The sequence below is a fragment of the Numida meleagris genome, chromosome 3 (genome assembly GCF_002078875.1).
Source record: "Numida meleagris isolate 19003 breed g44 Domestic line chromosome 3, NumMel1.0, whole genome shotgun sequence".
Taxonomy (NCBI): Eukaryota; Metazoa; Chordata; class Aves; order Galliformes; family Numididae; genus Numida; species Numida meleagris.
Window position 1 is genome coordinate 98,182,627 of NC_034411.1, and position 72,089 is coordinate 98,254,715.

The following is a 72,089-nucleotide window of genomic DNA, read 5'->3' on the forward strand; positions in this document are numbered from 1 at the left end:
GAAATTAGTGAACTACTAAAAATTAGAATATAGAAAGGATATTGCAGACAAAAGACATGCCTGCACTAAACTGTACTTAAGTCTGTGAGCAATTATGCAGACCTTTCTGAAACAGAAAGTGAAAAACTATATCAAACAGAATCTGCCAAAGGAAACAGAATTACACAGGCTAAATTACATCTGGTCAGGACAAGGTAGATGATCAACAAATATTTTCCCATCTGCATGCAAGCAACATGCAAAACATACACCATGACTGAGCTGGGCTGTCACCGAGGGCTTCAGGGGAGGGGCATCTGATAGCAGCAGGATGACTACACAGGCAGGCCTTTTTGTTTGTGCCTAAATTGCAGGGTGTGGGTGGTCATGGGGAAAAACAGGGTGTCTGAGGAGGTCAGATCAGAAGCAGACATGTACCTTGATGTGACTCTGAGCTACCTGTGGGTATGACTTTTTTTTTTTTTATTCTATTAAATAGAATTATTTTCTGTATTTTCTGACCAGGCTTGTGTCTGCTTCTTGTACTGCTGCAGAGCTTCATGCAAAACACCATCTGCTTGCCTAGATTTGCTTCTAAAAAAAATAATTCACCTGTTTCAAACAATGAGCGAGACCCTTCGCTTGTTTAAATCTACAGGGGTCACTGGCTTGAACAGGATTATATTGCTTTGTGTGAACTGAGCACTGGGCCTGAGTTCTCTTTGTGCATGATCTGCTGAGCACAATGCTGCTAACCTGCAAATAATAGTAAAATGAGCTTATGTTGCTTTTTTAGGCAGAAGCTGCTAGGTTTGAGACCGTTCATGGTCTGTAGATTTGTCTGCGGGCAATTAACTGTAGGGTAAGCTGTAACAAGGGTAGCGGGACTGGGGCAAAGTCTCTTGACAAATTCTCAGGTTTGCATAACAGTATATGTAAAGCATACAGGCTGCCAGGACAAAGGCTTTCTATTCCAGGATGGGCTAGACCCAGTGAAATGGATTCACTAATTTCACTGAAGTAAATGATTTCCATGGACTTATGCAAAATGCTTGTACATAGGAAACACTGATGACAAATTTATGGAGCAGGGATAAATAATTTTCACAGTGTGCTAATTCCTGAATACAGGAATTCCTGAATACAGCTATTTTATCAAAAAAACCTGAAATATAATTTTTTAAAAAAAGTTCGTGTTTGTAAGTGCCAGTCCTTGTAAGCTTTTATCATATTGTGAACAGAAATCTATGGACACAGAGATGACCTTCACTGTGTTTTATATAAAGGTAGAGTCTAGACAGTAGTAGTGGAGCAGAGAGAGTTGATTAGGGTTTCTTTTGTAATATTTTAATACTGGACCCACCAAAATTGTTTCAGGTTTCTGAGTTCAACACTGAATTAGATTTCCTTACAAGTGATCTTTGCCTCCTGAGAGCCATTCACATACATCACACTTTTTGGCCAGATTACATATCCATAATAACCTCAGGTGTTTCACTTGCAAAAAGCTTGTGTGTTTTATACTTAGATTCATTTATGTTTTAAAGTCTTTGTTCAAATGTCTATATTTAGATGCTGAAGCTTCCCATTAGGGTAAAATTACAGTTTTTGCTTAGCTTTCCACAAAACAGGAAAAATCAGAAAAAGGACACATCCCAAGTATGCAGGTTGCAGTTCCTATATTCAGTACTTCCCTTTCAAAATTCACATTGGCTGATGTATTCTTTGTCACACCAAACCTAAGTTTAGTTTTCCAAATAATTACTTTTAGATTGATAGAAATGAAGTTCTGCTTAATTGCAGTTCTAATATAACATTCATTAGCATGTTCAGGGATCGCTTTGCCATGACACCTTTGGAGAGATGACACTTGTTTTGACATCAAGAATATTTGACGGGAAGCATTTACTACTGAGTTATCATGACACTTATCCCATTCATAGAAATTTGAACATGAAACTGAAATAAAATATTGTCATGATTTTGCAAAGGTAATCATATGTACTGTTTAAGTACTCCAGATGCAGAAATCATAAGTGAATCCTATTCCTTACACAACAACCCATAAATATATGCATGCTCTCACATACGTGAAGAAAGATAGCAGGTACCAATCTGAAATAAATGACAATATTCCTGCTCTAAATGCTTGACTCAGAGGCACCAGTGAGAGTTTTACACATGCCCTGAGCCTAAACCAGGAGAGTGAACATGTTTAAATAGGAGAAAGATTGCAGTAAACAATTTTATATACTGATTAACTACTTGGACTCGATGCAAGTAATTAAAGAGCATTTATTGTCCTATGACTGCATCTAACTTTGTCTCAACTTGTTTCTAGGATTTCAGTGCAATCTTTATTATTATCTTTATCGGTAACAATATAATTTTGAGAATAAACCATCCCGGAAGCAGTACAATTAAGTTAGTTCTGACAGCACAACTGAAAAATTGTTTAAATCAAATATAATCTTTAAGCATTGTGATGTTACAGGCATTCAAAGGATGACTATACTTCAGATCCAGAACAAACATGCCCTTGTCATAAGCTGTAATCATTAAAATCCCAAGAGGAGAGATGCAAAGAAAATGCCACTAAGATGGGTTATCCCTGGAACAGTATCACCTCTCCTCCAAACCACATGATGCTTATTCAGAAGCTAAAGATCAGAGAGATTGAAAACCTGTGCTGCCAGGTGCTGCTGCCAAGCTAAGGTCTCACAGCACATGGGAACGAATGAAAAGACAGTGTGGAAAGACCTGAGGGCCACAGCTGTTGATCAGGCTTGCACTCTCCTTCCTGCCTTGCTGTTACAGAAACTCCAGCAGAGGGAAAGCTGACACACTTCAGCTGGAGGTGCAGGATCCAAACCTGTTGCACGGGCTGAACTGGGAAAAGTGGAAAAGTGCCTTATTAAGAAATACACAGATTTTAAAAATGCTGAAACCTGGATACAATCTACCATTTCAAATATTAAAGAATCACAGAATCACAAAATTTTAGGGGTTGGAAGAGAACTCTGGAGATCAAGCCCCTGCTAAAACAGTTCCCTACAGTAGGTTACACAGGAAAGCATCTGGGAGGGTGTTGAATATCTCCAGAGAAGGAGACTCCATAACCTCTCTGGGCAGCCTGTTCCAGTGCTCCATCAACCCCACAGTGAAGAAGTTCTTTCTCACATTCAGATAGATTTTCCTTTATTGTAGTTGAGTCTTGCCAAAAGAAAAAAAAAATGGCAAGTGGCAAGTAACACCAGATAGTGTTACTTGTATTATAAAACTTATTTATTTGCTTTACTCTCTCAATGGAATTACAAGATGAACTTCAGTCTGATCTCTACTAGTACTTGATGCATGTCCTACCATTAAAAAAAAACATTATACAAAATATCTCCGTATTTTTGTTTTCTCTGAAGCTGTGACATCTCTGCTAGTTACCAGGAAGAGGACTGGTATACACAGTAATGAGTTAACAATACAGTGAACCAGTCATGATGTGATACTTTACAGACTCCAAGCAGTAACTTTCCCAACCTTTTTGCTAAGATAATTCATATTCCTAGGCAATCTGATGTAGACATAAGTATGAAGAAAGCAAAAATCTTCCCAACAGAAGGAATTGGTTTCTGAATATCTTTTTAGGAATGAGACCGCTATTTTAAGATAACTGTTTTAGTTTGCAAAAGATACAGAAACAGCAAAGAAAATACTATACTCTGAGAAGTACAGCAGCTTTGTTTGGAGTTCTTAAAGCATATTTTGTAATATTTTGTTCCAAACAAACGATACTGAGCATCTTGCTTATTGCTGTGCTTTAAGAACAGTACTCTGGGCAAAAGCTCTTAACCATGCACAGAACTAACCATGCACTAGATTGAAGAAAAGGTAGCTTTTGGGCTGGAAGGCATTTCAGTCCAAAACAGGGTGGAGGGGTTTCCTGTGAAGGTGTATATAATTCTTCCTTTCTTGTATGTGTGTACATTTAAACAAAAATATGTATTTTGTCTGAGCAGAACACAAGCCTTTGTTTGAACATGTCTGCTTGGAACTCTGGGCTTTGGCTAAAGAAAAAGCATGTTGATGACCTCACTGTTATCTCTGTAATCTCATACATTCTGACTGCTTTAATTTACCAGCACTCATAATTTTCTAAGTTTTCTAACATTCCTTCTATGATGGAGTGATGGCATTGGTGGACAGGGGAAGGGCAACGGATGTCATCTCCCTGGATTTCTGCAAAGGCTTTGACATGGTCCCTCACCACATCCTTCTCTCTAAATCGGAGAGGCATGAATTTGAAAGATGGACTGTTCAATGGACTAAGAACTGGTTGGCTGGTTGCAGCCAAAGGCTTGTGATTAATGGTTCTACATCAGGGTGGAGGCCGGTCATGAGTGGTGTCCCCTAAGGCTCAGTCTTGGGACTGGTGCTCTTCAACATCTTCATCAATGACATAGATGATCGAATCGAGTGCACCCTCAGCAAGTTTGCAGACAACACCAAGCTGAGCGGTGCAGTTGATATATTGGAAGGAAGGGAAGCCATCCAGAGGGACCTGGACAGGCTGGACAAGTGGGCCCATGTGAACCTAATGAGGTTCAACAAGGCCAAATGCAAGGTGCTGCACTTGGGCCGGGGGCAATCCCAGGTATTTATACAGACTGGGGGAAGAACCTGAGAGCAGCCCTGTGGAGAAGGACTTGGGGGTCCTGGTGGACGAGAAGCTGGACATGAGCCAGCAGTGTGCGCTGGCAGCCCGGAAGGCCAACCCTGTTCTGGGCTGCATTGAAAAGAGGAGTGGCCAGCAGGGAGAGGGAGGTGATTGTCCTCCTCTACTCAGCTCTTGTGAGGCCCCATCTGGAGTACTGTGTACAGGCCTGGGGCCCCCAGCACAAGAAAGACGTGGAGCTCTTGGAAGGGGTCCAGAGAAAGGCCACTAAGATGATCAGAGGGCTAGAGCACCTCTCCTTTGAAGAAAGGTTGAGGGAACTGGGCTTGTTTAGTTTGGAGAAGAGAAGGCTCCGGGGAGACCTTATTGTGGCCTTCCAATACTTGAAGGGAGCATATAAACAGGACGGGGAATGACTGTTTACATGGGTGGATAGTGATAGGACAAGGGGAATGGTTTTAAACTAAGACAGGAGATTTGGGTTAGATATAAGGAGGAATTTTTTCACTCAGAGGGTGGTGATGCTCTGGAACAGGTTGTCCAGCGAGCTTGTAGGTGCCCCATCCCTGGAGGCATTCAAGGCCAGGCTGGATGTGGCTCTGGGCAGCCTGGTCTAGTGGTTGGCGACCCTGCACACAGCAGGGGGGTTGAAACTCGATGATCTTTGAGGTGCTTTTCAACTCTGGCCATTCTATGATTCTATGATTACAGATTTGGAGATAAATCACTTTGTAATGAGACTGGACTTGTAGAAGTAGACTTCCATCAGTGTTCATAGATATATTTAGCCTCCTTTGTTTGTCATTTGAATATTCCTCCCCTCTTTTGTTTTGGCCATGTTTGGATCATAGGAGTCAATGCATGCCACTGTTACTCAGTACCCTAGTATTTTGATTCCTGGGATATAAAGGAAGCACTGAGGTTTTCATGATTTGCAAGGCTTGATGTGGATCTAACGAGAAAAGAAAGGCTCATTTAAAAACTTTCATTATCAAGACATGTTATATTCTGAGAAGGAAAAAAAACCTCACTTCTTCAGTAGTTCATTGGCTACAGATGCTACAGATGTTCCTTTGGGGAGTATTTTTCAGTGAAGGGTAGGTAGAAAACTGTGTGTCACAAAACCAAGTCCAAAAGTAGTTGGTACAAAATCAAATTTGGTTATGCAATACAAGCCCTGATGGCATGACAGCTGATAAGTGTATTAGCATTAGAGATGAACATTTTGGTAAATGATCAGTACCTCCTGCCCTGCCTCTGATTTCATTTGTAGCCATTCCTGGAAAACAGCAATCCTACGTTTGACAAAATAATCCCCACAGTTTCCCTTTTCACCTGTCACTCCACCTTCTCACTGACTTAGACTTTATAGTCCTTTATAGTGCTTTTGAAGAGCTTGTAATCCTCCTGAGGATGATGTCATCATTCACCTCTTAACAGTGAGGACAAAGAAGGAAGATAAAAAATGATGTCAGAACAGTGTTGTGTAACATCTGTGTGACTGATGGAGTCAGCAGACAATTACAGTCCTGGGAATTGTGACCACATGGAAAGCAGAATCCAAAATCTGAAGTTGGCAAAGTGCAAGGAGCTCCGGTGGGGCAGATTTTGCAGCTGATGCAGGCCAGAAGCATCAGCCTAAATGTGACACACTGAACATACTGACAAAAGCAAGATGGTTTCGTATAGAATAAATAATAAATTTGTCCTATATGGATTTATGTTGGATAAGGATGGCATTTTTACTCTTTTTGAGGTTGTTTTCTACTCAGATCTTCAAGAATCTCACACTGATACAATGGGAACAGTCCACCCCAGAAACAGACAAAGCAAAACCAGCAGGACAGACAAATGTTTTATAAATCTCTGTAACTTCTGCTTACATCTATATGCTACAATAACCGCCACTACTGTGCCTTCAAATGACAGCAAAAATGAAATGCCAGGTAACTGAAGGAAAATAAAAGGGAAAAAATACAACCGAGATGGAAGATTCAGTAGATCATCAAAGGTACTGTAGGTACTGTATAAAAATACCTACTTACTTAAATTAGGAGAGTTTCTATTTTATTAAGATGATGGGACATTTAATTAGATAATTAGAGAGCCAGAGTTTTTAATGCTTACCCTGGAATAAAACTAGATCAACTCTTATAGTGCTTATACAGCTTATACAGCTTGAGCTACTGAGTTTATTACCAAGACAATCAGCACCAGATTCCAGAGCCATATTTGCTTATGAATACATTATAAATTAGCTAAAAGCTCAAGTTCTCTATTTATTGAATCATTTTGACTTGGACATTGTGTATGCATTAACAATTGCAGTCATTCATAACCCAGGCACTATATGCCTGAAGATGAATTCCAGTTTAATAGGGGAAATGCCAGGCATTACAGATAATGCATTAAATAACTTTCTGGTCTGAGTCATTTTGCTGAATGGCCAACACACTGGCCAGGAAAATCTAATGCCCCAAGAACTGAAGGCTTTTTTTTTCTTTCCTTCTGCATAAACGTATGCACTGCATTCTAGTAATCTGTACTTGAGCTTTATTAAACCTTTCTATGCTTTTTGACTTTTCAAAACTCAGTTTTATTGATTAATTATCAGAAGACTACACAGGTCAAATTTCTTGCAACTTATCTTTTCATAGTAACTATGATCCTAGATCCTAGGCTAGAAGCATTGTGCCAAAACCTTATGCACACAAACTAAACTGATAAACTGTAAGTTCTTTGGGACAGGAATCAAGAGTTAAATGAGTCATAATGGCTGGATACAGATCAGTGAAGGAATGGAAAGAAAAAACTTCTATGAGCAGGTCCTTTGAAAGTTTGCAGGCAATTGTAGAGTCAAAACATAGAAAACAAACTCATGTTGCCCAAACACGCCTCCAGAAACCTGAAAAAGGAGAAAATCACCTGAAATTCAAAACTTCTTCATTCTAGGGACTATTCTCTTGCAAGGGCATAGTACGCTTCCTGAACATACAGTGCAACACCCTCAGCCACGTAGTTCTGTGCATAACTTCAGTCTGCCTCTTAGGGATGGTCTGTGGCCATGTTATCCTCCAAACTATGCTCAGACATGGGACTGAGCCAAACCCACATCCATGACCATGCTAAAGCTTGTATAGCGTGGAAGATTATGTACTAGTGGTTGGTTCTCTAAATGGATGTAACTGATGAGAACAGTTGAGCTGAAGTGAGTTGAGCACAAGAAGAGTGAAGATTTCAGAATCAGTTGGCAGAAGTTGTTCTAGAGAAGTAATCTGAGGAACACTCTCCTCAACAATAACAATCACATCATCAGTAAGAACAGCAGGACTAAACTGAAGGACTAAGGCGGTGTCATGCTGCTAGCAGAATCTTATAGTTGCTGAACAAGAATTTGGCACTCTCTGCAGCATCTTACTTGTATCATGGCTATATTTGCACTGCAACATAGAAAATGTAACCTAGCACATCAAACCCTTAAAAATGTAGAACATTATTTGTGGGCTATTACATCAAGCAGCAGATGGCTCGACATGGTAAATAAGTGAACACAACCTTCCAACAATGAGGCTCTCATTTCTGGATTTCTGAGAGCAGCAGAGAAGAGTGGGTGGTGTTGAGGCTGTGGAAAGATAGTGACTTTGATTCAGAGTGTTACAATTATGTTTTTATATAAATACAGTAGTGAAAGTCTGTAGTGGAACAGTACATTAAAGCAGTCCTACACTGTGAGGGCTGGAGGATACCACTCACTCAGAGGGGACATAATACAGATCTGCATTCCACCATGAATGCAGCTGAGTGCTGGTCAGGATCCACTGCTGGCACAGGCACAGCTTCTTGTATTCACATCAGGGATGGGAATTTTCACCAGCACATCTCAGTGCCTGTAGGACAAGGAATTATGTGGGAAATGAAAGTGCAGGTATTCCTGGGCCCAGTCGCATATTGTTTTCTTTTTGGGAATAAGCAAACACCCATTTCGCTGTGCGCTGGCAGAAACTGCCTTCACTGAATTTTTATTCTAAAGCAGAGATGAAATTGTTAATGTAGTTCCGTAACTGGAAACAGAGAACAGCAAACAGGAGTTTGAGCTTCTGAAAGTGCATCAAGCCCATCATCCAGCAGCTCTTGTGCGCTGCACAAGGATTAGCCAGCAGAGTTAGAATTGCAGAAAGAACTGCTGAGAAAAACTGTTCAAAGGATTACAAGTCAGTGAGGGATGAAGGGAGACTGCAAGGAGATTGTTTTACAGTATGACTGGCAAGTTAACAGAACGCGGAAGATTTAATTGCTGATTGCTCAACAAGGCACTCTCCCCAGGCTCCTGCTGTGCTACAAGGTGGGGACCAAAACATGTAGGCACATGAAAAACACCTCGGAAAAAGTCATTTTCAAGCCTAAAGCCAGCAGGTCTTCTCCAACTCATGTATGAACTTTGATCCTTCTTTGTGCATGTTCCCCCCCTCTTTTTCCTATGTCTTACTGTTTCCCGATCATTTGTTTGGCACCTCGCACCATCCCCTTCTGCTTGCTGTGAGAGATACCGCTATCCGGTAATTTTTGCAATGCACATCTACTTCCCTATTTAGCTGCACCCCAAGCTATCTCCGTTCTCGTCACTGCAAGCTTGAAACAATGACTTTAAGTGAACCAACGAAAAGCCACCCCCACGTAAAGGGCTAACAGCACACGCCGTGGCAGCTGTGTAACCGACCTGCCCTCATCTTCTGGTTCGGCCTTTAGTACAGAGCGTTCTAGGCCTGAGGGCACGGCTGGAGCTGAGAGAGAACACAGCCGCAAGTGACGATGGAAAGGAGTCTCCCCGCCCGCCCACTGCGCAGCCCTCGGGGGCCCAACGTGCACCGCCACCCTCGGGCTGTTTGCCGCCGGCTTCCACGCCTCCTCCTCCGCTTCGATCGGCGGAACAACGCCGGCCCGCCCCCGCGTCACACCACCACCAGCAGGCCGGGAGGCGGGTCCGCCCCACAGCCCGACCGGGGCAGGGCCGTCCCGGGGAGCCCTTCACGCCGCCCCGCAGCGGTCCCTCCTCCGGGGCGGCACCGCGAGGCTGTGTCGCCGTGGCGGCGGCGGCGGGCGGCGCGCACAAAGGCGGCGGCGGGGAACGGAGCGTAGCAGCCCGAGGCAGCCCGGGTTTGGCGGTGGCTGCAGGGAGGTGCGAGCTGGGGATCGGGGCTGTGCGGGTGGGAAGGGTGGGCGCGGACCCGCCGGTGGGTCCGGCCTGGGTGGGTTGCCCGGGACATCACCCGGTCCCGGCGGGGCAGCTGTTTCGCTTGCTGAGCTCTCTGATTCGCCGCCGTTTGGCAGGCGCAGCTCTGGAGGTGGCATGATGAGCGCGTCACCGGCAGGGCCTGGCCGGCAGGGTGCCGACTCTGTGCATAAAGCTGAATTTGGGTGTTAGGAGTCTTTTCTGTCATTAGTCTCTGGTTTGCTTCACGATCTAGAGTGCTTTTTTTTGGAGTGCTTTGTTTATTTTGTTTTTTCGGTGGTTTTATCTGTGGCTGTGCTGTCTCAAACAGCAACTACTGGCAAATGCTTAGTGTCTGTGGATAAGGTTTTGCTATCATTTTGTCAGTTAGAAGCCAGATGCTCCTGTTACAGAGCCTATTGCCATGAAAGGAACTGGAAGAGAAGTGAGGAGACAAGACAAGGAGAAAGGTTCAATAATGTGATGGTTTTAGGCATAAAGACATGAAAATAGCTACTGATGCCTTTAGATACATTCTGGTAGCTCATATCGCCTGTCAGCATCTGCTTACCTGGCTCAGTGTGGTCTGGTTGTGGGGGAGCCAGGCAAGTTTCAGACGTTGGCCCTTTTCTGTACCTATAGATGTGCAGATGTATGTGTTGGTTTATCTGTTGTGCACACATATGCTCAGCAATCATTAAAAACAATTGAAATACAGTAGGCACTTACTTTAAGCTCTGAAAATACAGCAATGCAGTTAAAAAGAAAATTTATTTTCCACTCCCACCAGAAGAGAGGACCCCAGTCACATGAGGAATCAGCACAGAATAGAGCTGCAGCTGTGCCTCTTCTCTCATTTGTGTTCCTGCTCTGACATTGGAACAGTAGCCCAGGGCAGCACGGGACATGATCTACAATATATTCACCAGTTGATTCAAAAGCTCTTGGTTTCAAGCATTGGTTTGTAGTTTCAATTTGTTGTGAAGTTTGATCGTATTTGTGCAGTATCAGTTCAAGTGGGTGTCAGACCAGTTTGTATGGCTTTACTGGTCCCCACCAGGGGAGAATTGGGCGAGTTGGGAATGTGCATTTGGAAGGTTGGTGTGGAACCACAGTTGTGGACTTAAGCTGATCATGAATTAGTTCTGTTGGGCTCAGGCATGCTGTGGGACAAGAGGCCAGTCTTGTCCTCCTTCTGTTTGAATGCCAGGATTCAGTACAGGCATGTTTGTAGTCTTCAGTTTGACTCTGTGATTTCAGCCACTTTCAATGAAATATGCTACTATTTATGGGGACTTTCTCAAGTATTGGACTAAATAGTATTTCAAGTAGGAGAGATTGTGGTAGAATCTCAGCAATAACAAGTGGGTAGTCATTGGATAATCAAAGCCTGTATCTGTGAGTAAGCAGGTTCTGGGAATGACTTGCAGCTTGGTAAATAACTTTGACACTTGATCTGTTTGACTCTGTGGACATTATAAGAAGTCACAGTCCTCGACTAACTCCAGAGAGGAGTCAAATAGTTCCTAATAGAATTAAGCCCAGAGTAATACCAACCCTGAAGTATTTCTGCTGGCAGGAAGCAGAATGCTCTTACTCTGGTGTTGGGCCAGCCACATACAGCATGTTCCTTTCTAGTTTGGAATGAGCAAGTGACTTGCACCTGTTCCCAGATGACCAGAAGCATTGTCAAATCACCTGTAGGAATGTGATCTGTCTCATGCTGCTGTGACTACGGTGAGATCTGGAAAAACTGTGCATAATCAGGTTTGGTCTAGAGTCTGCCATCCTATTAGTGAAACAACCAGAGTTGCACTGCTCAGAAGACTGTTCTGGAGTTATCCCCCCCAGAACTTGTTCATATCGGAAATGTGGCTGCTTATGGCTTCCTTCCAGCTTGTGTGTCCAGGTTCCCTTTCCTAGAGGGGATGGGAACTATGTTTTACTTAGCAGGTTTTGTCTGTATCTTGCTGCCATATGATATAGCCACACAGACAGATCCCACTTGAAACCAGTGGGAGTTAAACACACTCTATATCTCAACCTTAGTACTTGGACAAGATGACATGTGGATCTTGTTGCGAAGTAGGGACCTAAACTGAGGTTTGCTGCAATCCTACACAGTGCCATCTCTGCTTCTCTAGGGAATGTAAGTCATAGGATCATGTCATAGAATGTCGTGGGTTGCAAAGGACCTTAAGGATCATCTTGTTCTAGTACCCTGCTGTGGGCTTGGGTGCGACTTTTGGGTTCTAGCAGGGAGCTTATTAAAAAAAAGTAGTGTTGGGGTTCGTGGCCACAAGACTGAGTTGGATTGGTGTAGGAACCTGCAAGTAGTAAAGAAAAAGGTTTTTGAAAGACATTAGTGATTTTCAGAGTCTAACCAGAAATGTGTTTAAAAACTTAGGAGGTTTGGATGGGATGGTGACTCAGCATTAATGACTTTGATGATTTAATGACTTTTAAATGTTGACCATTTAGTAATAAATAGAAATACCTCTTTTAAAACAGTAGAGTATTAGTTTTTACAAACTTCTGTAGTTAAGAAGTCATTGTTAGTGCAGTTGCTCTATAGATATGAAGAGTTTATCCTTCCAGAGAATCTTATGGCAGTACTTTGTTATCAGTGTTTTAGAATGTAAGCTCTGATACAATAGAAGAATTCTATTAATTGCTGAAGAGGGAGTTGGTGTTCAATACTACAAACAAAACTGAGTTGTTCCAGAGTCAAGAAAATTAATGTTTGCCGCATAATAAAATGATAGCAGCAAGCACTTACCTAGGAGTCTCTTAAATGTTGCTGATTACTCTGCTGTGAGTGAGGAACAATTCCCTTGGAGGAGCCAAAGTTTGATCCCCAGATGTGGTCCAGTCTCTGTCAAGCTTCACATCTCCTTAACAGAAGCCAAAGGCAGAGCAGGGAACGATGTAGACCAGGCTTGAGAAGTTGTCATAGCATGGGCATGAGCTGCAGAGCTGCAGTGGTTTGTCTTAACTGAATGCTGTCTTGTTGGTTTCTGGCTCCCTTTCACCACTTCAAAGCTGAAAGGAAAATTTCTTAGGAAAGCTAGGGTCTCATAATGACATAAGCTATTAAATCCATATTCAAAAAGTTTGTCTGTAATGTGGTGTTTTCCTTTGCACTGCATGTTTGGTTTGTGTTACATTTACTGTTGCTGCATATCTTCTCATGGTTTGTGGAACTGCAGAACTCTGGAAAAAGTTGAAAAGGGACCTAAATGTTGCATTCGTGCTAATGCACAAAAGGATGCCAAAGGTCATTTGTGGCAGACAGACCAGCTGGCTCAGTCTGCTCTCATCTGTGCATTAAAGCTCTCTTAACCTTTACGGGAGGTAACTACGTTTAAACTGCTCTTTGGGAGTCATCCCTTGTCTGTCTGAAGTGGGGCTGCTACTGATGGGCCAAATACCAAAGAATTGCTTGGGAGGGCGCTTGTGTGGCAAAAATGTACCAGAAGTGGATTTTGTAGTTTGAATAGATTCAGTGTAGGTGATCAACTTATAATGATGGGATCTGTGATGTGGTTTTGCTTACTAATTAGGACATGAGCACAGTGACAGTGTCTTTAATTGCAATAACTTTCAGTGTCTTATTGTACAACATACAGCAAAGAAAGGTGGAATGGTATGGGGAAGAGCTGGGCTGCAAAGAAGGGACGTGAGAGGGTGCAATTACCAGCTTTTCCAGTGTACCTGTACAGTTTGGTGTACCTGTACAAAGGAAGCAGATGATTCAGGTGATGGTGCATTTGAAGTAGATGGGGCATCCAGTAGAGTTGGGACTTCAGGAAGGACTGAAGATGTTGTTAAGGCTACTCTTTGCTAAGTTAATTAGTTGAGTAATAAGGTAGCACCCAGCACTTTATTTTTCATGTATTTTCCACAAAATGATAAATCCTGAAAAATGATGACTGTCTTAATAAAAAAAAGTTGGAATTTTTCCCTGGCAGGAGATGCTAGTTAATTTGACATTAAAAATGCTGCTAGAAAATACTTCTAATTTCATAATGGATGCATCAGTTGGGGCTGTGCTGTGTTTCAGACCATTTGAGAATAATGGCAGAAGTATTATGGGCTGCTCTCACTTGTTGAAAGCTTGGATCAAAAGGATTCTGACTTTCCTAGCAGCAAAAAATACTTTATGCTCTGTCCACTAGCTTGCTTCCGTGGTATGAGAAACAGGTTCTGCTAAATCCAATGTAATTAACAATCAGGCTGTGGGTCTAACTCATGACGTAAACCCTGTGCTTACTGCTGAAGTCACTGCTGCCTGGTTAGTGTGTGAAAGATGTCTTGGAGCTGCCAGAGTGAAACATTGCCGCAAAACCACACGCAGCCTCTCTGGGGTTTGAGGAATGCTGGTTTCCTGGAGTGCTGACACAGTATTGCCTGAATGTAAAGTGGCAAAATAAACTTAGAAACTTTGGTCTCCAAACAGTCTCGGCTTTGGCGGGTATGTGCAAAAGTTAGGACAAAAGGCTCACGTCTCTCAGAGTCCCATTTCTGAACTGCCTCTCTGTTATAACTCCCTTTTTCTCCCTATGTTTGAAATATAAAACCATTTTTGTGTGATTCCCATGGGGTTAATCTGACATTCTCTTTTAATTCTGCAGTGATTTTATAGCATGGGCCAGGTTCAGCCCAGCATGGACTGAGCGTCTGCCACTAGCTGACAGTTTGAATGTGGCTTTTTTTTTTTTTTTTTTATAAGGATAAGAGGCTTGCAGTGTGTGGAAGCAAGCTGTGCTGTTCCACTTGGCCACAGAGCTTGAGGGTAGTGTCTCACTTTGAATTTACCAGCATAAAAACAATCTGTGTCCTAAAACAGGGCAGGCAGCGTGGCTGCCTTCGTCATGTACAAGAGCAGTTCTATAATTCTTTGAGGCGATGAGGAGACCTGCTGGTGTAACTTAAGACAATGCGTGAGTTCTTACATTTGAATTGTTTGCCCATAACCCTCCCAAAACATGAGTGTATGCTGTGTCCCAGCAAGTACTCCTCCACCAAGGAAAAGGAAGTTAGGGCTGTGTTGCACCTAGAAATTTTGTTGTTTATTCAGGCCAGGCTTTAACTGGTGTCAAATACACCATGTAATTTGGAGTCTAAATGTAGCCAGCTTTAAGTTTAATGCTAGCACAACAAGAAGTGTGTTTCTTATTGTGCTTTAGGTTAGAAAAATCCCCTATAGAAATTGGAAGTATTTTTCGAAAGCAAAGAGTTGATTAAAAAAAATCTACTTACAGTAACTGTGTGTGTGTGGTGCTGGCTTCTTAAAGAGCTCAAATAAGGGCTACCAAGATAATTAGGGGGCTAGATCTTATGACTTACAAGGAGAGGCTGGGAAAGCTGGTTCTGCTCAATCTTTAGGGCAGTCAGCAACCTATTGGGAGTACAGAGGAAATGTCCAGGATTTGTTCAGAGCTACTGAGTGATAAAACAGGAGACAATGTGGGTGCAAGTTGTGGGAAATTCTCGTTAGATACTTGGTAGAAAATCCTCAATACGAGGATGTGGCAAAAAAGTGCCTGGTTGAGGCTGTGAGATCTCCATCCTTGAAGGCAGTGAGAGCTCAATTGGCATTCTGGGTCAAGCTGACCCTCCTTTGAGCAGGTTTGTAGTACAGGGGGGCTGCAGAAGTCTCTTCCAAGCTGTTGTTCCAAGAATTATGACGCAGCACAGGGTGTATCATGAGTTTAAAGTTCTCAGTGAAACAGCTCTCTGTTGGATGTACGCTGAGGAAAGTATGTTACTAATGTACTTATTGTAGGAGCCCAGGATGCTGCTGCCAGTTGAATACTGGAGGATTGAATATAATGATTCTTTGCTACCTAGTTTTCATATATTGTCTTGTCAGTGTCACTTCCTAGATGCCTGAGTGTGGATTTATGGATTTCATCAGTTAACATTTTGTGTAGCGCCAAATACTTTGAAAAAGGTCAGTTTTCATTGCATTCTTTTAATAATTTTCTTTTGTTTTTGAGTATAAATCATTGTTAAAAATCAGTGCTATTTTTGAATCATTTCACACTTGCATCGTTCTGTTGTTACCAAGAGAACACAGCTGAAAGAAGCCTGTGTTGGAGCTGCTGCTTAATGCGTGCTGTGCAGCTCAGTGTGGTGTCTGTCTCAGACAGAGCTCAATTCTGCTCTCATCAGCAGTGTGAGTTTTACCATTGCCTGCCCTCTCTCTTGATGTCCAGGTGATGTGCAGCCCTGTAGAGGACTTGTATGGCAGGCATTCTAAGCATGTGTACTGAGCCCACAGAGATATTCTTGAAATCACTATCTCAGAATCTGCAAGAGTTATTGGAAAAATAAGGAAAATGATTAAGTCCTTAAAGTTTCTAGTGTTCTGGAGTGTATCTGCTTAAACTCATTCATGTTTCGTGAGCCCTCAAAAGACTTTCTGTGTTTATGAGCATCTAAGTATGCGTGCTGCCTTGTGTAGGGACTGTGTATAATGAGGATATGCATTAAGAAGGGAGAAAGTATGCTAATTGGGAGAGGAGGGGAAATAAAGCCAACCAACCAATCACTTTAACCATCAACATGTTCCTAATTTTTAATAAATCTGCTAGTACTAAAAAGATATTTTAAAAGATTGGTAGAGTTGCATTTAGAAAGCACTCCAAATTTCAGAAGCTCTGGAGTGCCAAACCATAATGCATGCCTTTTGCGCATGTGCCTTACAAATAGGCCTTTAACAGCAGAAATCTCAGCTAAGTGGGAGAATAGTCTTTGTCTTTAACACAGTGAAAAATGAGATCTGCTTAGAAGCATCCTATCCCCTGCCCTTGAAAGCCTGTAGAAATACACGAGAAAAGTACATTCTGTATTGAGAGCACAATAAATGATAGGAGATGTTTTGTTTTGCAGCAATGCTTTTCTCTTCAGAGATAAGTAGAAACTCTTACGAGCTGCGGTCTAAAAGTCTGAAAGCTGTTTTGAATGCAGCTAATGTTATGAACTTCTGAAAGTTGTTATAATTCTCTGAGTTAAAAGTTCTCTTTTGCTTTTGCCTTTTAATAGCTCTCTACACATATGTCGGCTAAGACATCCTGATTTAATATGACATTATTAATTTGTGAAACAAGAGAAGAACCCATTGCTGGAATCTAAAATGTTTTGATCTCGAACGTCTTTAAAATATGAAGCAGGGCTCCAAACCTCATCTGTTTTATCTGTTGCCTTTCAGGTCCAAACCATGAACTACGTTGGACAGTTAGCGGGGCAAGTGTTTGTAACTGTGAAGGAGCTCTATAAGGGGCTAAACCCAGCCACGCTGTCAGGATGTATAGATATAATTGTTGTACGTCAGCCAGATGGAAATCTTCAGTGTTCCCCTTTCCATGTACGCTTTGGGAAAATGGGAGTTCTGCGTTCAAGGGAGAAAGTGGTAAGAAAATTGACACTTTGGATATACTCTGTCTGTGGTTTGACTCCAGTAGTATGAAATTTACTGTATGCTAGACAAGGGTTTTTTCAGACGTTCTTTGTAAAGTGCTCAAATTGTGGCAAGGTTCACATAAAACAGTTATTACAGATTACTGCACATCTGAGCATAATTTATAAGACATTGACTGTAATAATAAAAAGGAACCATGGAATGTGTAACATGTATTTTTCAATAGAGCAAAATTTTGCATGTGCTAATTTGGATATATTCTCAATTTCATTAATGACTATGTAGTAAGGCCCCTTTGTTTAATATGTGCATTGGTGTTTATAAAAAAGGGATTTATAATGAAGTAATGTTTTCAGGTAAAGAATATTAAGATCATTTGAAGCTAGAAAAAGCAGCGAGGACTTTAGATAAATGTAATCACGCTGAATGACCTGGCTATACGGTATCAGATGAGAAGTTGCCAGTGACTAATGCATGACAGATTATTTTAGGAAATAATTCATAACCACATACAGTCTGAGCTGAGACTATATCTGTAATTATTCTGCAGAAAAATTCCAATGTCATCATTCTTTTATTCTTACTTGAATCAAAAAGAAATGCAAACATTTAGGATGGATAACAGTTGAAATTGTTACTATGCCAAAAACCTACAATTTCATGAAATATAACTTAAATGTAGGGTTGTCCAAGTATCCCTCTGTAAATACAATGAAAATGAAGTTAGTGGCAAAAATGGTTACAAGCAAAGAGAGAAATCTTCCTGAGAAGAAATGGAAATGGTTGGTGCTGTGCAGCACTCGGATAAATGTGTGGAAAAAAAATCAATATGTGGATTGTGTAGAGAATAAAAATCAATTTTTGTTTTTGCTTCTCATAGTACCCATTTAATTAATTTGAAAGGCAGGGTATTAGAAATTTACATGTGGAAGCACTTCTTGCACACTGCAAAATTAGGCTGTGAATGAAAAGGGTGAAAAGATTTATGTGGCAAACGAAGCATCTAGAATTTCATTTAAAAAGATCCAAGGCTTTATATAATGGCTATAAACCTTCCTGAGGAGCAAGACAACAGTGAGCTGAACAAGTTAGGGCAGCATCCCTGAAAACTGATGGCCTTGTGAAGGGTGAGAAAATCCCCCGCCCCTTCACAAGTGCACTGGAGTATTTGTTGTTTCCTACGAGGCTTCTGACGCTTCACATTTTTAAGAATGTTATTGCCTTTCAGGTTGACATAGAAATTAATGGAGAGGCTGTAGATTTGCACATGAAACTAGGAGACAATGGAGAGGCTTTTTTTGTCCAGGAAATGGATAATGACCAGGTAAGAGTCAGAATTCCAGTTTGTTAAAACACAGCGCTCGCTCTTCAAAGTCAGTTCCGAGTTTAGAGATTTTGTTGAAAAAGATATTCATTCTATAATTTTGAAAGTTTCTGGACATTTTTCTGCTACTGGAACTCAATACTAAACCTTTTTTCTTTTTTTGAATTGCTGAGGTTGGAAAAAATCTAAAGAAAATCATCACATAAGTAAAAATTATGAGCTTATACGTGTGTCAGTGTGTGAACAGAAATAGCACATATGCAGTTCATGTGATCCAAGGGTGTGTACAACAGAGGATGATATTATCACAAATTCTTTTTTCTCAGAAATCTTGACTTTGAACACATACACTCAGTAGACTGCCAGTATAAAGTGCACATGCCCTGTAGATGTTTGTGCACACAATAATTCTGGTACGCACTGAAGACATGATCTTGCAGCTACAATTCATGAGTAAATGTATTCAAATGAGAATTTCTGCTGTTGAGCTGTGTAACTAAGTACTAGTCTATGTAAGTTACAGTCACATTTGCTTTGAGTAGCCCATGTGTGAAGTAATTTAACAGAAAAGCCCTTAATTTTTGTTACTGTCCAAAGTGGAATGAATTCTCAAATTCTTCTGCAAAGTGTAATGATACTAGTTTCAGGTGATATTTGTGTCCTTGCACAATTTGTATCTCTGGGTCTTTATATTTGTCTTCTATTTGTTAATAGTTGTTGAAAATGCCTAGAAATACTTCCATTAGTCTTTAGAAGTAAGTATATATGTTATTGCATAAGAGGATGCTTGTGTGGCCTAGAAATAAACTGCTCACCTATCTGACTAGGATCTTCATCTGATTTTGGAAGAAGAGTTGGATTTTACAAAATGTTGAGATAAAAAAGTAGAATTTCATTTCTACTCTGCATCTTGCATTGAGTGAATAGATATACGTGCTGTAAACTGGTTAATTGTAGATGCTGAGAGGATCTGTTTCGTTGAGAGTATTGTTCTTGGTTTGTCTAAGGAGAGGCAGCTATAATTTCTGTTGTGTTATAACAGCTAATTTCTGTTGTGCTATAGGATCTTGCTGAGCTTCCAGGTATCAAATCATGGTTACTTTTCTGAGGGATAAATGACTTAGATGTTGATGATTGTGTATGGATTCTAGAACTATATTTATGACTGACAGAAGAGCTAAATTTTTTCATGGTTTGGACTTCTTCTTTCTCAGGAGGTAATTCCTTATCATCTCTCTACATCCCCCATTCTGTCTGAGGGAACTGCTTTGATGGAAGCTCAGCTGAAGAGGAACTCAATTGACAGGATAAGAAACCTGGACAACAGTGTATCCTCACAAGTACCACCCCAAGCTCATGGATCCCAGCCTGGTGGTGAAACATCTCCAGTCTGTAGCTCTGTGAAAAAGAGGAGGAAAAAGAGGAGGAAGTCTACCCACAAAATAGACAGCTTAAAAAGAGAAGACAATGGAGACACATCTGAAGATGAAGACATGTTTCCTATAGAGATTAGCTCAGAGGAAGAAAAGGAACCACTGGACAACTCAAGGTATCACAGTGGAACAGAGATTTATGATGGAAACCTAATGCTGGGTTAATGTTCCGTTCTATACCTTCTGACAGTAATTTCTAGGTTGGTACATGTGGCTGATGAATGTGTTTCTCTAAGAAACAGCTTTTGGCTAGAAAGCTATCAGGAATACTACTAACAAAATAATGAAAATGACACTGAAAATAAGAACAGTCTTCAATCATGGTGTGGACTAGGAAGGTGTAAGTCAGATAACATGTCTCTGTCTTTTTAGTTCACGTTACACTAATTTTTTGCAGCAGGTGTTTTCCCCTCCTTGCTCCTTTGATTAGCTATAGTATATAACAGTTTAGTAATCATATATGGTTTTTTTAATGTCACATCTTTCCTTGTACCTTAGGATTCTTGTTCCAGATGTGTTTGTTGATGAAGTATCTGATATAAAGGCTCCTGCTGTTTCCACTTATTCTCAGTCTTCATCTTACCCTCGTTCAGATGGAGAATGGTCACCTCTTCAAAGGTAATTTCTGTGGTACTACAGTTCTAGATAGTCTTCCTTTTTTCATTAATTTCTTATATACTAGTGCTACATGAAGTCTTATGAAAATTTTGCTATTGAACATGGTCACTGTCAACTGCTAGATGAAGTCAGATGGTGTACAACAACTTCAGGTCAGTTCTGCCCTAGATTCAACAAACACATGCGTACAAATTCAGGCTCACAAATTCTGAAGAATATGTATGTGCAAACAATGGTATAAACAGATGCATTTACTTAGAGAGGATGCATGTGTTGTGAAAGCTGAATCTTTGCCTAATGCACACACTTTCTAAGGTCTTCAGTGAATGCAGACATGTAAAATCTTAAGCATTTTGAGTGTACTCCTTTTAAGAACTTGTAAAATTGGAGTTGATATACAAAAATAACTTTTTTTTTAAGTGAATGTTTGTCTGTTCCTCGTGTTTGGGAAATACCATCAAAAATTGATGACTTTTCACTTGTTGTCAGTTCCTTTCATTAAAATACGAATGAGGAGTGTGTGTGTATGTGTGTCTGTGTCTGTACACACATGCCCTGCATCTCCATGAAGACTCTTGAAGTGGGGCAATATCAGTAAGACTTCATGGTACGTCTTATCTTAATGAAATGCCTCTGTGGCTGAGGAATGAAAGAAAGAAAAGCAAGGAAATTATTTAAGAGGCTTAATTTAGATGTTTTATATTACATTCTATAATAAACTTTCTCCACTGACTGTAGAGCTTACTGAGATTAGCTGGTCATAGTATGTGTCAATACCCTGCCTCCTCAGTGGCCTCTTTGTACTGTATGTTCTGTTTGTTTCTGGATTGCAATATCCTGGATTTTGAAAACTCTAGATGTAAATTGAGTATTCATGTAGCTAATACACAAAGAGCTTATGTTAATCAGCACTAGTTGTGAATAATGACACTTTTGTTTTTTTTTCTTACCAACATGCTGTGTTGTCCAGTAAGCCTATAGATTGCGCAGGGCAATCCTCTCTTCTCACTGTTCCAGCAGATGGAGGCCTATCTAACTCTTGTCCTCATCAGTCTTCTCACTTTTCTCCTCCAGACAGGTAGAACAGTTGTTCTCCCGCTTTTCTATGCTACTCTTTAATCCTTTCAACACATTAATATGCTGTTGGCACATTAATTGTACATGAACTTCACTGTATTTATAACTGCACTCATTGCTAACCCAGACACTTAAGGAGACTTTGAAAACCACTTCCTCTCTTCTTTGTGAGCATTGACTGGAGGTAGCTTGCCTTGAATCACACATTGAATGAGGATAGCTAATGTATTCATAAAATCAGGACCCTGAAGAACTAGTTTAAAACTAAGCTGATTACTATGATACCAAAAAAAAAAAGGTGGAAGAACTTAGTGAATGAAATCTTGCAGTCCTCTGAAAACTGGCATTTCCATGTGTCTTACTACAGTCAATGTATATTTAAATGACATTTTTATCCAATGTTTTTTCCTGAGAAGTTTACTTTTGCTGGAGATGAAAAAGTGAAAGCAAAACACAGCCCTCAAAATTGAGAAATAAAGAAAGCAAAATTTGTAATGGGAGGAGCCAAGTGTCAAAACAGAACCTCTGTTCTCTTGTTGCCTAGTTTGGAGAGGGGAAGACTCTGCATGGTGGATTGGAATGGGGTATGTCTTAGGAGGGAAGATGGTACAATGGGTAGAGCATCTTGCCTAAAGCTTGGGAGACCACAGTTAAGCCTTTGCTGTCGTGTGGGCCTCCTCTGACCTTGGACTCTCTTACAAATCTGAAAATGGGTACAGATGCTTGTTGATGGCCCCGTATTCAAGGTGTCTCAAGGTTCTGCAGCCAGGCCCTTTGTTTCCAGTCAGTGGAGAGATGTTACAGCAACTAACCATCTAAAGTATGTGTCTGAATATTATCTCTACAGTTCTCCTTTAATGCTTTGAGTAATGAATCAGGCTAAATTGCTCACTGCTTATCTCAATTTAGATACCATACTAGGTACCTAAGGCTATGTAAAAACTGATAATCTTGAGGGTTTCCCAGCTTGGAGATCTGCTCTTTTTAGCCTAATTATGTTGCAACAGCTAGACTATGTGAAATCCTGAGGTTGTCAGGGATGTTCTCCTCAGTATTTGTCATGAGAAGATAGGGCACGTGCACAAGTGGTCCTCAAACAAATAAAGTGCCCTGTATGGCTCCATCAAATTTGATCTGGAGTTCAGCTGTCCTGCAGTCTAGACATACAACTAAAGTGCCGTAGTAACTGGTCTGAATAAGGCCCTCTCTGTGTCTGCAATTCCTTTCCTCTGTGTGAAATCAGAAATGCTACTGTGACCACTCAAAAGGAAGTTCAGAGGCTCTCAACTGTTGTTCTGGAATGTAAATGAGGTACATCCCTTTTCTTCTGCCTATCTTTTCCCAGTTTATTTGGGTTTATTTTCCCAGCACTTTTTTGCAGATCACACTGCTGCTTTATTGGGCTTTCCTTGCTTTCAGTCGGAAACACTGCTTATTATAAGTGTGGTTTGCTACTATAGAGCTGCTAGCCACAGCCCAAGTTCCTAATTCTTTGTCATCAGACTACATTCAGTGCATGCGCAGCTTGTATGAAGAAATCCATAGGTCTGGGACACCAGTATTCAGTGTTTATGAAATGTGTATTAAATATGCTGACGTAACTGATTGAGCTGAATTTGCCTTTCTTTGAACTGCAGTATCTTTAGCAATCTGTACAAGGTGGGAGAAATTCAGCTGAGCTAGGTTAGTGCCTGACTTGAGGACAGAAGAACTGTATGAAAGTCGAGGTGTAGTTCAGCCTGAGTGACAAATGTCTCGGGTGTAAGAAATAAAAATCCTTTGGAGTCCTTTATTTAGGGATGTTCTTCTAGATTACTGTCACTGAACTACAAATCCTGCATGATCTTACGATTCAGCTTTATTGACCTCCCTAGTGCAAGTGTAACATTAATCCAAGGTTTGATTAGATATAGTATTTTTGGCCTCTTCTTCCATGTAACTAGCAATAGGACTAGAGGGAATGGCCTTAAGTTGCGCCTGAGGAGATTCAGGTTGGACACTAGGAAATACTTCTCTGAGAGAGTGGTCAGGAGCTGGAATGGGCTGCCCAGGGATATGGTTGAGTCACCAACTCTGGTGTTCAAGAAATGTCTAGATGTTGTACTGAGGGACATGGTTTAGTGGGAAATATTGGTGATAGGTGGACAGTTGGACTGGGTGATCTTGGAGGTCTTTTCCAACCTTGGTGATTCTACGATTCTGTGATAGCAGAGCAAAAAAAGAAGTGATTGGGAGCTTTATTAGTCTCTAGTCTGATGTTACTTTGGTAGCAATATTTGGAAGGAAATAGCAGCTAAAATAGTCCTTGCACAGATAAAGGAAACAAATCTGGCATCACATACGTGGAGGCAGAACTATGCAAACAGGCAGTAAACAAGCAAGACTGTAGTTTGCATAGTTGCCATCTGTACACATAAGCTGCAGAGATTACTATTGTTGTTCCAGAAGGGTATTATGTGGGAAGAGAGAGTAGCTGCTGAGTGTTAAACAAGACAGCATATGAAGAAAAAAAAAGCGTATTTCTCTCTAATGGAACAATAGCTCTCACTGGGAGGCCACTAACTCCATGCTAATGTTTCTGGGTGGCATGGAAAATCCCAGCTTATGTTCTAGATGATCTAAAAGATAAGAATGTTTTAATATTCTTTTTTATAAACATGTATGCATAAGGCAAAGAAGGTAATTTATGGTCATGTTTACAGTCTGATTTGATATCAAACCTTTTACATTAAGATGCCATTGCAATGATAATTATGGTCTGCTCTGAGATTGTATTCGTATTTGTACAGTATAAAATGGGAATCATGCTTGTGTTGAAAATTCAGGAGATGGTGTGCGCTCTGTTTTAGGAGAGTGGGTAGCCTTTTGCATCAGGAGCCTTCTCAGAGTAGAACTCTGTGTTAATGTACACTGTTTATAGCACTTATATGTGTATGTCTGGCAATAAATGTCATGGTTCTTCTTCACTTAATTATGTGTGCAAGGAAACTTTTCAGAAAACATTCTGGAAAATGCAAGGTCTCCCTGCTCCACTCCTTGGTCTGTGTTCTCACTGCAAAATGCAGTTACCAGCTCAAACTGAATTAATGACTGTGTTCTCTTATGCTGGCTGGATGAGTAAGAAGGGGACTTGAACTCAATACACCCCAAAGCCTAGATAGAGGATTTTTTTGAAGTAAACTGTAGGTATTTTGAAGGTTAAAATGTGTGTAGTGCACAGATTAACAAAGTGTTACCACCACACTAACCAAAGTTAGATTTTTGGGGCTTAAAGTTGCAGTAGAAGCATTATTGCTAGCTACGACTTCCTGAAGTTTCCAGGCTCCTAACATCTAAGCTTTCAGTGAGCCCTAGATGCGTATTGCCAGTCCTGCAAATTTGCTAGTGGGATAGGTAAAAGATGTTGAAAATGTCACCGGACACTTCTTGAATCCTAGGAGCTTGAAAATGACTTTTGCAACATATTGCATTGACCCCTTCATCTGTCAAATCTATGGACTAAGAAATATTTGAGATTCTTGGACAGCACTGTGGGAGAACTTCTTTGGTCCTTTTATAAACTTAATGGTTAAATCATTTGTAGCTAAAGAGTGTTCATGTTTCCGTATTCACGGTATGTGTTAGTGCAGCAGAGCTAAAAATGAGCAATAATGCAGATAATTAAGTTGATAATATTCAGATCTGAAATTCACAGGTCTTTCAAAGCTATTTTGTGTATGTGTAAAGTAGTTATCTACCTGTGAACAGTGAGTTCCCTAACATGCTCTATGAAACTGCGTTGCCCTATATTGAAAGAGCAAAGCTATTTTGGTTATTCAGTTGGATTCAGTTTATTTAGAAGAAGGTGAAAGATAAACACGAAGAACTTAGATTAGATGTAGAAAGCTTTGTAACAGTGAAGGTGACTCAGCTTTGAACCTTTGATCTACGAATGTTGTGGGTTATTTTTTTTTCCTTGTAGTTTTTGAATAAAGATTGCATGAATATACCAATGACTGCTCAAACAGCCATAAACGCTGTGGCTCTAACAAAAATAATGGGCTTTCTTCAGGGAATTCTGGGTGAAATTCTAGGAGTTGCATTATGCAGAAAGGCAGAGTAGATAATTACCATTTTTCCTTTTACCCTTGAAATCAGTGAATAATTATTTATTAAAGACTAACTTGACTTCATATTATTGACTACACATTAAAAATGTGCTACAAACTGATAATTTCATGATTAAATAAATGATCAAATATTTTATATTCCAATAGCAGCAAAACAAACAGTTAAATATTTTTCTACTGGGAATGCTCAAATTCCTTGTGCACTGCTCCTCCTATAAACGTGTATATGGGGATAGAAATGAACAAGTCAGTAAAAGGAAGTAATAAACTGAATACCTTTAGATTAATTTATTATTTAGTCACGGTAAGGTGTCTTCTTGATCTGAGTGAATCACTTCTATACTTCATGTCCATTATAACAATACTAACATCTCTTCATCTACTGCTTCTGGTGCCATCCCCATTCCAAATTCTTTTCCACACATTAAAAACTCTTCCTGAAATGTTCAGGTCTGGTGCTTGTCTCATCTTTTTCATCTTCTCAAAGCCTACTTCTGTGATGGCAGCCACTAAAAAATGGCAGATGATGAGACTGCTGAGCGCTAGTCTTAAGATCCCGAACTGTTTGAAATGTTTTTGCATGCTTTCATACTCTCTCATTTGGCTGATAATAATGATAAAACTTTCAATACTTTGGTCTGGTGCATGTCAGTTTGTAAAGTGCTTACTGTGTCATGGTTATTTTTGGTTTTGTAGTAGTTCTGTAATAAGTACTACTTCTTTTTGTTTGTTTTAATTCAGCCCATCAGGTTCACGTCCTCCTACTCCTCAAAGTGATTCAGAATTAGTCAGTAAGCCTACAGACAGGAGTGGACTAAAGAATCCTCACATGCACTGGGCCTGGGGAGAGCTACCACAAGCTACAAAGGTATGTGGTGCGATCGGTTTAATTCCTTGCTGGCATCTATTGTGCTTTGATTGGGCAAATGTGCTTATTTTATGGCAGGCTCCTGAATGGGGAAAGGATCCCATTTTCTCTTGAAATTGTAAAATTTTATGTAGGAAAATTGCATTTTGCTCCTAAAGGGCTTTAGATGGAAATTAGGTGCTTGGTGTTAGCAATTTGATTCATGAAAATTAAAAGTAGCTGTTTGAGTGCATAAGTATCCAGGAACACCTGCAGTTGTCCGCTAGTCTTCCCATGCCCAGATGTGCTGCTTTCTTGGATGACCTGACCTGCTTGGTGCCTGTGTCCAGCCTGAGGCCATTTGGCTTTTCAGAGGGCCCTGCTAGATGGCAGGATCTGTGATGTGCCAGCAGCATTGTCTGCCAAGCTGCACAGAAGCCATGTGCAGCTGAGTATGCTGCAGGTCAGGTGTGGCTGGATCCTTATGGGAGCTCTTGAGTCAGAGCATTCATTCAGGACAAGAGATTGAGGGCTTGCACTTGCCTGGGGGTGAGAGAAACAAAGATGATAGAATCATTAAGATGGGAAAAGATCTGTAAGATCATCTAGTCCTACTGTCCACCAAATCATGTCCCTAAGCTCTACATCTACACTTTCCTTAAACACTTCCAGGGACAGTGACTCCACCACCTTCCTGGGCAGCCTGTTCCAATACCTCACCACTCCTCCTGAGAAGAAATTATTCCTAATATAAATCTGCAACTTGAGGCCATTCCCTCTTGTCCTACTGCTGGTTACAAGGACATATTGCAGCTGTGGGGGCAGTTTGGTCCCAAAAATGGGGATTGTTTTGGTCCCTTCTCCTGAAGGCTGGCTTCTCTGCAGAAAGGACTGTGGGAGCAATGGGGACAAGAACAGAATAAAGGGACAGAACCCAGGCTATGCAGGCTAGTGAAATAGGCTTTGCAGATCTTATTCCTGGAGGCTCTTCCCTTTCCAGTCCTTGTCTGTGTCCCTAACCAACCTATTCTGAATTTATCTGGCCATGTCTGAACCAGGAGTTGCACTTTGGAGACTGTTCATCACCTAGTAAACATTTGCTTGCTCTGACATGAAGGTTATAGCAGCCATACAGCTGCTGCTGTAGGGGTATAGCTCTCTTCTGTAAGAATACCTCGTATTCTGTGTGCTGGGGAGATCTAGAATTGTGCCTGCAGTGTTGAAAAATCTTAACTTGGGGTATTGATGAATGACAGCAAGCCACATCCTGTTCCCTGGGAGCATCCTGATTGTGTAAGGGCTCTAGTCAACAGTGATTGTCAGGGTTACTCTCTAAGGCAAAGCTGGGGTTTGTGCTGAAAGAGTGAAGGGCAGGTGGGAGCTGTGATGTGTTCTCACACAGGTGTGTGGGAAATGAGGACTGCAGAACATGTTGCAGAACAAAATCTTCCTGGACCCAAGGTACAGGTGCATTATACTGTATATATACTTGCAAGCAAGTAGCGCAGTGGAAGGCTTTTGTACGTTGTAGCTTTAAACTCAGTTATTTGTGGCTTGTTCACCTTGAGAATCTGATCTTGGATTGAACAGAGCAGGTAAAACTCTAGCTGTTGCATTTTTTTTTTAAGAACTTTTCTGTATAGCAGTCTGTTCTTTTTTTTTTTTTTTTTTGTCACAGGCCAGTTCCTTGATCAAAGCTAAGGAGCCCAGCATGGTAGATGTAAATCCTTCTGAAAGCACTCACTTTCGAGTCATCCAGAGTGCTCCTGTAGAGGAGTTTAATGGCGCGTCTCCTCTACCTGCCCTTGGACAGGCAGATGCAGCAACTGCTGATGAAACTGAGCCCTTGCCAGCTGAGACAAATAAGCCAGAGACAGAATCTGCAGTAGCAGCTGTACCATCATTGCCTGCCAATGAGGAAATAAAACAAGCTGCAGCTTGTTCAGCCCAAGCAGTTGGCAAGACAGATTCCCCATCTAGAAAGAAAGGTAAAGCTGCTGATCCTTCATATTTACGTGTATGATTTTGTTGTTAGAGTTCATGGTGATAAGGCATCCCATTGTCATATAAATTAATCTGTGCCCTTAGGGCACTTTCAGATCTGGAAAGGAATAAATTTTGCAAAGAATCCTCAAATCCTGAGTTGGTCATGGTGTAGTGGGACAGAAGTTCTCTTTCATTGGGTATTTTTGGCAAGGCTGCAAAATTCGCTCTGAATTCATCATACATAGATGAATTCAGAGATTTCATTTTTGGCACAAACCCACTCTGGAACTGCTGATTCACTTGAACTGGCCATTTTCAGAGTTACTCTGCATGGCTGATACTTGTTGAGTCTCTCTGTTCTTGTACAAAAAATGTAGCGTGTATTTTACACAAAAAATAGATTTGCTCTAAATTAAGGTACTTTGGTTTCACGTAAGCAATTTTAGTTATTTTTCCTTGGTGTACATCTTGTCTTGAATTTGTGAGATGTAGCTCTGTCTGCATTTCTGCTTCCTAATTTTTGGGATCTATACCTATGGTATTTTATTAGGAGTGTTAGTTTTCACAAAATTTACTTGCTTACAAAATGTTACATTTGTTACATTAGAATGTTACAAATGTTACAAGCTCTGATTATTGTATAAATGTGAAAACTACCAAAGCTTGATTTGTGCTGGTGTTTTTTATTAGTAAACATACAAGTTTTTTAGCAATTTTCCCATGCTTTTCAGTGTCTTTGAAGTCAAAGAAGCCCAAGTTAGTGACCAATGATTTGTAATTCCCAGTGGTTTTGTCTGAAAGAGGAAAGCTGCAGCCTATCTCAGAATCATCCTCTGCTTTTCCATTTGTGTATTTCCAAGTGTGAACAATGTATACAAGCAGCTTGTTTTGAAACTTTAGGCAGTACCATTTTATGCAACTGTAGTTCACATACTGTTATGACTTGTCAACTTTCTCAATCCTAAAGCGAATGGCTGAATAGCAATAATAATTCAGGCTCGTTACTCAGAAAAGACTTGCTAATAGGCTTATTTCTGCCATCCCTTACAGACAAACGAAGCCGGCATCTTGGTGCTGACGGTGTCTATTTGGATGACCTCACTGACATGGATCCAGAAGTTGCTGCGCTTTATTTCCCCAAGAAGTATAAGTCGTTTGCTTATATTTCTGCTTTTTGTGTGGCATTCTTCCTTTTGCATTGAGATGAAATTATTCATGCCAACCAGATGAGGCCTCTTTATCAAAACTAAGTTTTATTTTCCTTCTGTCTTTACCTCAGTTGGTAGAAATGCTGGGGCTTTGTAGGTGTCTTGGTATTTTGGCCTAAGAACTGTGCTCAAAATTGGTGTTCCATTTCGGTCAACCAAGCATCGTATATTAATTGCAGATTGTTATGTAATGTACATTAATGTTTGTGAGTGTTACTCACGTGCCCTGGGAGAACAGTTGGCTGTGGGATATATATGTCCCCATGTCCTTGCTTGTTATTGAGAAGGATGTTGCTTACTGTTAACAGCATAAAGCTCTTATAGGTGACCACTTAGAGTAGAACAAATAAATAATATGTTAGAAAATCATTTTTGAATGATGCATGGTAGACTTACTTATGAAAATACTTCATCCCAAACAAACAAATTGGAACTTTTTTCAGTCTTAACAATTCTTGCCTTCTTTCTCCATCACATTCTACTCATTTGACTAAAGTAGTTGAGCAACAATTAAAGTGGCTTCCATTTTTCATTTTTTCTTGCTTGCTTAAACTCAGCTGTTGTAATAATAGTGTTTCAATAGAACACAGAGAGATTAGTAATATGGAGGAAAAGGTTGGATTGCAAATTCCATTCTCAAATGCATTCATTCAAAGCTGGAGTGGAAAAGCAACTTGATGAGCCTGCATTTCTTAGTAATGATCTCAACTATATACATTTGATTTTAAGAGATCATACATAATTATATCCTCTTAAAATTTTCAAATCCTAATTGTTTATATATGCATATTCTATATGAAAAAAATTGTATACATATCTGACAAATGTACAGACTTTTTTGTTTGTTTTAGGCTTAGTAATTTATACAATTAATACAAATTCAAGAATAAACAGTTATGTTTATTCTTGTTCCTGGGGGCTGGAAACATTTCTCCTAGTGTAAACTTTGATTATAGTGGTCTTAGTTTGTCTACTAAGCTTTTACCGTATATTGTTTTCCCTTTCTCTTGTAAATAAACTGTAATTTAGGAAATTAAGTAGAAGCAACCTAATTCTTTGTCAAGTGAGGTCTATGCTACTTTGTTTAAATTTTATGGCAAAAGCTAACAAATTTCTTTCTCTTTATTCTTAAGCATGCATCTGATCTAAACAGTATATGTTGAAGGGAGAGGATTTGGGAATGGATATGTGAAGAATGAATGTCTGAACTTTCTTTTCCAGTGGGGATAATGTACAAAACAGAAACACAAATGACACAGGGCCACGGTCTGCCAGTCATTCTCCGCAGTCTTTTGGGAGCTCAGGTGCTGACAGTGGTGTTGAAAGCACCTCAGATGGAACCAGAGATTTGCCTTCCATTGCCATTTCTCTCTGTGGAGGCCTCACGGACAACAAAGAGATAACCAAAGGTATAGAACGACCTGAGTTACAGGCATGTGCTCTCAACCGTTTGAACGTCCTTGATCGAGGGAGCAGTGCCCTCCTGTGGCTGTACCTAGGAATGTGTTGAGAAAGCTCTGAAATGACAGATTTTCTAGAATTTTTCATAATTAGAAGGCCTTTATCACTTATTATTTTAACACATTTTAAGAAACTTCTGCATGCTATATTTTTTTGAAAAGTGTGTGTGTATATATATTTCCTGGTAATACTGATTTTATATCATCGCAGTGTAAATGGTACTTTTGTCACCCGGTGTAACGTATAGCCAGGAAGTACTCTGCTGTCCTTGCCAGCAATTAGAAAGATGGTCTGGTCTGTAAATGGAGACAGCTGCTGTACTGTCAGTTTCTTGTGTGACTCTTGAGATAAATCATTTAAGAGTGTTCTGTGCTTTAAACTTTCAGCTGCACAAACATGCAAATTCTGCAGTAACATGGAGTCATAAGCCCATGATCCTGATGTTACGCTGATTGCTGTTCAGAAGCTAGTTATTATGCATTTTAATTATATTGTAATTTGAGTTATGCTTGTTATTTAGATCACCTGTGAACTGTGGGGATTTTGTTGAAGGAGCTGCAGGTAGTGGAAAAGGTGTTTGTTCGTAGATGTTTTTATTTTGCTGTAAGCTGTACAAGTGGCCATTAAGTTTTTGCTTATGGGTTTATGCATATGTAAGCCAACCAGGTCCTATTCCTAATTTGAATGAAGGATCAGTAAGAGGCGTGAGGAAATACTTCCCTGCTTTTCTTAGAAGCCTAATTTCCTCCTCACAGTTCTATCCTTAAGCTTTCACTTACCTTGTATTTTGAAGGAGAAAATACCCAGCAGTATACAAAGAAACCGTCAGCATCTTCTGAGATGAGAATTTCGGAACGTCGTGCTTGTGTATTTCTACTGATCTCAGTACCCTGAGTACTACTCAATTAAGGGCAAACTTTGAGTGTGAAAGCAATGTGTTTTTTTTTTGTTTGTTTGTTTTAGACTTGCCCATCCTAGGGATCTATAAATGCATGACTTGCATTTGCTTTTTTTTTTCCCCCCCCCCCCAACAGAAGAATTCTTAGAACATGCAGTAACATATCAGCAGTTTGTGGATAATCCTGCTATCATTGATGACCCTAACCTTGTGGTTAAGATTGGAAATAAGTAAGTATATTTCCATGGAGTAAGTAAGGAGAAATGGTTCTTACTGTTGCAACAAAAACGCTGTTGTGGTACTTCATTGTGTTACATCAATGTCACTGTAGCTGAAAAATAGGTTTTGAAATTTTGTGGCATAGATTCATTTAGAAAGAGTCAGCCTCCTAGTGAATTTAAGCTTATTCTTCCAGTTATCTCTTCTCCTTCAGAGTAAAGAGCAGCTTCCGATCATCTGTCACAGCTAACTGACACAGTCTGAATTTCAAGAAGCTAGTATTAAAAACTAATAGTGTTTGTTCTCAATTGGTAGAATAAAAATGAAGTAGGATGTGGACTTGCTAAGGCTTGCCTTGAACCAGTTTGAATAATTAATCTTTACAGGGTTGTGACAGTCTGGTTGTAAACCCTCCATATGCAGTATATTGTGTTTATAAAACTGAATATTTTTGCTAATATGCCCCTATAGAAGTATCATCCTTTCCAGATTTGTCAGAATTCACCCACTGAGTATGAGACTTCTGTTTCTGGAAGGCTAAAGATGTTATTTCATACATTTGCATTGCTGAGTAGTGCAGCACTATGGTCTATGCCAGATGCAGCTGTTTGGAGGGTATTTTAACTTTACAACCCTTGCAGCTAACATTTTGTGTTTAAAGTAGAAGAGAGATCATAGCATTATGCTGCAGTTAGAACTTAAGCTACCCTTAGTTATGGAGATTGCTCATATAAATCTGATGTGCTTAGTGCATCTTTATGCAATAGTTTTTAATCGCGTGTGTAATTGAGTATGTGATGACCTTTTCTCCTTCAGTAGAGAAGGACAACTTGAGAAGTGTAGAGTTACCCCTCTCTTACGATCTGAGGAGAGTCATTTACTGCTCCCTTGCCATATATCTCTGATTTTAGTGGGTAACATTTACCTGCCTACTGGTGAGTTGGGAAGAGAGGATGATATTGCTCTGTTCATATTCCTGTCTATAACAGAAATTGAGCTGTGTTCAGCACACCATAGTAAAAACATCTTACAGACTCAAAATCCTAGTATTTGTCTAGCGACTTGATGCAAACCCCGTGAAAACTGCCTGTAAAAAAACAAAACAAAAAAAACCTCATTGGATAATGAGATATTTTAAGGACCTGTGCTAAAGAAGTTTCACAGATTGAACCTACTATATCATAAATACTTGATTGTGTATTGTAACCTTGGGATTACAAGATGCAGTAACTGTCTTTCTTAAATGCCTAGGTACTACAACTGGACAACAGCTGGTCCCCTTCTTCTGGCAATGCAGGCATTCCAGAAACCTTTGCCAAAGGTGAGATTGAATATGAAGATTGGTCAGAGTGGAAGCTATGATATTTTGCTGTTTATTAAGGCATATCATTAACTAAGGCAGAGAAAAGGGGTTGTCTTACAAAGGGATCTGTATATCTATTCACACTAAACCATTCCCTTAGTCTTACTTATTTAGCTCTTAGTATAAGCTAGATTTGGTCTGTGAGTGGTATTTACTTTCTAAGCTAAGATCATTACAAGTATTTTGAACTTGACTTGATCCTTTTATCTTCTTCTGTTTTCCTTCATTAATATGGATTGTAAACATAAATTAGATTGACCCACCTTAGTGTTTACTGTATCTGTACACTGATGACTCACTTTGTTTCATCTGTGAACAGCATATATTAGCAAATAAAAATTGAAGTCGAGAATTTTAATATGAATATGACTTGAATATGACTTAAGTACTGGACAGGGAAGGCCTATAGTTTGTTAGTTTTCCATTGCTCAGTTGGTCATAACCAGTCCAGGTAGGCAGTGACAGATAGCTATGGCTATGTGACAGCTGTATGGTTGTTTATATTAAACACACTGATGAACTTAGTCCAATTACATGTGACCTAGTGCCACAGAGATGATCAGAACAGAAATACATGTCACTGTGACTATTTATAAAGGAGTAAGTATCAGCATTGGCACTCATTTGTACCCTAGTTAGCCGTGGATTTAATACCCTTTGTAAACTAAACTTTCCTTCTGCTCCTTGCAGTCCTGCATGAGTTTTTGCATTTAATCGATGTGAATCCTGTTGCTAAAACTTGAAGTAATACTCTACTACTATGTTCTTTCTGTTTTAGTGCCACATTACCTATATATGCAATATAGAATAGTAGAAACAGGCAATATAGAATAATAGAATATCTCTAGGTGGAAGGGGCGCATAAGGATCATGGAGTCCAACTCCTGTCTCAATACATGAAACTGATCCTTGAAGTCCTAAACATCTGGTAAATTGGGCTTGCATTTCAGGGTATCACAGAGCTAGATATTTTTGTGTTTTACTGCAAATATTCTAGTCATCATCAAAGCTGAGATTCATCCGATTGGCACATACTGGTCTCCAGTGTCAATGCAAAGAATGAAGGATAACTACCTTTGTAATTCAACATATAGATGCCTGATCCAAATGTTTTGTCTTTTGCCCAGGGAGAATAAGTGGGAGCAGTAAGAATAATAAGTATGAAATACTTTTCCCGTTAAGGGAAATAGCATTTCCTTCAACAATGTCATGATTACACCACTATTTATATAGGTTATCAATTAAGAAAAGTCTTTCATGAGCCTGAAATTCACTGTCTTTTTTTTTTTAATTCACTTGCATTCTGTATACTGATCTTTCTAGACAGAACAATTTTCTTCAGGTGGGGAAACTAGTACGTATAGTTGGCACAGTCTGTGTGACTGGAAAGGCTTACTAGTCTAAACTGTACCACTGAAATAGCAATTATTTGTTTATGCTACCAGTAATTCTGCTGGTTTTCTCAATCACATATTAATAAGCATTTTGATTTGCTGTAATAATGCAAATAAGGTGTTGGAATATTAAGATACTTTTTCAAAACAAGCTTTATGAAGTGATTTAAAGCTGGAGCTATTGCAGAAAAATCACTGATGTTCTGCAAAATCATGCTTAACTGTAAGCATGTGCATTATCTAATTAAAAATCAATAGTACATCTGCTTGAAGTTGTCCATATGTTTGATAACCTCTTTAAACTGTAGCCATTGTTCCCAGCATGTTACTTTCTCAGTAGCTCCATCTGCACTTTGCTTTATTTTTGTGTCTAAAAAAACTTCAGCTTATTTGCTCAACTTCATTCCTCTGTCACTTTTCTCTTTTATACTTTAAAATAGTATAGTGAAGGAAAACCTGTGGAAAAACTGAGAAAAGGGATGAATTGTTGTATTGTTGCACAAGCTGTACTCAACCCTCTTTCTTAACTGCTAGTTTCTCTTGGAATCAGTTGTGGGTTTTTTCTTTTTTTTTTTTTTTTTTTCCTTCTCACTAATCAACATTGCAGTTTTATTTTGATGACTTCATTTACAGTAGAGGCCATCATCTCATCATGGAACTTGTGGCTAAGCAGTTCTAGGACATACTGAGCACTATTGCCACCTTTACTGTTATATTTCCCCTTCTGTATTTTGCTCACTCTTGTTGTTGGATGAATTCTAGTCTTGTTATGGTTCATAAATCTCTCTAGTCATAGTGATTGGAAGAAACTTTTCTCTACTAGGATCGAGTATATACAGTGGTTTGAAATTAGCAAAGGTTTAAAAAAAAAAGCACAAAAAAACTGATAACACTGTCAGTCAAGTTCATAGCATCATGCTAACCTCATAAAAACTAGTAACTTCTTTTATTTTTTCCTAGCTGATGATGAATTATGCACTTCATAGTTATTCATAAATGAAAATGACCATCTTGCTTGCTGGTTTTTTTTTTTTTTTTTACTGTTTTCCATGGTAACTTTTTCAGGGAGTGATCTTTTTCACTCGTTTGTTTGTTGTGCTTTTTTTTTAAAAATATAATTTGCACTAAGTAACTTAAAAAAACAGTAGCTTCTCCATTCTAGGCATTATACTAATACCTATTTATGCTTTTTTTTCCTTCCTTGATTTTTGTCTCTTTTTCATATTTCTTTTGAAAATTCCATAAGTATTCATGCTTAAGTTACTTCAAAGCAGTGCTGGATACCATTAGATTTTGCTTTAGTAGAATTTATGGTCCGCAGACAGTATGTTTACTTTTATTCTGTTATCAGTTAAAATTGTGCATTTGGCACTCTTTCATTTACATATATCAGGTTGTCCTTTGTTTTGGTTTCTTTTTATGTTACCATCCATTTATCACAGGCCACTGTGGAATCTATAATGAGAGACAAGATGCCCAAAAAAGGTGGAAGATGGTGGTTTTCCTGGAGAGGGAGAAACAGCACTATTAAAGAGGTAAGTTGAAGAAGAAAGCAGTTTCCCTCTGTGTGTACTGGCAAGGCTAGTGCTACCTCCGAATTCATCCCTCAGAACTTTGCTTCAGTGCTCACTTTGGCTGAGGATTTGCACGTTAAAAGACATTTAAAGAGCATTTGAAGTCTCACTTCCAAAAGCCTTCGATCAGACCCTACCTGAAATGTTAGCAGTATTTTGGTTCTGCGTTTTTTTTCATTATACAAATGGGAGACAGTGTTATCTAACAGATTAAATTTGTATTTGGGAACCCAGAATTGAAGGGCTGTGCCACGTTTTGCCTACCTTTCTACAGCTTTTTTTCCCAGTTGAAGAACAGAGATATTTATGACTAGAATGCATTGTAAAGTTCAGTGAAACCTAAGATGGAAAACTTACATTAGTTTTAAAGTCTTAAATTTCTTTTCCGAGTATTAGAAGTTTGTGGTAACAACCTTAGAGCCATGGATGAACATTAAAGCACAGTGAAAAAGGCAAAATTTTATATGAAATATTGATCTCCTGTCTAGACATATTTAATCTTTAAAGTTGGCAAATAAAAATACTTCATATTAATTTATACTATTGAAGCATTAGTACTTGAGGGGAGAAAATGACTTCTAATATATTTTTATGATTCTACCTCAGTAGATGAACTCTTTTAGCTTTGCTTGAAATAACCACTGTACTGATCTGCAGATCTGAGCTTTAGAGCTTGAAATTTTAGTTTCTACAGTTTGAAATATTTAGAATTTCTTTCTCCGTGGAAGCATTTGCCTATCTATAAAGCTGTAAATGGACAAGGGAAGTTTTATTATTCTTTGTTTCTCACAAGTCATTCACTACTCAAAAATCTTTCTTCTGGGAAGAAATTGATAGAGCTTAGCATCAACTCAGAGTAAAAATAATGTGGAATGTTTTATTGGATTAAAGATTTTAATGATTCCTTGAAACAATTCTATAATTTTTCCAGATGCTTTGGTTTTCAAGTGAAATCTAGCTATTTATGATGGATGAACTTGAAGTTCTAGGAGTGCTAGCTATGTGAATACTTCCATATCTGTGCGAAACAAAATCTTAATTCTTCTTCAGAGTTTTGTATTTGCATTGTTTAATTCTTTTGCACAGCCTTTATTCTTTAAGAAATCCATGAAATTTTACTTTATCTACAATTAGAGGAGGAGGAGGGAACACAAAGAAAAAAACCTTTCTTGATCATTGCGTGTAATTTTTTTTCTTTAACCAAATCTCCACAAATTTGTATACTTTGTATTTTTACAGGAAACAAAGGCGGAACAAGGTATGAGTGGGAGTAGACTTAAAGGAGAAGAATCTTCACAGATGAGCCTGGCAAACAGGTACCGAAGAAGTTAGCTGTACCTGAAATGAGCAGGAATTATAATTTAAAAGTGAAAGAAAGCTGCTCCTATATTTGAACCAAGAAGTAAATATTTGATGCAATGAATAATGAATTGTATGTAAGTGCAGACAGCAAGGCCATAGCCATAGCAAGGCTGCAGACCTTGTAAGTGTGCGTTGGCAATTCTAGCTTATGGTTTGGCAGGTAGTTCTGTGACACATATTTCAGTTCTTTGATAGGGAAAAAAAAAAGAGAAAACAGTGATTGGGATAGTTCTGCAAAACTATATGCATCTCTCTGCAGCTTTCAAGGCAGCATCAGAAGTTATCCCATGTGCATCCCCTCTGGTTATCCCATATCCAGAGGTTGTTTTCAGTTCCCATGTGCTAAAATTCTGATTTATTAATTTTTATGGCTTGACACTTTAATTTCTCCTTGTGTATCTTAAGAAGTTCAGGAGTCTAACGCTTCCCAGGCTTCTTTTCACATGTGATAGATAGGAAAATTGCGTGTTTTTTTATGAATTCTTTTAAGGATAGCAGAAATCTGTTCATTCTTATGCTCCAAATTAATCATACTGTATAGCCAGAATCTCTGCTTTGTGAAGATGAGTCTTTGTTTTCCCCAGAAACTTTGAGGGGATGAGTTAGTCAGAGGCAACTCTCCTATCTTGTATCTTTGCTATGCATGCAAAGACAGTAAAGACAGCTCATATATGTTGCACTTATTGCTGAAGAGGGCCATATCATACAGATAATAAATATGCTTTATACTCAGTGCATGAAACTCCAGGGTCACCTTGGTGGAGGCAAAAAAAAAAAAAAAAAAAAAGGCAGTAGCTGTAGCTCTTTCAGCAGTTTCATTCCAGAAGAATGGGCTGTAGTTCTTGACTTGCTTGCCTCTGTTCTCTGAGTTTGAGATCTACAGAAGGAATCGGAAAGAGTGAGTTCCCTTTTTTGGATGATAAGTGACATTTAGGTCTGTTGTCTTTTACATGGTTGTTGAAAGATAGGCTTTAAAGAGGGATTAGGACTTCAAGCAGACAAAATTCTGTAATTGGTGCTCTTTGTTTAAGTTTTAATTGATCTTTAAAAATCTGTCATTAAGAATTTATTGCTTGCAAACAGAGCACAAGTGGGATGTTGAATAAAGCTTTTGAGATCTGATGTTACAAAGGATAATAAGATGGATATTAAAATATTGTTAGTCATGACATGTAGTGCCTTGATAATGGGTCAAGGCTTCCAGGCATCAGAGAACATCCAGCTGTGATGGAAATATCGGCCCAGTAGCTGATTGTTTTAAAGATCATATTTGCAGGATCTGAAAGGATGTTTTACCTTCTCTAGGTGATAGTTTTGTGTACTGTAGAACAACTTTGCCTGCCTAAAGGAGCTTAATCAAGTGTATTTTAGTTTTCACTATATCCCAAATGGGGGTAATCCTGCCGATCACAGAAAAGAATAATCCAATAATCATAAATTGCTCATAGAAAAAGGGGGATTTTTTTGATGATAAAATTGTAATCACTTGGTGTCACATCCCCACCCATAAGGGAGAGGAGGAGGGGTGACTAGATTTCCAAATTCTTTTATTAACTGCTAAATTACTTTAGGGAAAACAAACAAACAAAAAAGCACAACAAAACACCAGCATAGCAAGCTTCTTTTTCTTGCGCTGAGAAATGAGGATTTTCTGTAGTTTTAGTATTTTTTATATATTAAAGAAAGAAACAAAAAAAAAAAGTATATGAAAATATTTACCACTATGAATTTTTTGAGTCAACATAACATTTATTCATATCTGTTAAATTTAAGTGATGAAAACTAGCATATAGACAAGTGAATCACAGAATCATGGGGTTGGAGGGGACCCCTACGGGATCCAAGTATTAATAATGGGGAACAAGCATGAATGAAAATTCAACACTCCATTGATATATTTAAAAGCCATGCTGTGAATGACCTCTTGTGAAACAGGATCAGAGAATCAATAACTTATTTGGTGACTCACTGTTAATGCATTTTTAATGGATACTGAGATGCATTTATGGACATGATAGCATCATTTTCTGTGTGCACTGTTCCAGAATAAAAGATGAATCTTCTTCGAGTGATGAAGACCCTAGAGCTGCCAAACAAAACCTCGGGTCATTACAAGCCAACTCGAGTCATCTCTCATTATTGTCTGGAATCAGTTACAAAAAAACACTTCGACTAACTTCTGACCAGCTTGTGAGTTGGCTTTACATTTTTGTCCTAAAATGTCATTTCTAATATGACGAGAACAATACTGTTATCCAGACTTGCAAGGTTTAATTATTTTTTTACTTCTTACATTTAATCCCATTTCTTACAATATTTTTAAAGCTATCTTCTCTTTTCTCAGTATTGCACATGAATGTTCTTTCAGCAAGTGCTGGGGTTCCGAGACTGGGAGCCCATTTAGACAAATACCAAAATTAATCTCCGAAGCTTGTGTTTTGCACCTGAGTATACTGGAACCACATCCTTTCTGCCTTATGTGTAAAGTTTGTGTGTGTCAACCTGGAGGTCTCTTTTCTGTCCCCACCCTCCCATTAATAGACAGACAGGCATTTTTACATAAATACAGTTCTTCGTTAGTAACTTCTGAAGGAGCTGCTCATGAACTCACTGTGAGGCCAGGCTATTAATTTCTTGGGAGCCAACTCTCTTCCTCTGTGACAGATGTATTCTGACTAATGGTGACAAAACCGTTACTGTTCTATGTTTTGCACATGCCAATTGGATTTTGGAAAAATGGGCTACTTTAGGAAAATACTTTTTATCATCTTACCTACAGCCAATTAATTTTCCAAAGGAAACCCATATAAGAAGTACAGCATTCTGCAGCCTATTGCTTACTGCCTAAGTGGTTTGAAAGGAATGTAGATTTTTTTTCCCAAGAGATGAATGGAATGTGGTTGTAACTTCCTATGTCAGACAGAAAACAAGGGGTACACAAATATATTACTTGCTTACAAATACATATGTCCTTTTCAGATACAGAAACCTTGCAGAAATTAGCAGAAGCCAGAACTACTCTTAAACTGGATTCTTGATGAAACAGTGGGTGGGACCCATCAGTTGTTCTGCATTCACACCTCCGTTTTGCGTATTAACTCATAGAACAATTCAATGGAATATAACTAAGAGCACTTTAAAAGCACGAAACTCCTGCAGGTTTTGTGAAAATGAGTGGCTGAGCCTATGAAAATAATCAAATTAGTAGTCTCATGCCCAATTAATTGTTAAGTGAAAGGGAAGGACAGGAAGGTGGGAAAGTTAAGGAACTTTGGAGTCAGAAGAGTAATAGGTAGGTTATTATAGATTAGAAATGTGGTAATGTGGATCTATAGAACATAAATCCCCATATAAGCACTCTGTCATTTTCACTGTTTGTGGCACTCCTTGTTACCCGTGCTTCTCTCCCTGTCTTTATCACAGTATGAAAAACCTTCGGTATTCATTACTGCACATGAACTTTTCAGGATGCTTTTTCATATCCCTTACTGTATACCAGAATTTTGTTTCGTCTCATTCTGTTTTGTAAATTGGTGCTTCATATGCGCCGTACATGACACATCTCTGCTAACATTACTTAGAAAATGGCTCTGCTGAAAATCATAAGGTTGTGTGACCAAAGCAGTGGCCATCAGTGGCTTTCTGTTCGCACAATGTCCATTTCACGTGCTCAAATTGTTGATAATTGTGCTGATAATGTCTTGCAGAAAAGCTTAAAGCTGAAGAATGGCCCCAATGATGTGACCTTTAGTGTTACGACACAATATCAAGGTACTTGCCGCTGTGAAGGCACCATTTACCTATGGAATTGGGATGATAAGGTTATTATTTCTGACATTGATGGAACAATCACACGGTGAGTTCATGAAAGGGGAAACTCTTTATTTGTCTCTGTCTGTTGGACTGAAACAAAAGCAGGGAATTTTGAGGAATCACTGTATTTTAGTATTTTGTGGAGTCTGTGTGTTTTTGTTTGTTTTAGTTGTGTTTGTTTTCAAACACTGGAAGACTCATTGGCTAGAATCATTATTGTGTAAAGAAACATGCCATAAACACTCACAATTTTTCACTTTTTGATGTTCCATGATAACATTTGCAGTAGTATTACAGGACACTCCACAAAATCATAGGCTTCTTGCTCTATCACACTTATGAGGTACAGTAGATGAGTTTAAAAAAAAAAAAAAAAAAACAAAACAAAACACAAAAGGATTTCCAAAACTAATCTGGGCTATTTGATTTGAACCAAAGCTTTTTTTTTCCCCTTACGATTAATCAGTTAAAGGGCAAACTGTTTTTTGGTTGCCAACACAAATTAGTTCCTCTGCCTTTTTTATTTTCTTAAGTTTCAGCAAACTGAATGAGACCTGCTCTTCTCTTTGCTGTTGAGCTGACTGGACAGTAATTGGATACCTTCACCTTACAATACTACTGAGAATCCTAAGCCACTGCCAAATCATGCAAGATACTTAGGGTTGGATTTCTTGCTATGTACTCTTATAATGATTAGTCTAGTGAGGTGCTCAGTTGTTTGAACTCTTAAATATTATATTGTAAATAATAATTTTCTTTTATGTAGAGTGGGAAATATGTTGAAACCAGTATAACTATGTGTACATGACCATCTGCCAGCTTGGTTATTTGAAGAAGTTAAAGATAGAATGTTATCATATGCTTGCAAGTTTACAGTCATACCTACCTTATAGTTAGATTTGGTTTACTTAGAAAATATTTAATGTAAACCTCAGAAAGTATGCTTAGTACTGACTGGTGTACTCCGTAGGTCTAATTGATGGTCTGTATGCTGTGACTTCCATCTTAACTTGCTGCTCACTAGCTTATCTGAGAAAACATGTCTTGGAGCACAAGACTGATTAAAACAGCATAGAGGTGTCAAGTCTGTCTTGAAAGAAAAGGAAATAATCTCATCCTCTTCTGATTACAATCAGTACCTTGCAGAAAACCTAATTTTCTTGTGCAGTTCGGTAATTTAATTAGGGGGACTTGTATTAGCCTAATCTGTTATTAGTTAAAAGCAATACATTTGTTTTTTTGTTTTTTCTTCATTTCAATTACTTTGTTCTTCTTTTATTCAGGTCAGATACTTTAGGTCATATCTTGCCTACTCTTGGCAAAGACTGGACTCACCAAGGGATTGCAAAGTTGTACCATAAAGTGAGCCAGTGAGTATTCAGTACATTTGTGTATATAACTGTGGCTTGTCTGTGTTTATTCATTTGCGCACAAAAGTTAAAATCTTTATAGACCATTACACTTACAGGTTAAGAGAAATCTCATCAATATCTCTTTGCTTACACAGTGTAACCATCTGCTGTATGATAGCCAGAGCAATACCTGCTTTGTGATACCAGGAGAAGAAGTCTCCCGTCAATTAATGAGAGCGATTATTCTCCTAATCATCCCAAACAGATACAGTTCAGTTTAGAAATATTGTGGCAATCTAAATGAGTTGTGTAGCTTCTGCAAGTGGAAGTTTTTGCAACCTGGGAGTTGCAACAGCATTAACTTATAAGACCTTCCCATCCCTCCTTGTTGAGGACATTGCAAAACATCGAAGGACTGTTTAGCTGAGGGTGGTCACTGTAGGTGGAGTTCTTGCCAAAGTTGACTTGCCTGGAAGTTAGGTGTCTAATCCAGGCTAATTGCGTAGTTGTTTTACTTTTGAAGTAGTGAGTAGAGAGACGTGGGTTTCTCTATCTCTTGTGCAAGCATGAAATCTAAAATACTTGGGATGAGTCAGCTTAGGGGAATTTCTACTGTTTCCAGCAAGCAGAAAGGGAGTTGAGAGAAAAAGTGTAGACTCAAGCTGTCCAAATATTAAATTTCTAGAGCACAATATCTTGTCCTGAGTAGGAGTGGACCATTTAAGGTTCTCATTGCTTTTATATACAGTGATGGTGGTCTTTGTTACTGATAGTTATAAGGTTTATTTCATTGTTTGCCTATATGCATATTTGCTGTTAATCCATTATTTAATTGCAAATTTAGAAGTGTTAAAATATTTTAAGGCGTTGAAAATTATTGAGATGCCTGTTGTAAAGGGCCTGGGGAACTAGAAAAACTTTGCATATTTCCTCTGGTGAATGTGAATAGGAGAACTGTTCTGAGAGGATAGTGAGCTTTGTCAATGGTAGTTGAGGGGGAAAAAGAGAAGCTAGGAGAAAGGTTAATTGGTATCTGAATGGGATCAGTTGAGGTGTCTGTTACATTCTGATGTTCATACATTCAGATTTTTAGCATCAACAACAAGTTTTAGTGATTGTTGTCTGTTCAAGTTGAACAGAATGGGGGGGGGGTGAAGAGTGTATGTTATTACATCACATTCAGCTGTTCTTATATATTGAGCTTACCACAACTGTTTGAAGAGTGTCTGGTACATATCACAGCTGTTCTTTTAGATAATCTAACTTGTTCTATGCTGTGGTTATGGTAAGACTTGTTTATTGCTTTTTATTTTACATAGATGATAAATTATAAACCATGGCTGGTGGAATCTAAATTATGCCAGAGACTCTGGTCCATTCTTTAATTCTGTATAGACATGCATGATAGGAGAAAAAACAGGGCAGCCTGTGAATTTGCATCCTGGAACACTATTTAGTTCCTATGTGTAACCTCTGCATTGACTTTGGAGAAAATGTTATTTTTTTTTAAATTGCAGTTGTTATTTCTATGCCTGTCAGTCTTGTCAACTGTTAGGGCTTTGCCGATCGAAAACATAAAAACAGGAAAATAGATTTGAGTCATGTTGTTTTTCAAATTACTGCGTTAATTATGTAGCAGCTAGACATTACAGATGAGCACTACAAAAATATTGAATAGTTATATTTAATGGCCGTGCATGCATTGAATACCTCTTTATTTATTTAACATTCCTTTGTAGGATTTGCAAAGGGCAATGCTATTAAGTTGAAATAATGCCTCTGGCCTCTTTTCCATCATGACAGAACCTTTAACTTCTGCTGAAACTTTTAGTTCCGTGTCAATACAAAGATTACTTCTCATACAATGTTTTGCAGTTCTGTTTTGCTCAGAGTTAAGAGGAGCATGTTGCTGCTGCACATAGACCAATTTTCCCCACCCAGAAGGCAGGACTGTGCAATTGTTAATACAGTGAAGGTTAATATGCCATTGTCTGTTTTATGCCAAGTGCTTCCTCTTAGCAGATGTTATTTTAGCTAATTCGAATGTCTGTGGTTTTAGTATACAAGGGTAAGTAGAAAATCATACGAAGCCATGTGAAGACGAGATAAATAATCCTCTTCTAGGTGTAAATCATTAACTGTAATGGAACCAGGCAGATTTTTGTTGTCCAACATTCTGACATATATTTAAAAGGAACAAAAACATTTAGCTGTTTAACCACCGTGATTGATTCATATAAAAATAAACTCAAAACATTATTTCAAAGTACCTACTTTATTTTTAACAGTATTATCTTCTTTTGTTTCTGTTTACAGAAATGGATATAAATTTTTGTATTGCTCAGCACGTGCTATCGGAATGGCAGGTATGACCAGAGGGTACTTGCACTGGGTCAATGAGCGAGGAACTGTGCTGCCACAGGGGCCAGTGTTGCTGAGTCCAAGCAGCTTATTCTCAGCTTTGCACAGGTACTCCAATATCACTTTCTTTCTACATGAAACTTGGAGGTTGGTGAAGGCTGAATTGTCAGCATTTTAATGGGATCTCTTGAAGTCATTCATAATGGTTTTACTTACGTTGTGGTGCAAAGTTTAATTGAAAAGAAATTATGTTGAAGACTGGAATCAAATAGATAAGCACGTTGCTTAGTTTCTCTCTTAAACACACCCCAACATATGTCTGTGATCATTGCTTAGGTAGAAGTATTGCCTGGTGTGTGTGTGTGTGATAATATTTATTTCTTGGTGGCTTTAGAAGAAGTTTGTGTGAAAATAAAATGAACTCTTTATAATCCTGAATGTATTGTGCTATTCTGCCTGGGCAGTGGTGTTCTTTCTAGGTGTTGATGTGTAATAAGTGAATCATAACAGCGCAGATATGAATATTGTACCTTCTTCCTAACTCAGCAAAGCATGTCAAGTGATTACTGAAAATATTTTAGGCTGTTAAACGCTGCTGTGACAAGATTTCATTAGAATCTTTAATGGAAGGTGTTCAGATGTTCTCCTGATTGAATGACATGCTACAGGCTGTCTTACTAGTCGTGTTCTAAATATAAGAGAGTGTGGAGGTACACAGTGTTCTTCTTAGACTGATTAAATAATAGTTGTGGTAAAAGGATAGCTGCTGTCATCGTATATTTCTAGATATGAAGAACATATTTGAAGTTATTCTCTTTTTGGTACCATCTTTAGACTGAAAAAATGCCCATCTATCTCTCAATTTCTGTGGTGTGTGGGCAAGAAATGACTTAATTGTTATCCATGCATTTATTCACTGTGGTTTTAAGGGCACTGACATCAGGGGACTGGGGAAAGATGGTTTTATTCCTCTTTTGCGCATGCTCAGACTTTAATTTATATGTGGAACTGCTCTTCCAAAGGGCTGTAATATTCCTATGAAGCTTCTGCGCTATTTGCATTTTCCTTGGCATATATGATGATACTAGGATGTGGGATTCTGAGCTTCTTCAGCACTTTTGTGTCATACTGGTGTCTTCCTCTACTGTGAGAACTCCAGACTTCACCACCTGTTCAGCATCCTTGCCAAGAGAAGCTGTGATGAAAGGGCTTTTACCCGGAGATGAGGCAGCTCCTCTGTTCATTAATGAATTCTGTATTCTGTAAGGAGCAACTGAAAAGAAATAGAAGATTTCTTTATTACTTAACTTCTGCTAGTTAGCTGTGATGGATGACCCTGACTGTAGAAGCATTTTAACAGACTAAGGTCCTTCTAGCACATATGTTAATTACAATCCTTTAATTAAAAAAAAAAAGTAATAAAAAGCCATACACAGTGGTGGCTAATATAATCTGTGTGAATCATACTGCAGTTCTCAGGAAGCAGTTTACTTCATTTATGTCTCATAAGTCTTTATTTAGCAACGACTCTCTGTAATCAACCATCTTTTCTCAGTAACCATCTTTATTACTTAAGCTTCAGTAGAAGTCCTCTTGTTCTGGAGGATTTATTTACTGCGGCCATTATGTAAGCTTAGGAATGCTTTTTTGTCTTCTTGGCCATTGTGACTTCCAAACAAAGATTTGTTGGAGAAAAGGCTTTGCAGGAGTTCTCAGTGAAGGGGGGGAAAGAAGACTGAATAAAGAAAGTAAACTGGTTTATGCTGTATGTCATATGTATTTGTTCAGGTGGTGCTTCCCTCACTTTTTTTTTCTTTTATATCATTTCAGGGAAGTGATAGAGAAAAAGCCAGAAAAATTCAAAGTTCAATGTTTGACAGACATAAAAAATTTGTTTTATCCCAACACAGAACCCTTTTATGCTGCTTTTGGAAACAGACCCGCTGTGAGTAATAGCTGAAATTATTTTATTGCAGAGAACAGAAATATTGCTGTTATTTCACAAATCTGTTGCATTAGAACTGAAAAGCTTTACATGGAACTATAGAATATTTTATTAGGCCTTGTTCAAAGGATAAAAAAAAAAGTTCTTCTAAGATATCACAATATAGGATGCAGAGGAGGAAGAGCAACAAACCAACTACGTTATATCTGCTTAACTTAGCATAATACTAGATACTGATTTAAACCCTAACTGTGTAATAAATAAATAAATCCTTAAGCATTTCTGAAAATACTGATACCATTTTACTGCAACTGACACAGTGCCAGTTAGTTACCCATGGACAAACACCAAATCCTTCTATATGAGCATCAGTGGGACTTTGATTTCAAACCATAACATTTAGAAGGATTTGGATGTCCCACTAAAATCAAGCATTCTACTTCGTGGAGAAACTCATGAGCTTCTTGATACAGAGAGGGGAAGTCAGGTCTTTCACCCATCTAAAGACTAAAATTGGGCTGTAGGCTTTTCTTACTCCTGTCTTGGCCTAAAGGACACTTAATGTATCCACAAAAGGCAACAGCCTTAGGGAGGATGCTGAGACTTCATATAAGCTAAGCAAGACTAGGGCAGAGGCACTGTGGCATGTGACCATCCTTTGGTTTATATTGATATTATGATCTGAAAAATGGTTTTGGCACAGGAAATAGCGATCTTTAAGTATTTACAGTGTTACTGGGCACCTAAGTTAAGCAAGTAGGACTGTTATTTGTGCCTGTGAGCCCCACAGAGCATTTGCTACTTCCTCCAGCAATCTATTGCTGAGTAGTACTTTCAGGAGAAACTGGTGTGTAGTATAGTGCAGCCTGTAACGTGGCCTTGGGAGAATGGTCCTTGACCTTTCCTGGTCCCTGGTATAACTAACCAGATGGTTCCTTCCTTCTTTAGTTGGTGGAGAGAAATGGGATGCTTCTTGAGGGTGATTCAGGTGCTCTCCACTGACTTTAGAAGTTAAACTAAGTTCTAGTTAAACTTGAGGAGCATGGAATGGATTCCAGTCTTAGCTGCTCAGCACTGCAAGACCTCAGATGCATCCACTAGCAAAAACATTGATAGCTTGGGGAAATTACCAGCATAAATATGGACAGCAGCCATTGTCAGTGTGAATGAGAACATTTAGAGACTGAGCATTTTAGATGCCTAAATGTTGGATGAAAGTGCCTGGCAAGATTTTTTGGCACTGAAACCATGCATGTTGTAGCTACATTTGAGAGAATTCAGCATGCCTTTCTGTTGGAATTCATTCCTACAGTTATCTCACATTTTTCTTAGGGTTGTTGGTATTTATGAGCAGTGACAATTTTTTTCCGCTTCATTTTTTAGCAAGTTACATAATTTAAAAGCATTGTCAGTGTGGACAGGATGAGGTCCTCACTGACTGACCAGCATTTTATCTGATTGTTATATCACAGCTCAGTTTCCACTGTCAAGGTAACTTTAGACATATGGTTTCAAAATTAATATTTAGCTACATTTGTGGTTTTTGTATTATAGATGAACCTCAGAGTAAAAACCATTATTTTCATGCATGCATCAATAAAAATTTCAAGTAAAGTAGTAAGTTAGAGTTTCTAAAGAAATTACTGGTATTTCCTTTGATTGCTGTTTCAGATGTGAAATACAGATATCCTAGTTGCTTTGAACATTAGGATCATAGCTTCCTCAATTTCCTGCACTGTTTTTTGTTTTTGTTCTTTTCCCCAAATAAACTCAGTGAAATTTCAGTACTTGCAAGCATTACAGGTGCCCATAGCATACTGTACAGTATAGGAATTAAAATCGTTTGCATATCTTCATTAAACTTCCAGTCTTTCACCACCTGAACTTTAAAACTATATCTGACGTATCTGACTATATCTGACTGACATGGAAGCCTGGCCTGATCTTTTTAATCTTATTTTTGTCAGTATTTTTTCTTCAGATCAGAACCTGTTCATGCTTGCCTAAATAATTTGAATTTCTTAGAAGGCATTTTTAATTCTTACTTCTAATTGCACTCCATAGCAAAGAATCATAGAATGGTTTGGGTTCCAATCCCTGCTAAAGGCGGGGACACCTCCCTCTAGAGCAGGTTGCTCACAGCCCCATCCAGCCTGGCCTTGAATGCTTTCCAGGGAGTGGGCATCCACAGCCTCGCTGGGCAACTTGTTCCAGTGTCTCACTACCCTCACAGTAAAGAATTTCTTCCTAATATCTAGTCTAAATCTACCCTCTTCCAGTTTGATTCCCGGAATTGTATCTGTGTTACCTCCTAGGGATCACAGCTGCAGTTACGGTGTTTATGCCTTGCTTTCCCGTTCTCCCTTTCTCTGATACGCAGTCACCGTATGGATATTGCACCAAACTTGAGAACTGGGAGATGTTTCCAGGGGTTTAAATATAAACATTTAGTTATAACTTCCTTTTGTGACCTTGTCCTTACAAACAAATCACTATTTTATGTCAGTTATGTTTTAGCATCTATACATTGTTGCAAGATACTCAGTACAACACACTTGGGGAATGAAATATTCTCTGAAAGAAAAATGAAAGTGCAAATATTTTTTACCTCCAAATAACATTAGGTTTTTATTGAATGTTATTTTTGTGTCAAGGGAATTAGCTGAGAAACAAAACAACATGATTTTGATCAATAGTTTAAATTAAAGTGCCAAACTCCATACTTAACTGCAAATTGTCTGTTTTGTGAGCCTTTTGTTACTGTTATAAGTTTGCAACCTTTTGGAGAGTTTCAGATTCACAGTAGGTAGATACGGTAACAATGCTATGCAGATATGTTCTATGTAATATATTTCAGAACAAACATTACTATACAGAGACAGAATCATAATCCTTTTTTTTTTTTTTGGCTTTCTATTTAGGATGTTTATTCATACAAACAAGTGGGTGTTTCTTTAAACAGAATATTTACAGTCAACCCCAAAGGAGAACTTATACAAGAACATGCAAAGACAAACATCTCATCGTAAGTAATCTTATCCCTAACACTTTATAGACTAAATTAATTTCCTTTTATAACCTATGACTCAAGTTGCCCAAAGATGGATTTAATTTTAGTAATGAAAAAGTCTTTAGAATGTGCCAAACTAAATATTAAGTAAAATAAAATAGACTTTCCACTCTTTTTCAGTTAAACTGATAAAGAAATTGTTTCATATTTAGTATATCATATTCCATCTACTTTAATCGTGAAAAGGAATAACAAGTGTACAATTTAATCTGCATAGAAAATACATTAACCAATTTTGTGAATCCATCTGCCTTTTTGCAACCTTGTCAAAATTTCCTTTTCCTGGAACTTCTACATAGAAGAGCCAGGAAAAAATGTGAAGGAAGGGCTGAGGGCTTCCATTAAGATGCTTAGGCATCTCAGTAAAAAGAAAAGGCCTTGTGTAAAGTTGAGACTACACTTAATGGAAGGGGAACCAAAGTGAGTATAGAAGAGTTGAATGATCAGTTGAGTAGGGAGCTGTTTGAGCCAAGCTGGACGGCAATGAAGAAACAAAATGTGGGGCTTGAATATTTTGGGAGGTGATCTGGGCTGAAAATGGCACCTATTTCTTTCTAGAGAAGTATTCATTCTAAGCAGAGATGGATTCTGTATCTGAACTGTGAATCCTGTTTGGAAGCTACACACAAAATTAAACTCAGTTTTATTCATTTAAGGAGGATAACATGCTCATATAAGTATAGCCATGTCTTGATGATGGGGGACTTAAATCAAACTAGTACGATCTGAAATGGTTTGGTATTGCATTTATTTATTTATTTGTTTTTCAGCTATGTCAGACTATGTGAAGTGGTAGACCATATTTTCCCTTTGCTGAAAAGAAGCCATTCTTCAGATTTCCCTTGTTCCGATACCTACAGTCAGTTTACCTACTGGAGAGAACCTCTGCCACCTTTTGAAACTCAGGGTGTACATCCAGACTCATCGTAGCTGCATCTCCAAACTGTCAGCCTCAGATCAAAGAAAGTGTTAGCTCACATTACAAGGATATCATTTGGCTTTTACTGTTGGCAGTTCAGCTGGAATCTGTGATGTTGTATGCATTTGCAATAAGCAAACTTAGAAACGCTTCTTCATACTTAGTCACATTTCCAGATGACAAGAGTGAGCAGTACTAGGAATGGGAGTTACACCCCTCACTCTTCACTCAGCAACTCAAATCATGCCATACAGTTTCATTACTTAAATAAAAGTGCAGTGATGATGGAGTTGCAGTTAGATCTGTCATAAGATCATTAAGTGGTTCTGTATCCTTTTTGTATCACTGAAGCTGTCCTTCATCTCATGAGACACCACTGTGAATTAGGGAGTTGAAGGTACTTGCCAGTCCTGACATCATTTTGTGATATGTGTTGCTGTCCATATGGCAAATTCCATCCTCTGAAAGAGCAAATGATGGAGCAGGGGGATTGGACCAGATGGCTTCCAGAGGAACCTGAAATAATTACTGAACTAGGTCCTCAACTGTTGTAAGCTGGTGTAGCCATCGATGCCAATAGAGCTGTGTTCATTTATCCCAGCCTATTGTTTTGACCTGATGACACTTTTCTGTGTGGAAATAAATGATGTGCAATATGAACGGGAAGTTAAATAATATGACCTGATCCTGCTAGTCTTCAAATTGAGAAGTACTGCACTTCAGGAAAAGCTATTTGGATTAAGATAAGTGTGGCGGTGTAAGATACAGGCTGCTGTGTGTAGTGCCCATCTTACTGAAGTCAGTGGTTTGACTCCAGCGATTATTATTTTTTTTCTTAGTAAGGACATCTTGATCAGCATACATGCTGAGTTTCAAGACATTGCTGAGCCAAGAGAACTGAGGGTTTTGTCAAAATGGAATAGTTTTATTTGAAACATTATTTTTGGTTAAAATGTGAACTTTGATGCTGGTGAGTGATGCTTCTCAGGTTTTTACTGTATGGATTTTTTTTTTTATCATAAATAATGGATGCTTTTAGTGCAATTTACTTTGCTCCAAGAAAATGAAATCCCTCGTCATCTTTTTATCCACTCATTTGTTCAGACCCAATCTGTATCTACTGTTTCTGCTACTTGCTCTTAACTGCCTTAAGATTTAACTGTGTGTGATGGAAGCAATACTGCAGATCAGTTGATAATGTTTTTCAAATGGTCTGCCCTTATACAATGTGGTACTTTACTTTAAAATGTACACATCAAATGACCATATGCCAAATACTTCTTAAATTGAGGTTGTAGCTAAGAAAGTGATGTTCTGTTTTTCCTCTTTTAAAATACATTTAAAAGACTAATTGTTCTCTAAAACACTAAAAAAATGACATCATGGGGTTCCGTGTACGTAGGATTTCAATAGGGCTAAAACAGTGATTCGTAAACTGTGGTCTCTGCTGGCTTGTGATCTGTGAAGCTGTGGTACATGTTTTGCAGCTGTTTTACAGTGTTTTCAATTAAGAGTTTAGGCAGAATGGTCCAGGAGAAATTTTAAGATGTGTTTGCGGTTGGTTAGCACCCAAAGGTTTGGGAACAGCTGTTCTGTATCACATTTGTTCTCTTTCAACAAATTCTGCTTTTGCATGTCAAAAGAGTGATAACAACATAGTTAGGATGGTAATTCTATAAATGGGGCTTTCTAACTTTTAGTGCTGCAGACTTTATCTGAGATGTCAGGGGGCCAATTAACGATTTTCCCGTGCCTTCAATAGTAATTACTAAGCGCAGCCCTTTGCACAGCTGCAGTGTGCACAGCTGCACTGTGTAGTAGTGAGCCTTCCGTCTTCCTTTTTACATGAACGTTGCTGGTTCGGTGCACATCCACTTTGGAGATACTGGAATTAGTAGACAAACGCAAAGAGGAAGAAATGTGTGCTCAATAACCCAGACTGATTACGCTCTCCTTGCAAATTTAATGAAAATGCAAATTGACTGTCAGAAAACTTGCATCACATTTCTCAAACCTTTAAGACAATCAGTGGGGATCTCAGGTTACCAAACTGAGATGACTACATCTCTAAATATAGCCACACTTTCTTTCAAGTATCTGTTTATACTTGTCACTGATGATTGAAATAATGGGTGAATACACTGATTCCTATTTAATTCAGTTTTGGTGAAGGTCTGTTTCAGTCTATTTATGATGCAAAATTAAACCAAACCAACCTTTCTCTCCAGTAAAAAGCTGTCATTTTTTTACCCTTTATTCACACAAAGTAGCTTACACCATAAGAAAAAGTCCCAGAGAGTTATCTGCAACTAAGGCCTGTGTGTTTCTATTTATGACTTAAACAATCTTGGATAACCTATTTTTTTTATTGCATTGGAGTGTATTTCAACCCCAGTGGTAGTGTGAACAAGTGGTCATTTTATAATTCGGTCACATTTTTAGGCATAGTGCCACACTGAAGCAGGTAGGCCCGAGATGCTGTGGAATCTCCACCTTGAGTTTTTCAGGACTTGTTTAAGAGAGCTGTGGCTGACTTGATCTCATATTGCCAAACATCTGCTGCAAGCATGAAATTGGACTAGATGACCTCCAGGGGTCCCTTCTGACCAACCTTTCTGTGATTCTGTGAAGTTAACGCCTTACGTATCACATACGGTATCCCCTTTTGGAACTGAAAGTTTAAATGTAGCTGGAGAGCAAAACAAATGTGTGTTTATACAACTTGTGTTTATCAAAATTGCTGACACAAAAGATAGTTAAGAAAATCCAAGCTTGGGCCTGTTAGAAACGTTGCCAAACGTTTGAAGAGAGAATAAGATATTTTGGTTTGGTAGCCGAGCAATTTTATGCATAATATTTAAACTGCTTTGTTAATTCATATAGAAGAAAAAAGAATGGTTTAACAAATTCCTACTCTTTCTGTGAAAGAAGAAAAATCAACTTTCAGTGTAATGCTGGTTTCTGTTACAGAAAGAATATCTGGCGAACGTAAATATGCAGACACATGAAATCACTGTATGTTCTATTTATACAATACACATAAACTAGAACATGCAGCAGTGAGGAGTGACTAATGTTTATTTTTCATGGAGCTGATGACCATACCGCTCCAGCTGTGTCATTTGAGGGACAGAATACCATGCTTGGTGCATTAGTTGTGTTAAAGATAAAATGTTACTGCTGTAATATAGGGAGAGAGGAAGAGGGTACTGGGTATTTTTATTTGTAGATATGGGTTATTATTTCACAGCCTATTTATATACAGTATTTACTCTGTATATGTATGTGCTACTGCAATGATGAAAATCGTTTTAACACCTCATTTTGATCTGCTGAATGCAACAATGATAGAACGATATATTGTAATAAAGGCAAATATAAAAATTCTGACTTATCTGTTTTTTTTTCTGTATGCTTTGATGTTTTCAGAGTGCTTTTGCAGAACTGCTGAAACTCTGTGAAGCATGGGGTTTGTGTATCTGCTCTTAGCTGCCTGTCTCGTGCTGGGGCTGCCCAGTGAAACTTCCAGCACTTATGATATTATTGCTGCTACAGAGTTTGATCCAGAGCATTTTTCAAGTGGAAAGAGTCTGAGAGAGACAAGGCCAAGTTCTGGGCTCTCACTGTTCTGGGGTCTGAGAGCAGCACCTGGGAGCCAAGAGGAAACCAGGCAGGAACTGGAGCGGACTGGACCAGTCAGGAGTCTTACCCCACCTCAGATCTTACTTCATCTTTCTTTTTGTCTAATTCCTAGCAAGATCTGGAAGACAGCAATCTGAATGTGACCATTGTCATTCACAGTACTGAACTGAGACCTGGTGGCCTCCCGCCTTCCCTCCCTCTCTTTTTTTTCTTTGAAGTTGACCATTCTGCTGGGGAGGAACCATTTCCTCATGTCTGTGGGAATACAAGCCTGCTTTTTGCTCCCTCTGCTGGGTTTGCTGAGCAAGCTAACTACAGCCTTATTGTCAGGCTGGTGTTGATATGAAAACAAAGATGTTTGGGGTTGATAAGGCTCTGCAGCAGCTAAAGTTCCATGTTAAAAATAGAAGAGCAGCCGTATTTGGGCAGCCTGCACTCACTGCTTCTTAAGCCTTCTCTATTTTCTGTATGTCTCCAGCTTGAATAAACATTTACACTAGGGCTCTGGAGACAGGCTTTGCAATGAAGGTACTTTTTTAATTAAAAGTCAGAGAAATGATGCTTTTGTCTCAGCAAACCAAACTTTATAAGGACATATTCATTGCTCCTGCAATGTCTAATTAACACTAGCGGTAGAAAAGTCGGGGGAGCAAATCTCCTGAGGAGCAAAGACCGCTATTTTCTGATGCCATGGAAGGTAGGGAATATTCCAAGAATGCTATGTTAATTGGTTTCTTTTTAAATAAGTGTCTTAATTTGTGTTGCAGATACTACCAAGTACGTCAGAATAGATTATGGCAAGACATGGAAGACTGTTGGTGCCAGGAGCCTAAAAATGCCACTTTCAACTAATTTCTAAATATACAAAGAAGTGAAACCTGATTGTATTTATTCCTGTTTTTAAAATTTTTTAATATATAAATGCTACTGAAGGGAGTATACTCACAGTGTTATAACCTAAGGTAGTCCTAATTCTTGTGCTTGATGTGAAATCCAACCCTTCCTTTCTTCCTCTAGCATGATTGAGTAATGCAAGGAGAGGGTTAATCACAAATGAGAGACAAGAAGTTGTCTCTAAAGAAAACCCAGTGATGATACGGAGAGATGCTTTTGGGAAGAGATCCTCATCAAGACCTTCCCAGCCATTGGGATGTGAGGGAGAAAAATAAAGGCAAAATGAGAAATAAGTTTTCTTCCAGGGGGAGTTACTGAATGGGAACAAAAGCTGAGTAAGTGGCCAAAAAGCAGCTTGTTTCCATGCCAGTGTTGAACCTCGGTCATACTGAGTCAGGTGTTGAGATGCATCCTAAGCAGTTTTGACCCAAACCCCATGTCTCTGCATTGAGCAGAGGATGTGAGCAGGCCATTTTGTCTTCATTGGCCCTGCAGGACAGAATTGGATTCACCAAAAAATCCCCACTGAAGAGTTCGAGGGCTACTGCTAGCAGTGAAATGAAGTTGTAACTACAGCTGTATTTTAAATTTAGATAGGTCTAGAGCTTCTTTATGTATTTTTTTTTCCTTCGTAAAATTGGGAAACAAAGCTTTCACCTGCAGCATCTATAGCTTTGCAGTACCGTACGTGCACCCTTTTAGTAGGATTTGCTTTGGAAAATAACCACAGTCTTTTTAAGCATATGCTCAATCCCTGCACTAAAATTTATGCATCTTCTTAAGCGCTTTGCTGGATTGAGTCAACTAATGCCAAGAAATCCAACTGGTACTGGGGAGATACAGTTTTCAAGCAAAAGGATTGATCTGTATTCTAATGGCTACTCTTGGTCTGGTTTTTACCCTCTAGCTCTGTCAGGTGTTCTGCCGACTGCCAGCAATCTATTTATTGATACAGGAAATCCATTTTGCCTTGCCTTGCTTTTAATGAGTTTTGCAAGCAAGTGGCCCCTTCCTGTGACTCACTCTGTGTTTTCTGAGCGGGAGATTGTGGTTTTAAGTTTCACATTGGAGAGTAACTGCTGTGTCTGCTTTCCTTGTCTGCTGGAATCTCAACAAGAGGAATACATTCTGGAACAAAGAAATGTAAATGTAGCAGAAGAGTTCATGTTTCTTTGTGAAATTGTATAAACATTCTTCTTTTCAGAACAGTTAAAAAGACTAGTGCAAAATGAAAATAGGTCATGTTTTCAAATAACAGCTTTATCTCAGAACATTGCTGCTAACATAGACCAAAAAGATGCTTTCACAGATTTCTCAATAGGTGTTGGTTCTTTGATTTATAACCAATAAATATCCAAAAACTAAACGGTGGAAGCCGTTCTCTGATCTTGCTGACATAGGACAAGCTCCATGAGCCTCTGAATGAGTGTTCAGACACGCACAGCTATGGCTGCAATCTGGTGTGAACAGTGAGTGCTACAGACTTGCACCCACAGATTCCTTTTGGATACTGGAAGCCAAGAAAAGGTAGAAGTGGATCTATTTGCTTCTGACTTTTGTAGAGAATATGGTGGAGGAAGGAGAGAATTATCTGCAAGCTTGGGCCGTTAGCTCTGAAAATGTAGATTTACGTTAAAAGCAGCCATAAATACATCAAAACCAATGACCAGGACAGTTTCCATTCCCCATTACTAGATATAACTATTTATATTTCATGCTTAGTGAGTATGTCTGTACAAGTAAACAGCTGCCCAACAAGGGCAGGGCCTGTTCCTTGCCACCCCAGCCAACTGGCACACTTTGGCAAGTGTCCAAATAACTGCCTGCCGATTCGAGGCAACCACTCCCCTTTGCTGACCCTCAGCCTGTGTCTAGGCATTGCTTGAAAATGTTGTGCCTGTGATGGAGCCATGGCACAAATTGTCCAGAAGCTGTGGGGTCTTCTCTTTGGGAACCTCCCACATCCACCTGGGCGCAGTGCTGGGCATTCTGCTCTGGGTGTCGCTGCTGGAAAGAAACACCAAAGCTGTTCCTTTCCCCACATGAATCCCATCTGGATGGATGGTAGCAATGAGATACTGGGGCCTCCTCTTCCAGAGGGTTTTGGCTGGACCTGAGCAATTTGTGTGAGCTTGGGAAGGAGCTTCAGTTGTTCTGTAGCCTAGTTTGATCTCAAGAAGAGGCACTATCTGGCCCTGAACTGCTTCTGGAAGCTGAGGCCATTTCTGGAGTTCTCCAAAATGCCTGTAAAGTCTAAAAGCTCTGCTAATGCAGACTTCTTAGAGACACAGTGTGTAGAGGGAGGTACAGAAAATCATACTTGAGAGCAAATAAACACATTGGGAAGGCAGGAATTCAACAGGTCACATTAAAAATGTGATCGTTCAGTTACCCAACTCAGCCGTCAAGTTCAAGGTGACAAAGACTGAACAAAAAATTGCAGTTCTCAGAAACTGAAAAAAAGATTTATTGGGAAAGAAACAGGGGGACATAAAAGTTATCATAGTTACTTTCATTTAAGAATCCAGCAATCAAATAAAAATGAAATTCTCTGTATTGTGGACTTCATTTCTGATCCATTTGCGGTGTGAAGGGAAATAACATGAGAAATTTCCTGATTTATCAAAGTGATGTGGGATGGGATTTTTGTTGGCTTCGTGTCAGTACCAGGTTGCACTGGGATGGAATGACTTAGAGAGCAGTTCAGCTGTGCATGCCCACATTTTCTTCAACACTCGTTTCTTCTCTTGCTCTGGGCTGCTCCTCTGCACGTGCTATTGGTATGGAATCACTTCAGTTTTCTTTTGGCCTAGTAAATTCTTGTAAACCAAGGCTGTGGTTTAGTGAGCTAATGATCTAATCTACTGGTTTGTCACTGCCTAAAGGAAAAAGTCCCTTTCCATGTCTCCTCCATTGTTCCTCCTGATTCTCCACTCCACTGCCACACTGCGTTTCTGGGACATACTTATTCTCCACTAGTAGAGTTAAGTAGCCTCAGAGAGGGATCCAGTGTATGCCAGAGTCAGAAATCATTCACAGGGGAGTGCATGGATAGAAGGAAGAGGGGAGCTGGACTTTACATATTTGTCTAAACATGTCCAATGAAACTGCAACGTAATTTTCCCGTGCCTATCTCCGTACTATACCTTACTTCATTACTGTTTATGTGAATCCTCTTATAATTGAGGGCAGACCTTATGAAGTGACTTGTCTGTTGTCTATCAGTGAACTTGAGAACATGGGCGTATCCACATCCAGATGAGATCATGAATGCTGACATACCACCAGTAAAGATGTTCCAGGATCAAAATCACCTGTCCTAGACAGAAGAGCTGATGGGGAAGCAAAAAGTTGGTTCCAAGTCAGGATCCAGCCCATGCCCTGACCCATGACCTGCATTGGTTGGGATGAATCGTTCAGTGTACTTTGTGCCCTGGCTTTCTGTGTTCAAGATGGGGTTGGTGGCAGTTGGCTCTGTACCAGGCATGCTCTGAGGACAAGGCCTTAATGCCAATGAGATGCTGAGATATGAAAGTGAGGGGTGGGAGGTATACAAGGAAGGTCTTTGAGCCACCATCAGTGGCTCAGTTTCTGAACATCCAACAGTCACATGAAGTATTGTCCTCACTGTTCTGTGAGAGGGGAAAGAAATACTGTCTCCACCCAATAACAGGAAACAAAAGGTCTTGGAAGCCTCAGCAACTTTAGCCACAGTCTATGAGTACGATGCCAGGGTTCCAGGCACCATGTCAGCCTTTGGTGTGCCTGGCACAAGGACTGAGAGGAAACAGATAACTCAGGGCAGACCCTGATTTGTCAAGTAAAAAGCTTCTGACCTTCAAACAGATTAAGTGGCATCATTTTGCTAATTGTCTCTGGTACTGTGGTAGCCTCTAGGATGTATCAACCTGATCTCTGGACCCAGCCAGAAGAACCCACAGCACTGAAACTGCAAATATAATAAGGCTATTTGGATGCACTAGAAAAGGGTAGAGAGTCTGAGTGATGCATAGAAATATCAGATCAGCATTCATCATTGTAACAAAACATGAAAGGACAAGGGGGAAGGGCTTTAAACTAAATAAGGGGAAATTTATGTTAGATGTTAGGAATAAATTCTGTGCTTTGAGAGCGGTGAGGCCCTGGCACAGCTGCCCAGAGAGCTGTGGGTGCCCCATCCCTGGAGGTGCTCAAGGCTGGGTTGGGTGGGCCCCGGGCAGCCTAAGCTGGTGGGGGTGCAACCAGAATATGGTAGGGGGTTGGAGCTCAATGATCTTTAAGATTCCTTCCAACCTTAGCCATTCTGTGATTCTGTGGTTCTATGGTATGCATCAGAGCAGCCTGGCTTCTGTGGGCTAAGTCCAACTGATTTGCTCTGGGGTTACCGCATGTTTGTTTGCTTGCTGGTTATGTCCCAGCTAATTTTGCAATGTGAGTCTAAATCCTTCAACCACACATCCAATTTGTAATTTAAGCCTGCATAATTTTATCTCTGCTTGCTTACACCCACTGTCTCCTGGTTTACACAGGCCATTGCTGGTTTCTGTAAGAGCTGCTGCATTGATTGATATGTGAAACAGGAAGGTAGGATGTTTTAATGTGGAATGGTATTTAGAGATGCAGCATCTGTGTCTAAAGTGAGGGATAGTTACAGGGTTAGACAAGTAGGCCATCAATTACAGGAGACTGAGGTTAAGACCATCTGTCTGTTTGAAACAACACCAGGTGTTTGCAGAAGCAAGTTTCCTGTGTTGCAACATAAGAGGAGAGTGGTAGGCAAGAAACAGCCCTTCAGAGCGAATCTCGGCCATGAAGGAAGCTGCTTCTCGTTTCCTTTTTTAGTACTGTCTTGTGGGAAAAAATCTACTGAAGAGCCTGACACACCTGTGTCATCTGCTTGGTGCCACTGAGGGGAGAGCTCTCAGAGTAGCACTGAGGACCCTCTCTTGCTGATGGACTGAGCAGGACTCATGTGCCATACTGATAGGCCCTGTCCTGGTGGACCCTGTACCTGGTGGAGCATGCCCTAGTGAGCTCCAACCTAGTGAGCTCTGTCCTGGTGGACCATTTTGGAAGCTCTGTTAGGAGGTGATAACCAAGATCTTCCAGGTGAGCCCCAGCTCAGCAATGTCCTTTCCCAACAAGCAGACAAGTGGTTAAAAATGAGGCAAATGCAATGTCAGTAACTGGTAGCAGGACCATAGATCAGTTTTTCCTAGCTTCCATTTCTATCAGTGAGAAATAGCCCTCATGGGCTTATTTTAAAGTTTAATTATTATACTTTAATTATCTGGTGGCACAGGGAAAAGCCTTTGGTTTGGTTATAAATTCCCAACTTAGATGAATTCCTCTATAAAACACTTCATTTAAGAAATACAGCAAAGGTTGATAAGTTACGACAATACACTTATGCGTCAGAGCCATTCCAAACCCTGAGCGCCAAGGAGAAAATGAATAGCTAGGGACAGTGATGTGTGAGCAGGGTCGGGAGGCCCCAGGGCCACAGCTAGTGTGCAAGCCTGTACCAATGTATTTCCAGCCACATATTCGATGCAAGCTAATTTTCAGAAGTTCTGAGCACCTGTGGCACACACTGAATGATGGAAACCTGTGGGGTGCTCAGAGCTTTAGGTAGTTTTGTGCAAGGGGATAACGGGGTGTTAGCATCAACTAGTTTTGAAATCATTGACCAATATACAAATTGGAAGAGGGGCTCATACTGTTTATTTAAAATGCAGTGATGTGAGGGATAACATGCTAAAGATCAGAGAATCATAGAACCACCAAGGTTGGAAAAGACCTCCAAGATCATGCAGTCCAACCATCCACCTACCACCAATATTTCCCACTAAACCATGTCTCTCAGTACAACATCTGAACGGTTCTTGGACATGACGAACATGGAGAAAGAGTTCTGGCTAATCTGAATTTCCGTCTATTCCCTATGAAGACAAAAATGTTTGGTGGGTGTTTCTGCAGATAATACCAATAAGCATGAAAAATTATTTTCATTCCTGAAAATAATGCTGTGATTGCAATTCTTAATAAAAATAAAAAGGAAAAATCTAGATGTCTGGTCAAATTAGCTGCCTACCGATTTACCTGTGAAACTGATTGATAGTAATAACCAAATGCATGGCCTTCCACAGTGGTAAACAAATTACATTCAGGAAGTGTCAGCACATCAGCTAAACAAAACTACTACCTATTTTAAGGAGTAGGCTAATCATTTTTATGTTCCTTTTAAGTGAAATGTTTTGCTACATGAAAATTTCATATTTTCTGGTTAGGGATGAAAAACTAATATTTATTATAATGATGGGCTATATAAATATATTGTATTCCTTAACACTTTTAAATTATTTTTAAAGGTTTTATGTGACAATTTGTCAGGTGCAGGCTTGGATTTTTTTTAGTCTGGAATTATTTTACATCAAAAGAAAGGCTTATTTGCAAAGCAAATGAATCTCCAAGTTCTAAAATAATGCAAAAATGAGAGAGAGGGCTGGTTTGACTGTTAAACGAATGCATAAAACTAATGCATAATCACATATTTCTGAGACTGGGCTGGGAAGAAAATGTCTGGAAAATTGTACTGACTACCTCTATCCAGGACTCTTGCTTTGGTGCTTTGCATGGATTACTGCCCATCACCCATCACCCATTTTTCTCTTCTTTTAATTCCGCCCCTCCTTCCTTTTTTTCCTGGAGACTTGTGCTTGCCTTACAAATTGTGCTCTCTTCCTAAAGGTTTTATTCTTCACCTCCTTAAGAGCTGTTTGGTCTGTCACTCTCAGCATAATTTTCTATTTCAGACTGACTCTGAGAGGGGTTGCCATGGGCCTCATCCTGCCCATGTGTTCACCTTCCTCTCTGTTGTCAGCAGGACAGGCCGCAGTACTGTGGCAAGAACAAAATGAGAACTGCTCATAGCACCAAGGCTTTCTGCAAGGATTTCACAAGAACTTTATTTATTCTTTAAAACCTCAGACTTTGCCACACCTAAATCAACCTTTGGCCTTGCTAGAAGCAATGATGCAATGGGTTTGTACAGAAAAACTGTAAGGCATCACTTAACCAAATGCTGTAAGTGACCTTTGCAAGGCCCTCATCTAGGCACCAGATGAGTGGCTCCATGGGCAGCTCTAGCCTAGCTTTGCACATACTTTCAGCCCCATGAAAGAGCATTTTTGCTTGACCCCAGATAGCAAAAAATTTCATGGTGAGACAAGAGAAACTCAGCTCAGCATAGGCTCAGTCCGAGGCTGCAGCGTGACGGATCTGGCACTGACCTGCTGTGCTGGGTGAAACGTGGACCTTCTCAAGCTACCACCATACCTTTGGTTTCCTGCTTTGGAGTCCAGCTTCCGTGGCTTTATGGCCATACAAGGCTGAAACTTTTGAATCTGAAAATGCCAGACCTACCTGCCAAATGGCTATTCTACTTGATCAGGTCTGTGCACACATGCAGTGGCTTAGCTGACAGTGGGTAGCTCCATGGTACAACAGGCCTGGCCAGCTGGAATGTAATGCTCGCATATCACACAACTGCAGAATCACTGGTGGGCAGGGATCTCTGGGTCCATGAGGCCCAGGCCTGCTCCAGCAGAGACACCCAGAGCAGGATGCCCAGCATCGCGTCCAGGCAGCGTTTGGAGAGTTCTAAGGAGGAGACCTCACAGCCTCTCTGGGAGTTCTGTCATCCATATCCTGAATGAGTCTGCTCCTGCAGCCAGCTATTGGCCACCCAGGATGTTTAAGTATCCCAGACTGAGAGTGCTGCTGGAGATAACTTAGGTCCCCTGACTGGTGAGTCTGTTCCTGTGTCTTTTGGGCCAGGTAATGATTTCACATACAGCCATGGGAAGATGCCCACCCAGCTGCTCTGCAAACAACCTTAGTGGACACAGTGCAATCATATGCTTCCTCCTGTCTGTTTGCTCTGAAGGACGGGATAGAAAACCTGATGCTGGGATCTGCAACACAACTGCCTTGCCTTTGGCTTGGCAGGAGAAACCAAAAGAAACAGAGAAAGAAATAGCAACAAAACTGTCTTTGATCTGACTGTGAAATACACTCTGAATATGTGAGAAAGGCATGAGAATTTTTGCCTGCTTGAAATTTCCCATTGTCTTCTGAGGAGCAAATACTTTGGTGTATATTTTGTTTAGCTGGATTCTTTTGCTATGATGATCTGTCTACACTAACTAAATTATTGTACTAATGGCTCCATGATGCTGAATTTAAAGATTATAATACATTTATAGCCCACTGATAAAAAAAAAAATACAACAAAAAATGCAAAAACTGTATAAAAGCCAGGTATTAGCTATTATTAAATAAAAATAATTTACAGCTTACCACAGCCACAATGAATGAGATTGACTCACTCATGGGCTTTAGGACATTTTTTCTAGTTTTTATTTTACGAGACTGTACACGAAGGATGTTAGCTCAGTTGGAGATTTTCTCTTTTACTTTATGCCAAGGTTTTCAGAAGTGACTAATGACTTTGGGTGCCTAACTGGAAACATTGTAATGAGGCCTGAATTTCAGAATGGCTGAGCACCCATCATCTGAAATTTAAGTCCTTTTATGGTCTTTTAAATTCAGCTCTCAGGACTGTGGTCCTCTAATTCATCAGTAACTCTTGAAAAGCTTGGAAGTTATGGAAATATATTAAAATCTTTAAGATGCAATTTCCTCCTTGAAAACCTCCCCATACCCAATTTTCCATGTCCCAACATGTGTGGAATTAGAAAAAAGAAACAGGCAATTATTGAATGCAGTGTGCTTTGATTTTATGATAAAGAAAACATGGTGCTCATTTCCTTACTATGGTGGAGTTTCCCTGCTTTTCTGATAAACTGTAATATCCATAACCACCTTTTTAAAGAGCCTTGTGTCAGTTTTTTACATCTTCAACATAAATCAGTGAAGTGGCTGCTGCTGGGAATTCAGCCTTTGTTTTGGGAAGGTCGATACAAGTCAGTTGTCTTTATATAGGGAGGAATGATTCTCGGGATACAACAAGCACAAAAGCTTGGGATACCTAGGGATGAAAGTCCCTATAATAGTCTTTATTTAATAGACTTCCTGGTGCCATGCTGCCACAACCCACTGTTATGTAGTGGATGAGTATTGCATTTCACTACCATTGCCTCTGCAGATACTGAGTCATGTCTTTCTTTGATATCTACTGGTATGCACTGCCACCAGTTAAATTACACCATGTGACATCAGGTGGGCTTTGTATTTCATTGCTCACTGGGAGGTGAAATCTTCCCTTACATAACTGGAGAGCTCTGCCTTATTATCTCATAAAATCTCTATTGCATTGGGGCAGAATAAGAGGAAGCTAGTCTCTTAAATGGATTGTAACTGGAGGGCTTCACTCTGTGTATATGGGCTATTACCCACACTTTAGATTAGATCTGATCTTTTTATGCTTCCCTACAGGTTTGCTTTGATTGTGTCCCCATTTTCCAATAAACACTTGAAAATACCACAGGAGCAATAATTGAGGCAGTCCCTGGGAATGGTTCCCATCTGGTCTGATAGGAGGCACTGTCCCAGGACTGCTCCCAGATGCACAGGGCACATGGCTGGCCATTCCCAGAAGAGGCTGCCCGGAAGCAGCTAGCGAGGGGCATGGGAACAGCCTTGTTGCCGCTGTGTGCAGGGGTGGTGGGAGACTGAATGCTGCATCTGGGCTGTGAGAAAGGAAGGAGTATGTGTGGTCTTGTGAGAGGTGAAGTGAGAAACCCAATCTGGTACTGTGAATCCTTTTTTTTTCTTCTTGATTGACCACTTTATCATCTGGATGGCCCTGAAAAGTTTAACTCTAGGCAAGAGCAGAAGAGGAAGCATAGCTTTGGCATCTTCTACTCTCTTTTTATTACAGGGTTATAGCATCTATTATTTTCTCTGACTGTTGCCCTATGTCCTATCTCTCTGAACCCAAACAGCAATGTTACATTCATTCGCAGAATCACAGAATCATAGAATGACTTGGATTGGAAGGGACCTCATGGATCATCCTGCCGCAGAGAGGGTTGCCAACTGGCAGGTCAAGTACTTGATCAGTTTGCCTTGGGCCCCATCCAACCTGGCCTTGAACACCTCCAGGGACGGGGCATCCACCACCTCTCTGGTCAGCTGTACCAGGGTCTCGTTGCCCTCTCAGTGAAACACTTCCCCCAACATCTAATCTAAATCTCCACTCCTTTAGCTTAAAACCATTCCCCCTTGTCATACCACTATCTATTCATGTAAAAGGTTGAATTCCCTACTGTTTATAATCTCCCTTTAAACAGTGAAAGGCTGCAATGAGGTCTCCCTGCAGCCTTCTCTTCTCCAGACTGAGCAAGCCCAGCTCCTTCAGCCTGTCTTCATGGGGGAGGTGCTCCAACCCTCTGACCATCCTCTAGACTGTCTCCAAAAGCTTGACATGTTTTCTGTGTTGAGGGCCCCAGACCTGGATGCAATACTCCACATGGGGCCTCAAGAAGGTGGAGCAGAGAGGGACAATCACCTCCCTCACCCTGCTGGCCACCCCTCTTCTGACATAGTTGGTATATTCCTGTACCAGCCCCTTTTCTTCTCAGTCTCCGTCTCCATATGACCAAAAGCGTTCTCTCCTTGGCTTTGGCCAGTTGACACACTGGCTCTGTGGAGGACACAGTGCAGCCATGCAGCTTTTTGTACCTTTTATTGTACCTGCTTATTTTGTTTCTTCTTGTCAGATGAGCCTATTCCAGGCTGCAACACTAAAATCCAGCCATACACATTGCTATGTCTCAGTGCACAACCTCAGTCATGGTCAAGATCTGCAGTACCTCAGTACCCACATCCCTCCATCCTCTTGGGTGGTCTCCACTCCCGTCCTCCGGCTTGGGCTGCAGGGTCCCAGGTCCACTCAAGCAACAAAGTCTGTCCAAGACCAGCCAGGCCACTTGTGCAGTGAGACATCTTCTTTTCTGCTGTCCTGAATTGCCAGCCTGTCAGCAGGAGTCCTCAGCAAGGCACACACCATGGCACTCAGGGCAGACTAATGCCATGCATCCCAGCACTACCCCTCTTCTCCTTCTTCCTTAGCTCAATGTGTTGTGCTGGAAGGGTTTCAGGGAAGACAAATGAGTAGGAGGGTGGGGAAACCTGTCTGCCTTCAGCTTCTGCTGCTGGTGAGCAACAGCCCGGCTTGAACTCTCAGATGTACCCAACTGCCTAAAGACTTCTGTTCATGGTACCTATGGCACTGCCCTTCAGCAAATCTGTGTGACTTCAGCTTTTCAAAGAGAAAGATAGCAAGACAAGTATCTCAGGTGATAAAGGGCTTGGGAATTGTGAGTTTGTAGATCTAAAATGGAGCTGGTACTTGTTTTAGGTGGGTTTCAACAACAAGCATAGCATGGGAAAGTAAAATCCATGCTACTTGTACTCAGGCATCTGTGCTGAGTTTCTGCCTGGAGTGGGTAAAAGGAGGGCAATGAACTCTATGAAGAGAGTCTGAGAGTCAACATTAGAGGCATAACCAAACCTGCAATCTGTTGCTTGTCCCATCACCAAGGAATAAAGTTTACTTAGAGAATATGATCTCTAAACTGGATATGCCCTCTAAACCTCCCTGGCCATGTCCTCCACTCCTAAGGATGCAGAGCTTGTCCTGGCTGTGCAATGTCTGTAAACATTACTGTTACAGCCATACTGGCAAATCCCAGAGCAGCAAAGTCCCCAAGCAGAGGTGCAGCTGAAGGGAGCATGCTTGCCACTCCAAACATTCTCCTTCCTGTAACACTTTTGCTGGCAGGGTGATTTTGATAATGTTTCTGGGTTGTTTCTGCTCCTAGTAGACACAGCTCTGGGAGCTGACCTTCATGACTCCTATGTTTTCATATTTACTTGACTATCAGTTTTAGAGGAATGCCTACATCCCTCAACACAGTGTACAGTGCTGATTGTGTCTTCATGATATACAGGGCCACACTGGTGTCACCTCTAGTTTTCTGCAATGAAAACTCAAGGAAATTTCAATTGCCTAATCCGTGTCTTCCTTGTGCCTTTAATGAACAGTGTGCAAGAAGTGCGCACAGACATGTGGGACGGCAGATGCTCCTAGAGGTGCCTTAGCAGTTGGGACACTGCACTGTACAACTCTGGAAGCAGAAGTAAAACATGTTGTATCCAAAGCAACCTAAAGAGGCTAATGACTGTGCCAATGGGAAATGGTGTTCTCGTGCCTATGACTTTTCTGATAAATTTAAATGTAAGACAACAGATGTGCCTGCACCCAGTATATAAACCACATTTCTTTCTTATGAAATGCATCTAAAATTAAAATATGTTTTACTCTGAAATTACCTAGGATGATGCAACTGATATCAGGACCTGGTGTCTCAATTAGATACCAGCTTACTGTTGTCAGTATCACAACCACCAGCAAACTCAGAGGTGTTGGATCAAATCACTCCTCTTTTGGACCAGTAAGTACAAAGATGTATCTTAGACCCTGGAAAATACAGTATAATCTATCAAAAGCCAGAAATGTATTTGTAATGCACTCTTTTTTTTCTCCTTCTCTTTCCAGAGACTGCTGAAGGCCAACTTTGCCTCAGTCTGTACCACCAAGATTTGCCTTCAGGAATCTCAGGCCCAGAGGCCAGTCTGAAAGGCTGGAGCAAAAAAGATGTACCTTTGGTAGAGGAAGATCAGATCAGGAAGTAACTGAGCAAACAGGACATTTTTAAGTCCATGGGCCCTGGTGGGATGCACCCATGAGTGCCAGGGAAGCCGGCAGGTGTGGTTGTGAGGCCATTCTTTATAATCTTTGTTTGATTGTGGCCACTGGAAAAAGTGCCTGGAGACTACAGGAAAGTAAAAGTCACTCCTATCTTTGAGAATGGCAAAAGGGAGCACCTAGCGACTACAGATCAGTCAGCCTCATCTTGACTCCTTGGAAGCTGATGGAATAGCTAGTCCTGGAAACTAGAGCTGGTCACATGGAGGAGAAAAAAATCATCAGGAGTAGTCATTGCATATTCTCCAAGGGAAAGTCATACCTGACCAATGTGGTAAGCTTCTGTAGTGAAATGACTTAACCTGATGGATGAGGGGGGAGCAGCAGATATTATCTTCCTGAAGTTCAGTTAGGCCTTTGACACTGTGCCCCATAAGGTCTTCGTAGAGAAACTATTGATGTATGGGCTGGATAAGAAGGCAGTGAGGTGGACTGAAAACTGGCTGAATGGCTGGGTCCAGAGGGCAGTGATCAATACTGCAAAGCCTGGCTGGAGGAGTAGAGTGTCCCACAGTTAAATACTGGGTCCAGTCCTGTTTAATATATTCATTAAAGATCTGGATGGTGGGGTAAAGTGCACCCTCAGTAAATTTGCAGGTGACACGGAACTGAGGGCGGTGGCTCGTGAGAGGGCTGCACAGTCATCCAGGGGGAGCTGGACAGGCTGGAGAGGTGGGCTGGCAGGAATCTCAAGAAGTTCAACAAGGAGAAGTGCGGAGTGCCGTTTCTATCTGTCCAGCTGTGGCTCTGCCTATGAGCAGCACAATGGCATCTGCTGGCCACCCCTGCAGATAGAACGTTCTTGAAATGTCTCCTCCAGCTCCATCCTGCCCCAGCACAGCACCACCACCCCTTCCTTCAGACACCCCTCTCTGCCACTCAGGCGCCTGCATCTAATTTACACAGCCTGGTTTTAATAGGAGGCCTGAACAGTACTTTTTTTTAGACCATAAATTGCTTTCAAAGGGCCAGTGCATCATTCTCACCCCTCTTCAGCCCATCCAGCCCTGCTCAAGGAGCAGCTGGGACAGTCTTTGCAGCCTCCAGAAGATGGTGCCCTGCTGTTAGGAAACAATGCTGTGAGCAGCAGTCATTCCAGTTCACTGGCACAATGTCACACAAAAAGCTTTGTGTCTGTCAGCACATTCCTGGAAGGTCACTGTGAATGATGAATGCTCCTGTGTAGGAGCTGAAGAGGTTTTTTTTTTTCCTTTCTTTCTTTCTTTCTTTCTTTTTTTTCTTTTCTTTTTTTTTTTTTTCCATGAATTGCATCACTTGGCGGCCTCTTGGCTTCATTCATTTGACTCCTGTGGTTACAAACCTTTCCCAATTGTTGTGAGCCTGCTTCCTCCACAGCTCCTCTGTGGCCAAAGCAGGATATTCATGACTGACTGGCCTGGGGAAGCTGGATAACTTCCAGCTACTTTCCACAGCAGAGTTGCTCACTTCCCTCCCCCCGAGGTCTGAAATATCCTGTGGTTCTGGTTAGCTTTCTCTCCGGATGCACATCAGCTAAAGCATATGCATCAGCATGTGATACTCAAGGTTGTTTCAGCACAGCTAATTATTACAGAGGCTTTATTTAGATGCCATGTATAAAAAGATGAGTAAAACACTCCGATGCGAAGCCAGGAGGATATTAGACTTGATCCTGAATGAAAGTCTGATTTTCACTGGCATGTAGCACTGGAGTTCTCCACTGAGCTTTGCACATATGTCTAAGATGTTTAAATAATTCCAATAAACTATGATGTCATCTTTGCAGCTCCATTGCCATTTCCTATGATTTGGTTCATGATTTTTTCCCTTCTGAGTTACTAATTGCTCCTGAAGCTTGTGCAACTGAATGGGGCTCTTCTATTTTTCACACTCCCTTCCCCCCCACCATTCACAAAACACACGCCTGCTAGTTTTAATTGGGGAAAAACACCTACAGCCAAATTCAGCATTACTTCTCAATGGGAATTTAGCAACATCTGAGCAGCACAATCTAGCCAGCCACACTGCTCTGTTTTGTTAGTGTGGGGAGTGTTTGAGTGCAGAGAAGAGCTCAGGAAAACACATGGCAGAGTGAAAGCAAAAGAGGAACACTGAGCAAACAGTGTTCACGGGCTTGTTCATGTGGGCAAAAACCACCTGTCAGGAGGATGAAGGCACGTTCAGTGGCCAGGACAGATCTACAACCTTAAGTGTATATATATATATATATTATTTTTCCTTGGTTTTGGTTGCACAAATGCAGCAGGGCAGAGGTACTTGGACAGGAGTACTGGGAACCTGACAATATGTCTGACTTGAACACTGCCAGGCCTTGTTCTCTGTGCCTGAAGCCATCTGTGAATATCTATACTGTTAAAGCCTTTTTGCCTTCAAGACATGACAGCTGCTTGTAACCTGGCTAGTTAGTAGGTCCTGATGTAGTCTAGTCCCTGCACTATGTGATCATCCCAGCTGAGCACAGAAACTGATTGGAGGATACTAGCTATGACATTGGGACAGGTCAGAAATGGTTCTTGCATTGCTGCAAACATTTACCAATTCAGATGATGGGGATCTGTGACCGTGTCCTGGCTCTACTCAATCTGCTACTATGTATGGGTCAGGTCAGACTTCTACAGGCTACACAGGATTCACCTGTAAGACTCTTAATCTTCATTTTGGATAGAAGAAAAATATCATTGGTGTGATGGTTTAATCTTGATGGGCAGCTAAACTCCAACACACTGCTTTCTTATTACCCCTCTGGAAAGGAAGATGAAGAGAAAATATGATGGAAAAGGTTCAAAGGTTGAGAAATGGACAAGGAGGTTGCTCACCTGTTATCATCACTAGCAAAACAGACTCAGTTTAGGGAGTTTAATATAATTTATTGCCAACAACAAACAAAGTGGAGCCACGAGAACTAAAATCAAACTAAAACCACCTTTCCCTTCCCTACCCTCTTCTACTTCCTCCCACCAAGCAGTGCAGGGGGACGGGGAATGAGGGCTGAACTCAATTCATAATGTTTTATCTCTACCACTCCTCCATGGTCACTCTATACGCCTGCTCCATGTAGGGCAGGGGCAGATGCCACAGGACGCCATCCTTCCTGAACTGTTCCTACATGGGCTTCCCGCAGGCTGCAGCTCTCCAAGCACT

General features: G+C 40.0%; 1 protein-coding gene across 4 annotated transcripts; it reads left to right on the forward strand.

Moving 5' to 3' along the window:
• LPIN1 (lipin 1) lies at positions 425-55,006 on the forward strand. Of its 4 annotated transcripts, XM_021391294.1 has the most exons (22): positions 9,688-9,824; positions 15,733-15,813; positions 17,074-17,274; positions 18,512-18,607; positions 19,822-20,156; positions 20,539-20,658; positions 21,629-21,736; positions 26,586-26,712; positions 28,370-28,679; positions 29,728-29,821; positions 31,107-31,294; positions 32,381-32,474; positions 33,715-33,784; positions 36,663-36,755; positions 38,034-38,110; positions 40,202-40,346; positions 41,864-42,012; positions 43,253-43,339; positions 45,638-45,790; positions 47,513-47,627; positions 50,549-50,652; positions 51,468-55,006. In XM_021391294.1, exons 3-22 carry the CDS (start codon positions 17,083-17,085, stop codon positions 51,625-51,627), a joined length of 2,817 nt encoding a protein of 938 aa, XP_021246969.1. In that variant the 5' UTR covers positions 9,688-9,824; positions 15,733-15,813; positions 17,074-17,082; the 3' UTR covers positions 51,628-55,006. The 4 variants fall into 4 exon arrangements, with proteins under 4 accessions (XP_021246968.1, XP_021246971.1, XP_021246969.1 ...); XM_021391293.1 differs by lacking the exons at positions 9,688-9,824; positions 15,733-15,813 and adding an exon at positions 425-444; XM_021391296.1 differs by lacking the exon at positions 15,733-15,813 and having other exon boundaries at positions 9,554-9,824.

Coding starts and splice junctions, on each gene's coding strand:
- LPIN1 (XM_021391293.1), top strand. CDS start 17,083: ATGAACTACGTTGGACAGTTAGCGGGGCAAGTGTTTGTAACTGTGAAG. Junction 47,628..50,548: donor CTTTTGGAAACAGACCCGCT/GTGAGTAATAGC, acceptor CTTTCTATTTAG/GATGTTTATTCATACAAACA. Junction 50,653..51,467: donor GCAAAGACAAACATCTCATC/GTAAGTAATCTT, acceptor TTTGTTTTTCAG/CTATGTCAGACTATGTGAAG.